The following is a 72,089-nucleotide window of genomic DNA, read 5'->3' as shown; positions in this document are numbered from 1 at the left end:
ATTTAGCAGAGTTTTATTAGAGAATCGTAAATTAGAATAACTGCGAAATCTTTATTGACCAAGCTAGAGAGTTTGCTTGAGGCGTTTGAGTACACTATTCTCTATTTAGCACAGTTTTATTAAAGAATCGTAAATTAGAATAACTGCGAAATCTTTATTGACCAAGCTAGAGAGTTTGCTTGAGGCGTTTGAGTACACTATTCTCTATTTAGCACAGTTTTATTAAAGAATCGTAAATTAGAATAACTGCGAAATCTTTATTGACCAAGCTAGAGAGTTTGCTTGAGGCGTTTGAGTACACTATTCTCTATTTAGCACAGTTTTATTAAAGAATCGTAAATTAGAATAACTGCGAAATCTTTATTGACCAAGCTAGAGAGTTTGCTTGAGACGTTTGAGTACACTATTCTCTATTTAGCACAGTTTTATTAAAGAATCGTAAATTAGAATAACTGTGAAATCTTTATTGACCAAGCTAGAGAGTTTCCTTGAGGCGTTTGAGTACACTATTCTCTATTTAGCACAGTTTTATTAAAGAATCGTAAATTAGAATAACTGTGAAATCTTTATTGACCAAGCTAGAGAGTTTGCTTAAGGCGTTTGAATACACTGTTCTCTATTTAGCAGAGTTTTATTAGAGAATCGTAAATTAGAATAACTGCGAAATCTTTATTGACCAAGCTAGAGAGTTTGCTTGAGGCGTTTGAGTACACTATTCTCTATTTAGCACAGTTTTATTAAAGAATCGTAAATTAGAATAACTGCGAAATCTTTATTGACCAAGCTAGAGAGTTTGCTTGAGGCGTTTGAGTACACTATTCTCTATTTAGCACAGTTTTATTAAAGAGTCGTAAATTAGAATAACTGTGAAATCTTTATTGACCAAGCTAGAGAGTTTGCTTGAGGCGTTTGAGTACACTATTCTCTATTTAGCACAGTTTTATTAAAGAATCGTAAATTAGAATAACTGTGAAATCTTTAAGAAGCTAGAGAGTTTGCTTAAGGCGGTTGAATACACTATTCTCTATTTAGCAGAGTTTTATTAAAGAATCGTAAATTAGAATAACTGTGAAATCTTTAACAAGCTAGAGAGTTTGCTTAAGGCGTTAGATTACACTATTCTCTATTTAGCACAGTTTGATTGAAGAATCAAATTAGAATAACTGTGAAATCTTTATTGGCCAAGCTAGAGAGTTTGCTTGAGGCGTTTGAGTACACTATTCTCTATTTAGCACAGTTTTATTAAAGAATCGTAAATTAGAATAACTGTAAAATCTTTATTGACCAAGCTAGAGAGTTTGCTTGAGGCGTTTGAGTACACAATTCTCTATTTAGCACAGTTTTATTAAAGAATCATAAATTAGAATAACTGTGAAATCTTTAACAAGCTAGAGAGTTTGCTTAAGGCGGTTGAATACACTATTCTCTATTTAGCAGAGTTTTATTAAAGAATCGTAAATTAGAATAACTGTGAAATCTTTAACAAGCTAGAGAGTTTGCTTGAGGCGTTTGAGTACACAATTCTCTATTTAGCACAGTTTTATTAAAGAATCGTAAATTAGAATAACTGCGAAATCTTTATTGACCAAGCTAGAGAGTTTGCTTGAGGCGTTTGAGTACACTATTCTCTATTTAGCACAGTTTTATTAAAGAATCGTAAATTAGAATAACTGTGAAATCTTTATTGACCAAGCTAGAGAGTTTGCTTGAGGCGTTTGAGTACACTATTCTCTATTTAGCACAGTTTTATTAAAGAATCGTAAATTAGAATAACTGCGAAATCTTTATTGACCAAGCTAGAGAGTTTGCTTGAGGCGTTTGAGTACACTATTCTCTATTTAGCACAGTTTTATTAAAGAATCGTAAATTAGAATAACTGTGAAATCTTTAACAAGCTAGAGAGTTTGCTTAAGGCGTTAGATTACACTATTCTCTATTTAGCACAGTTTTATTAAAGAATCGTAAATTAGAATAACTGTGAAATCTTTATTGACCAAGCTAGAGAGTTTGCTTGAGGCGTTTGAGTACACTATTCTCTATTTAGGACAGTTTTATTAAAGAATCGTAAATTAGAATAACTGCGAAATCTTTATTGACCAAGCTAGAGAGTTTGCTTGAGGCGTTTGAGTACACTATTCTCTATTTAGCACAGTTTTATTTAAGAATCGTAAATTAGAATAACTGCGAAATTTTTATTGACCAAGCTAGAGAGTTTGCTTGAGGCGTTTGAGTACACTATTCTCTATTTAGCACAGTTTTATTAAAGAATCGTAAATTAGAATAACTGCGAAATCTTTATTGACCAAGCTAGAGAGTTTGCTTGAGGCGTTTGAGTACACTATTCTCTATTTAGCACAGTTTTATTAAAGAATCGTAAATTATAATAACTGCGAAATCTTTATTGACCAAGCTAGAGAGTTTGCTTGAGGCGTTTGAGTACACTATTCTCTATTTAGCACAGTTTTATTAAAGAATCGTAAATTAGAATAACTGTGAAATCTTTATTGACCAAGCTAGAGAGTTTGCTTAAGGCGTTTGAATACACTGTCCTCTATTTAGCAGAGTTTTATTAGAGAATCGTAAATTAGAATAACTGCGAAATCTTTATTGACCAAGCTAGAGAGTTTGCTTGAGGCGTTTGAGTACACTATTCTCTATTTAGCACAGTTTTATTAAAGAATCGTAAATTAGAACAACTGCGAAATCTTTATTGACCAAGCTAGAGAGTTTGCTTGAGGCGTTTGAGTACACTATTCTCTATTTAGCACAGTTTTATTAAAGAATCGTAAATTAGAATAACTGTGAAATCTTTATTGACCAAGCTAGAGAGTTTGCTTAAGGCGTTTGAATACACTGTCCTCTATTTAGCAGAGTTTTATTAGAGAATCGTAAATTAGAATAACTGCGAAATCTTTATTGACCAAGCTAGAGAGTTTGCTTGAGGCGTTTGAGTACACTATTCTCTATTTAGCACAGTTTTATTAAAGAATCGTAAATTAGAATAACTGCGAAATCTTTATTGACCAAGCTAGAGAGTTTGCTTGAGGCGTTTGAGTACACTATTCTCTATTTAGCACAGTTTTATTAAAGAGTCGTAAATTAGAATAACTGTGAAATCTTTATTGACCAAGCTAGAGAGTTTGCTTGAGGCGTTTGAGTACACTATTCTCTATTTAGCACAGTTTTATTAAAGAATCGTAAATTAGAATAACTGTGAAATCTTTAAGAAGCTAGAGAGTTTGCTTAAGGCGGTTGAATACACTATTCTCTATTTAGCAGAGTTTTATTAAAGAATCGTAAATTAGAATAACTGTGAAATCTTTAACAAGCTAGAGAGTTTGCTTAAGGCGTTAGATTACACTATTCTCTATTTAGCACAGTTTGATTGAAGAATCAAATTAGAATAACTGTGAAATCTTTATTGGCCAAGCTAGAGAGTTTGCTTGAGGCGTTTGAGTACACTATTCTCTATTTAACACAGTTTTATTAAAGAATCGTAAATTAGAATAACTGCGAAATCTTTATTTAACAAGCTAGAGAGATTGCTTGAGGCGTTTGAGAACACTATTCTCTATTTAGCACAGTTTGATTGAAGAATCGTAAATTAGAATAACTGTGAAATCTTTATTGACCAAGCTAGAGAGTTTGCTTGAGGCGTTAAGTACACTATTCTCTATTTAGCACAGTTTGATTAAAGAATCATAAATTAGAATAACTGTGAAATCTTTAACAAGCTAGAGAGTTTGCTTAAGGCGTTAGATTACACTATTCTCTATTTAGCACAGTTTGATTAAAGAATCATAAATTAGAATAACTGTGAAATATATATTGACCAAGCTAGAGAGTTTGCTTGAGGCGTTTGAGTACACTATTCTCTATTTAGCACAGTTTTATTAAAGAATCATAAATTAGAATAACTGTGAAATCTTTATTGACCAAGCTAGAGAGTTTGCTTGAGGCGTTTGAGTACACTATTCTCTATTTAGCACAGTTTTATTAAAGAATCATAAATTAGAATAACTGTGAAATCTTTAACAATCTAGAGAGTTTGCTTAAGGCGGTTGAATACACTATTCTCTATTTAGCAGAGTTTTATTAAAGAATCGTAAATTAGAATAACTGTGAAATCTTTAACAAGCTAGAGAGTTTGCTTGAGGCGTTTGAGTACACTATTCTCTATTTAGCACAGTTTGATTGAAGAATCAAATTAGAATAACTGTGAAATCTTTATTGACCAAGCTAGAGAGTTTGCTTGAGGCGTTTGAGTACACTATTCTCTATTTAGCACAGTTTTATTAAAGAATCCTAAATTAGAATAACTGCGAAATCTTTATTTAACAAGCTAGAGAGATTGCTTAAGGCGTTTGAGAACACTATTCTCTATTTAGCACAGTTTGATTGAAGAATCATAAATTAGAATAACTGTGAAATTTTTATTGACCAAGCTAGAGAGTTTGCTTGAGGCGTTTGAATACACTATTCTATATTTAGAACAGTTTTATTAAAGAATCGTAAATTAGAATAACTGTGAAATCTTTATTGACCAAGCTAGAGAGTTTGCTTAAGGCGTTTGAATACACTATTCTCTATTTAGCAGAGTTTTATTAGAGAATCGTAAATTAGAATAACTGTGAAATCTTTATTGACCAAGCTAGAGAGTTTGCTTGAGGCGTTTGAGTACACTATTCTCTATTTAGCACAGTTTTATTAAAGAATCGTAAATTAGAATAACTGTGAAATCTTTATTGACCAAGCTAGAGAGTTTGCTTAAGGCGTTTGATTACACTATTCTCTATTTAGCAGAGTTTTATTAGAGAATCGTAAATTAGAATAACTGCGAAATCTTTAATGACCAAGCTAGAGAGTTTGCTTGAGGCGTTTGAGTACACTATTCTCTATTTAGCACAGTTTTATTAAAGAATCGTAAATTAGAATAACTTTTAAATCTTTATTGACCAAGCTAGAATGTTTGCTTGAGGCGTTTGAGTACACTATTCTCTATTTAGCACAGTTTTATTAAAGAATCGTAAATTAGAATAACTGTGAAATCTTTATTGACCAAGCTAGAGAGTTTGCTTGAGGCGTTTGAGTACACTATTCTCTATTTAGCACAGTTTTATTAAAGAATCGTAAATTAGAATAACTGCGAAATCTTTATTGACCAAGCTAGAGAGTTTGCTTGAGGCGTTTGAGTACACTATTCTCTATTTAGCACAGTTTTATTAAAGAATCGTAAATTAGAATAACTGCGAAATCTTTATTGACCAAGCTAGAGAGTTTGCTTGAGGCGTTTGAGTACACTATTCTCTATTTAGCACAGTTTTATTAAAGAATCGTAAATTAGAATAACTGCGAAATCTTTATTGACCAAGCTAGAGAGTTTGCTTGAGGCGTTTGAGTACACTATTCTCTATTTAGCACAGTTTTATTAAAGAATCGTAAATTAGAATAACTGTGAAATCTTTATTGACCAAGCTAGAGAGTTTGCTTGAGGCGTTTGAGTACACTATTCTCTATTTAGCACAGTTTTATAAAAGAATCGTAAATTAGAATAACTGTGAAATCTTTAACAAGCTAGAGAGTTTGCTTAAGGCGTTAGATTACACTATTCTCTATTTAGCACAGTTTTATTAAAGAATCGTAAATTAGAATAACTGTAAAATCTTTATTGACCAAGCTAGAGAGTTTGCTTGAGGCGTTTGAGTACACTATTCTCTATTTAGCACAGTTTTATTAAAGAATCGTAAATTAGAATAACTGTGAAATCTTTATTGACCAAGCTAGAGAGTTTGCTTAAGGCGTTTGAGTACACTATTTTCTATTTAGCACAGTTTTATAAAAGAATCGTAAATTAGAATAACTGTGAAATCTTTAACAAGCTAGAGAGTTTGCTTAAGGCGTTAGATTACACTATTCTCTATTTAGCACAGTTTTATTAAAGAATCGTAAATTAGAATAACTGTGAAATCTTTATTGACCAAGCTAGAGAGTTTGCTTGAGGCGTTTGAGTACACTATTCTCTATTTAGCACAGTTTTATTAAAGAATCGTAAATTAGAATAACTGTGAAATCTTTATTGACCAAGCTAGAGAGTTTGCTTAAGGCGTTTGAGTACACTGTTCTCTATTTAGCAGAGTTTTATTAGAGAATCGTAAATTAGAATAACTGCGAAATCTTTATTGACCAAGCTAGAGAGTTTGCTTGAGGCGTTTGAGTACACTATTCTCTATTTAGCACAGTTTTATTAAAGAATCGTAAATTAGAATAACTGCGAAATCTTTATTGACCAAGCTAGAGAGTTTGCTTGAGGCGTTTGAGTACACTATTCTCTATTTAGCACAGTTTTATTAAAGAATCGTAAATTAGAATAACTGTGAAATCTTTATTGACCAAGCTAGAGAGTTTGCTTGAGGCGTTTGAGTACACTATTCTCTATTTAGCACAGTTTTATTAAAGAATCGTAAATTAGAATAACTGTGAAATCTTTAACAAGCTAGAGAGTTTGCTTAAGGCGGTTGAATACACTATTCTCTATTTAGCAGAGTTTTATTAAAGAATCGTAAATTAGAATAACTGTGAAATCTTTAACAAGCTAGAGAGTTTGCTTAAGGCGTTAGATTACACTATTCTCTATTTAGCACAGTTTGATTGAAGAATCAAATTAGAATAACTGTGAAATCTTTATTGGCCAAGCTAGAGAGTTTGCTTGAGGCGTTTGAGTACACTATTCTCTATTTAGCACAGTTTTATTAAAGAATCGTAAATTAGAATAACTGCGAAATCTTTATTTAACAAGCTAGAGAGATTGCTTGAGGCGTTTGAGAACACTATTCTCTATTTAGCACAGTTTGATTGAAGAATCGTAAATTAGAATAACTGTGAAATCTTTATTGACCAAGCTAGAGAGTTTGCTTGAGGCGTTTGAGTACACTATTCTCTATTTAGCACAGTTTTATTAAAGAATCGTAAATTAGAATAACTGCGAAATCTTTATTGACCAAGCTAGAGAGTTTGCTTGAGGCGTTTGAGTACACTATTCTCTATTTAGCACAGTTTTATTAAAGAATCGTAAATTAGAATAACTGTGAAATCTTTATTGACCAAGCTAGAGAGTTTGCTTGAGGCGTTTGAGTACACTATTCTCTATTTAGCACAGTTTTATTAAAGAATCGTAAATTAGAATAACTGTGAAATCTTTAACAAGCTAGAGAGTTTGCTTAAGGCGGTTGAATACACTATTCTCTATTTAGCAGAGTTTTATTAAAGAATCGTAAATTAGAATAACTGTGAAATCTTTAACAAGCTAGAGAGTTTGCTTAAGGCGTTAGATTACACTATTCTCTATTTAGCACAGTTTGATTGAAGAATCAAATTAGAATAACTGTGAAATCTTTATTGGCCAAGCTAGAGAGTTTGCTTGAGGCGTTTGAGTACACTATTCTCTATTTAGCACAGTTTTATTAAAGAATCGTAAATTAGAATAACTGCGAAATCTTTATTTAACAAGCTAGAGAGATTGCTTGAGGCGTTTGAGAACACTATTCTCTATTTAGCACAGTTTGATTGAAGAATCGTAAATTAGAATAACTGTGAAATCTTTATTGACCAAGCTAGAGAGTTTGCTTGAGGCGTTTGAGTACACTATTCTCTATTTAGCACAGTTTGATTAAAGAATCATAAAATAGAATAACTGTGAAATCTTTAACAAGCTAGAGAGTTTGCTTAAGGCGTTAGATTACACTATTCTCTATTTAGCACAGTTTGATTAAAGAATCATAAATTAGAATAACTGTGAAATCTATATTGACCAAGCTAGAGAGTTTGCTTGAGGCGTTTGAGTACACTATTCTCTATTTAGCACAGTTTTATTAAAGAATCATAAATTAGAATAACTGTGAAATCTTTATTGACCAAGCTAGAGAGTTTGCTTGAGGCGTTTGAGTACACTATTCTCTATTTAGCACAGTTTTATTAAAGAATCGTAAATTAGAATAACTGCGAAATCTTTATTGACCAAGCTAGAGAGTTTGCTTGAGGCGTTTGAGTACACTATTCTCTATTTAGCACAGTTTTATTAAAGAATCGTAAATTAGAATAACTGTGAAATCTTTATTGACCAAGCTAGAGAGTTTGCTTGAGGCGTTTGAGTACACTATTCTCTATTTAGCACAGTTTTATTAAAGAATCGTAAATTAGAATAACTGTGAAATCTTTAACAAGCTAGAGAGTTTGCTTAAGGCGGTTGAATACACTATTCTCTATTTAGCAGAGTTTTATTAAAGAATCGTAAATTAGAATAACTGTAAAATCTTTATTGACCAAGCTAGAGAGTTTGCTTGAGGCGTTTGAGTACACTATTCTCTATTTAGCACAGTTTTATTAAAGAATCGTAAATTAGAATAACTGTGAAATCTTTAACAAGCTAGAGAGTTTGCTTAAGGCGTTAGATTACACTATTCTCTATTTAGCACAGTTTGATTGAAGAATCAAATTAGAATAACTGTGAAATCTTTATTGGCCAAGCTAGAGAGTTTGCTTGAGGCGTTTGAGTACACTATTCTCTATTTAGCACAGTTTTATTAAAGAATCGTAAATTAGAATAACTGCGAAATCTTTATTGACCAAGCTAGAGAGTTTGCTTGAGGCGTTTGAGTACACTATTCTCTATTTAGCACAGTTTTATTAAAGAATCGTAAATTAGAATAACTGTGAAATCTTTATTGACCAAGCTAGAGAGTTTGCTTGAGGCGTTTGAGTACACTATTCTCTATTTAGCACAGTTTTATTAAAGAATCGTAAATTAGAATAACTGTGAAATCTTTAACAAGCTAGAGAGTTTGCTTAAGGCGGTTGAATACACTATTCTCTATTTAGCAGAGTTTTATTAAAGAATCGTAAATTAGAATAACTGTGAAATCTTTAACAAGCTAGAGAGTTTGCTTAAGGCGTTAGATTACACTATTCTCTATTTAGCACAGTTTGATTGAAGAATCAAATTAGAATAACTGTGAAATCTTTATTGGCCAAGCTAGAGAGTTTGCTTGAGGCGTTTGAGTACACTATTCTCTATTTAGCACAGTTTTATTAAAGAATCGTAAATTAGAATAACTGTGAAATCTTTATTGACCAAGCTAGAGAGTTTGCTTGAGGCGTTTGAGTACACTATTCTCTATTTAGCACAGTTTTATAAAAGAATCGTAAATTAGAATAACTGTGAAATCTTTAACAAGCTAGAGAGTTTGCTTAAGGCGGTTGAATACACTATTCTCTATTTAGCAGAGTTTTATTAAAGAATCGTAAATTAGAATAACTGTGAAATCTTTATTGACCAAGCTAGAGAGTTTGCTTGAGGCGTTTGAGTACACTATTCTCTATTTAGCACAGTTTTATTAAAGAATCGTAAATTAGAATAACTGCGAAATCTTTATTGACCAAGCTAGAGAGTTTGCTTGAGGCATTTGAGTACACTATTCTCTATTTAGCACAGTTTTATTAAAGAATCGTAAATTAGAATAACTGCGAAATCTTTATTGACCAAGCTAGAGAGTTTGCTTGAGGCGTTTGAGTACACTATTCTCTATTTAGCACAGTTTTATTAAAGAATCGTAAATTAGAATAACTGCGAAATCTTTATTGACCAAGCTAGAGAGTTTGCTTGAGGCGTTTGAGTACACTATTCTCTATTTAGCAGAGTTTTATTAGAGAATCGTAAATTAGAATGACTGCGAAATCTTTATTGACCAAGCTAGAAAGTTTGCTTGAGGCGTTTGAGTACACTATTCTCTATTTAGCACAGTTTTATTAAAGAATCGTAAATTAGAATAACTGTGAAATCTTTATTGACCAAGCTAGAGAGTTTGCTTGAGGCGTTTGAGTACACTATTCTCTATTTAGCACAGTTTTATTAAAGAATCGTAAATTAGAATAACTGTAAAATCTTTATTGACCAAGCTAGAGAGTTTGATTGAGGCGTTTGAGTACACAATTCTCTATTTAGCACAGTTTTATTAAAGAATCATAAATTAGAATAACTGTGAAATCTTTAACAAGCTAGAGAGTTTGCTTAAGGCGGTTGAATACACTATTCTCTATTTAGCAGAGTTTTATTAAAGAATCGTAAATTAGAATAACTGTGAAATCTTTAACAAGCTAGAGAGTTTGCTTGAGGCGTTTGAGTACACTATTCTCTATTTAGCACAGTTTTATTAAAGAATCGTAAATTAGAATAACTGCGAAATCTTTATTGACCAAGCTAGAGAGTTTGCTTGAGGCGTTTGAGTACACTATCCTCTATTTAGCACAGTTTGATTAAAGAATCATAAAATAGAATAACTGTGAAATCTTTAACAAGCTAGAGAGTTTGCTTAAGGCGTTAGATTACACTATTCTCTATTTAGCACAGTTTGATTAAAGAATCATAAATTAGAATAACTGTGAAATCTATATTGACCAAGCTAGAGAGTTTGCTTGAGGCGTTTGAGTACACTATTCTCTATTTAGCACAGTTTTATTAAAGAATCATAAATTAGAATAACTGTGAAATCTTTATTGACCAAGCTAGAGAGTTTGCTTGAGGCGTTTGAGTACACTATTCTCTATTTAGCACAGTTTTATTAAAGAATCGTAAATTAGAATAACTGCGAAATCTTTATTGACCAAGCTAGAGAGTTTGCTTGAGGCGTTTGAGTACACTATTCTCTATTTAGCACAGTTTTATTAAAGAATCGTAAATTAGAATAACTGTGAAATCTTTATTGACCAAGCTAGAGAGTTTGCTTGAGGCGTTTGAGTACACTATTCTCTATTTAGCACAGTTTTATTAAAGAATCGTAAATTAGAATAACTGTGAAATCTTTAACAAGCTAGAGAGTTTGCTTAAGGCGGTTGAATACACTATTCTCTATTTAGCAGAGTTTTATTAAAGAATCGTAAATTAGAATAAGTGTGAAATCTTTAACAAGCTAGAGAGTTTGCTTAAGGCGTTAGATTACACTATTCTCTATTTAGCACAGTTTGATTGAAGAATCAAATTAGAATAACTGTGAAATCTTTATTGGCCAAGCTAGAGAGTTTGCTTGAGGCGTTTGAGTACACTATTCTCTATTTAGCACAGTTTTATTAAAGAATCGTAAATTAGAATAACTGTGAAATCTTTATTGACCAAGCTAGAGAGTTTGCTTGAGGCGTTTGAGTACACTATTCTCTATTTAGCACAGTTTTATAAAAGAATCGTAAATTAGAATAACTGTGAAATCTTTAACAAGCTAGAGAGTTTGCTTAAGGCGGTTGAATACACTATTCTCTATTTAGCAGAGTTTTATTAAAGAATCGTAAATTAGAATAACTGTGAAATCTTTATTGACCAAGCTAGAGAGTTTGCTTGAGGCGTTTGAGTACACTATTCTCTATTTAGCACAGTTTTATTAAAGAATCGTAAATTAGAATAACTGCGAAATCTTTATTGACCAAGCTAGAGAGTTTGCTTGAGGCATTTGAGTACACTATTCTCTATTTAGCACAGTTTTATTAAAGAATCGTAAATTAGAATAACTGCGAAATCTTTATTGACCAAGCTAGAGAGTTTGCTTGAGGCGTTTGAGTACACTATTCTCTATTTAGCACAGTTTTATTAAAGAATCGTAAATTAGAATAACTGCGAAATCTTTATTGACCAAGCTAGAGAGTTTGCTTGAGGCGTTTGAGTACACTATTCTCTATTTAGCAGAGTTTTATTAGAGAATCGTAAATTAGAATGACTTTGAAATCTTTATTGACCAAGCTAGAAAGTTTGCTTGAGGCGTTTGAGTACACTATTCTCTATTTAGCACAGTTTTATTAAAGAATCGTAAATTAGAATAACTGTGAAATCTTTATTGACCAAGCTAGAGAGTTTGCTTGAGGCGTTTGAGTACACTATTCTCTATTTAGCACAGTTTTATTAAAGAATCGTAAATTAGAATAACTGTAAAATCTTTATTGACCAAGCTAGAGAGTTTGATTGAGGCGTTTGAGTACACAATTCTCTATTTAGCACAGTTTTATTAAAGAATCATAAATTAGAATAACTGTGAAATCTTTAACAAGCTAGAGAGTTTGCTTAAGGCGGTTGAATACACTATTCTCTATTTAGCAGAGTTTTATTAAAGAATCGTAAATTAGAATAACTGTGAAATCTTTAACAAGCTAGAGAGTTTGCTTGAGGCGTTTGAGTACACTATTCTCTATTTAGCACAGTTTTATTAAAGAATCGTAAATTAGAATAACTGCGAAATCTTTATTGACCAAGCTAGAGAGTTTGCTTGAGGCGTTTGAGTACACTATTCTCTATTTAGCACAGTTTGATTAAAGAATCATAAAATAGAATAACTGTGAAATCTTTAACAAGCTAGAGAGTTTGCTTAAGGCGTTAGATTACACTATTCTCTATTTAGATCAGTTTGATTAAAGAATCATAAATTAGAATAACTGTGAAATCTATATTGACCAAGCTAGAGAGTTTGCTTTAGGCGTTTGAGTACACTATTCTCTATTTAGCACAGTTTTATTAAAGAATCATAAATTAGAATAACTGTGAAATCTTTATTGACCAAGCTAGAGAGTTTGCTTGAGGCGTTTGAGTACACTATTCTCTATTTAGCACAGTTTTATTAAAGAATCGTAAATTAGAATAACTGCGAAATCTTTATTGACCAAGCTAGAGAGTTTGCTTGAGGCGTTTGAGTACACTATTCTCTATTTAGCACAGTTTTATTAAAGAATCGTAAATTAGAATAACTGTGAAATCTTTATTGACCAAGCTAGAGAGTTTGCTTGAGGCGTTTGAGTACACTATTCTCTATTTAGCACAGTTTTATTAAAGAATCGTAAATTAGAATAACTGTGAAATCTTTAACAAGCTAGAGAGTTTGCTTAAGGCGGTTGAATACACTATTCTCTATTTAGCAGAGTTTTATTAAAGAATCGTAAATTAGAATAAGTGTGAAATCTTTAACAAGCTAGAGAGTTTGCTTAAGGCGTTAGATTACACTATTCTCTATTTAGCACAGTTTGATTGAAGAATCAAATTAGAATAACTGTGAAATCTTTATTGGCCAAGCTAGAGAGTTTGCTTGAGGCGTTTGAGTACACTATTCTCTATTTAGCACAGTTTTATTAAAGAATCGTAAATTAGAATAACTGCGAAATCTTTATTGACCAAGCTAGAGAGTTTGCTTGAGGCGTTTGAGTACACTATTCTCTATTTAGCACAGTTTTATAAAAGAATCGTAAATTAGAATAACTGTGAAATCTTTATTGACCAAGCTAGAGAGTTTGCTTGAGGCGTTTGAGTACACTATTCTCTATTTAGCACAGTTTTATAAAAGAATCGTAAATTAGAATAACTGTGAAATCTTTATTGACCAAGCTAGAGAGTTTGCTTAAGGCGTTAGATTACACTATTCTCTATTTAGCACAGTTTTATTAAAGAATCGTAAATTAGAATAACTGTAAAATCTTTATTGACCAAGCTAGAGAGTTTGCTTGAGGCGTTTGAGTACACTATTCTCTATTTAGCAGAGTTATATTAAAGAATCGTAAATTAGAATAACTGTGAAATCTTTAACAAGCTAGAGAGTTTGCTTGAGGCGTTTGAGTACACTATTCTCTATTTAGCACAGTTTTATTAAAGAATCGTAAATTAGAATAACTGTGAAATCTTTAACAAGCTAGAGAGTTTGCTTAAGGCGGTTGAATACACTATTCTCTATTTAGCAGAGTTTTATTAAAGAATCGTAAATTAGAATAACTGTGAAATCTTTAACAAGCTAGAGAGTTTGCTTAAGGCGTTAGATTACACTATTCTCTATTTAGCACAGTTTGATTGAAGAATCAAATTAGAATAACTGTGAAATCTTTATTGGCCAAGCTAGAGAGTTTGCTTGAGGCGTTTGAGTACACTATTCTCTATTTAGCACAGTTTTATTAAAGAATCGTAAATTAGAATAACTGTGAAATCTTTATTGACCAAGCTAGAGAGTTTGCTTGAGGCGTTTGAGTACACTATTCTCTATTTAGCAGAGTTTTATTAAAGAATCGTAAATTAGAATAACTGTGAAATCTTTATTGACCAAGCTAGAGAGTTTGCTTGAGGCGTTTGAGTACACTATTCTCTATTTAGCACAGTTTTATTAAAGAATCGTAAATTAGAATAACTGCGAAATCTTTATTGACCAAGCTAGAGAGTTTGCTTGAGGCATTTGAGTACACTATTCTCTATTTAGCACAGTTTTATTAAAGAATCGTAAATTAGAATAACTGCGAAATCTTTATTGACCAAGCTAGAGAGTTTGCTTGAGGCGTTTGAGTACACTATTCTCTATTTAGCACAGTTTTATTAAAGAATCGTAAATTAGAATAACTGCGAAATCTTTATTGACCAAGCTAGAGAGTTTGCTTGAGGCGTTTGAGTACACTATTCTCTATTTAGCAGAGTTTTATTAGAGAATCGTAAATTAGAATGACTGCGAAATCTTTATTGACCAAGCTAGAAAGTTTGCTTGAGGCGTTTGAGTACACTATTCTCTATTTAGCACAGTTTTATTAAAGAATCGTAAATTAGAATAACTGTGAAATCTTTATTGACCAAGCTAGAGAGTTTGCTTGAGGCGTTTGAGTACACTATTCTCTATTTAGCACAGTTTTATTAAAGAATCGTAAATTAGAATAACTGTAAAATCTTTATTGACCAAGCTAGAGAGTTTGATTGAGGCGTTTGAGTACACAATTCTCTATTTAGCACAGTTTTATTAAAGAATCATAAATTAGAATAACTGTGAAATCTTTAACAAGCTAGAGAGTTTGCTTAAGGCGGTTGAATACACTATTCTCTATTTAGCAGAGTTATATTAAAGAATCGTAAATTAGAATAACTGTGAAATCTTTAACAAGCTAGAGAGTTTGCTTGAGGCGTTTGAGTACACTATTCTCTATTTAGCACAGTTTTATTAAAGAATCGTAAATTAGAATAACTGCGAAATCTTTATTGACCAAGCTAGAGAGTTTGCTTGAGGCGTTTGAGTACACTATTCTCTATTTAGCACAGTTTTATTAAAGAATCGTAAATTAGAATAACTGTGAAATCTTTATTGACCAAGCTAGAGAGTTTGCTTGAGGCGTTTGAGTACACTATTCTCTATTTAGCACAGTTTTATTAAAGAATCGTAAATTAGAATAACTGCGAAATCTTTATTGACCAAGCTAGAGAGTTTGCTTGAGGCGTTTGAGTACACTATTCTCTATTTAGCACAGTTTTATTAAAGAATCGTAAATTAGAATAACTGTGAAATCTTTAACAAGCTAGAGAGTTTGCTTAAGGCGTTAGATTACACTATTCTCTATTTAGCACAGTTTTATTAAAGAAACGTAAATTAGAATAACTGTGAAATCTTTATTGACCAAGCTAGAGAGTTTGCTTGAGGCGTTTGAGTACACTATTCTCTATTTAGGACAGTTTTATTAAAGAATCGTAAATTAGAATAACTGCGAAATCTTTATTGACCAAGCTAGAGAGTTTGCTTGAGGCGTTTGAGTACACTATTCTCTATTTAGCACAGTTTTATTAAAGAATCGTAAATTAGAATAACTGCGAAATCTTTATTGACCAAGCTAGAGAGTTTGCTTGAGGCGTTTGAGTACACTATTCTCTATTTAGCACAGTTTTATTAAAGAATCGTAAATTATAATAACTGCGAAATCTTTATTGACCAAGCTAGAGAGTTTGCTTGAGGCGTTTGAGTACACTATTCTCTATTTAGCACAGTTTTATTAAAGAATCGTAAATTAGAATAACTGGGAAATCTTTATTGACCAAGCTAGAGAGTTTGCTTGAGGCGTTTGAGTACACTATTCTCTATTTAGCACAGTTTTATTAAAGAATCGTAAATTAGAATAACTGTGAAATCTTTATTGACCAAGCTAGAGAGTTTGCTTAAGGCGTTTGAATACACTGTTCTCTATTTAGCAGAGTTTTATTAGAGAATCGTAAATTAGAATAACTGCGAAATCTTTATTGACCAAGCTAGAGAGTTTGCTTGAGGCGTTTGAGTACACTATTCTCTATTTAGCACAGTTTTATTAAAGAATCGTAAATTAGAATAACTGCGAAATCTTTATTGACCAAGCTAGAGAGTTTGCTTGAGGCGTTTGAGTACATTATTCTCTATTTAGCACAGTTTTATTAGAGAATCGTAAATTAGAATAACTGCGAAATCTTTATTGACCAAGCTAGAGAGTTTGCTTGAGGCGTTTGAGTACACTATTCTCTATTTAGCACAGTTTTATTAAAGAATCGTAAATTAGAATAACTGTGAAATCTTTATTGACCAAGCTAGAGAGTTTGCTTGAGGCGTTTGAGTACACTATTCTCTATTTAGCACAGTTTTATTAAAGAATCGTAAATTAGAATAACTGTGAAATCTTTAACAAGCTAGAGAGTTTGCTTAAGGCGGTTGAATACACTATTCTCTATTTAGCAGAGTTTTATTAAAGAATCGTAAATTAGAATAACTGTGAAATCTTTAACAAGCTAGAGAGTTTGCTTAAGGCGTTAGATTACACTATTCTCTATTTAGCACAGTTTGATTGAAGAATCAAATTAGAATAACTGTGAAATCTTTATTGGCCAAGCTAGAGAGTTTGCTTGAGGCGTTTGAGTACACTATTCTCTATTTAACACAGTTTTATTAAAGAATCGTAAATTAGAATAACTGCGAAATCTTTATTTAACAAGCTAGAGAGATTGCTTGAGGCGTTTGAGAACACTATTCTCTATTTAGCACAGTTTGATTAAAGAATCGTAAATTAGAATAACTGTGAAATCTTTATTGACCAAGCTAGAGAGTTTGCTTGAGGCGTTAAGTACACTATTCTCTATTTAGCACAGTTTGATTAAAGAATCATAAATTAGAATAACTGCGAAATCTTTATTGACCAAGCTAGAGAGTTTGCTTAAGGCGTTAGATTACACTAATCTCTATTTAGCACAGTTTGATTAAAGAATCATAAATTAGAATAACTGTGAAATCTTTATTGACCAAGCTAGAGAGTTTGCTTGAGGCGTTTGAGTACACTATTCTCTATTTAGCACAGTTTTATTAAAGAATCATAAATTAGAATAACTGTGAAATCTTTATTGACCAAGCTAGAGAGTTTGCTTGAGGCGTTTGAGTACACTATTCTCTATTTAGCACAGTTTTATTAAAGAATCGTAAATTAGAATAACTGTGAAATCTTTAACAAGCTAGAGAGTTTGCTTAAGGCGGTTGAATACACTATTCTCTATTTAGCAGAGTTTTATTAAAGAATCGTAAATTAGAATAACTGTGAAATCTTTAACAAGCTAGAGAGTTTGCTTGAGGCGTTTGAGTACACTATTCTCTATTTAGCACAGTTTGATTGAAGAATCAAATTAGAATAACTGTGAAATCTTTATTGACCAAGCTAGAGAGTTTGCTTGAGGCGTTTGAGTACACTATTCTCTATTTAGCACAGTTTTATTAAAGAATCCTAAATTAGAATAACTGCGAAATCTTTATTTAACAAGCTAGAGAGATTGCTTAAGGCGTTTGAGAACACTATTCTCTATTTAGCACAGTTTGATTGAAGAATCATAAATTAGAATAACTGTGAAATTTTTATTGACCAAGCTAGAGAGTTTGCTTGAGGCGTTTGAATACACTATTCTATATTTAGAACAGTTTGATTGAAGAATCAAATTAGAATAACTGTGAAATCTTTATTGACCAAGCTAGAGAGTTTGCTTGAGGCGTTTGAGTACACTATTCTCTATTTAGCACAGTTTTATTAAAGAATCCTAAATTAGAATAACTGCGAAATCTTTATTTAACAAGCTAGAGAGATTGCTTAAGGCGTTTGAGAACACTATTCTCTATTTAGCACAGTTTGATTGAAGAATCGTAAATTAGAATAACTGTGAAATCTTTAACAAGCTAGAGAGTTTGCTTGAGGCGTTTGAGTACACTATTCTCTATTTAGCACAGTTTGATTGAAGAATCAAATTAGAATAACTGTGAAATCTTTATTGACCAAGCTAGAGAGTTTGCTTGAGGCGTTTGAGTACACTATTCTCTATTTAGCACAGTTTTATTAAAGAATCCTAAATTAGAATAACTGCGAAATCTTTATTTAACAAGCTAGAGAGATTGCTTAAGGCGTTTGAGAACACTATTCTCTATTTAGCACAGTTTGATTGAAGAATCGTAAATTAGAATAACTGTGAAATCTTTAACAAGCTAGAGAGTTTGCTTGAGGCGTTTGAGTACACTATTCTCTATTTAGCACAGTTTCATTAAAGAATCAAATTAGAATAACTGTGAAATCTTTATTGACCAAGCTAGAGAGTTTGCTTGAGGCGTTTGAGTACACTATTCTCTATTTAGCACAGTTTTATTAAAGAATCGTAAATTAGAATAACTGTGAAATCTTTAACAAGCTAGAGAGTTTGCTTAAGGCGGTTGAATACACTATTCTCTATTTAGCAGAGTTTTATTAAAGAATCGTAAATTAGAATAAGTGTGAAATCTTTAACAAGCTAGAGAGTTTGCTTAAGGCGTTAGATTACACTATTCTCTATTTAGCACAGTTTGATTGAAGAATCAAATTAGAATAACTGTGAAATCTTTATTGGCCAAGCTAGAGAGTTTGCTTGAGGCGTTTGAGTACACTATTCTCTATTTAGCACAGTTTTATTAAAGAATCGTAAATTAGAATAACTGCGAAATCTTTATTGACCAAGCTAGAGAGTTTGCTTGAGGCGTTTGAGTACACTATTCTCTATTTAGCACAGTTTTATAAAAGAATCGTAAATTAGAATAACTGTGAAATCTTTATTGACCAAGCTAGAGAGTTTGCTTGAGGCGTTTGAGTACACTATTCTCTATTTAGCACAGTTTTATAAAAGAATCGTAAATTAGAATAACTGTGAAATCTTTATTGACCAAGCTAGAGAGTTTGCTTAAGGCGTTAGATTACACTATTCTCTATTTAGCACAGTTTTATTAAAGAATCGTAAATTAGAATAACTGTAAAATCTTTATTGACCAAGCTAGAGAGTTTGCTTGAGGCGTTTGAGTACACTATTCTCTATTTAGCACAGTTTTATTAAAGAATCGTAAATTAGAATAACTGTGAAATCTTTAACAAGCTAGAGAGTTTGCTTAAGGCGGTTGAATACACTATTCTCTATTTAGCAGAGTTTTATTAAAGAATCGTAAATTAGAATAACTGTGAAATCTTTAACAAGCTAGAGAGTTTGCTTAAGGCGTTAGATTACACTATTCTCTATTTAGCACAGTTTGATTGAAGAATCAAATTAGAATAACTGTGAAATCTTTATTGGCCAAGCTAGAGAGTTTGCTTGAGGCGTTTGAGTACACTATTCTCTATTTAGCACAGTTTTATTAAAGAATCGTAAATTAGAATAACTGTGAAATCTTTATTGACCAAGCTAGAGAGTTTGCTTGAGGCGTTTGAGTACACTATTCTCTATTTAGCAGAGTTTTATTAAAGAATCGTAAATTAGAATAACTGTGAAATCTTTATTGACCAAGCTAGAGAGTTTGCTTGAGGCGTTTGAGTACACTATTCTCTATTTAGCACAGTTTTATTAAAGAATCGTAAATTAGAATAACTGCGAAATCTTTATTGACCAAGCTAGAGAGTTTGCTTGAGGCGTTTGAGTACACTATTCTCTATTTAGCACAGTTTTATTAAAGAATCGTAAATTAGAATAACTGCGAAATCTTTATTGACCAAGCTAGAGAGTTTGCTTGAGGCGTTTGAGTACACTATTCTCTATTTAGCAGAGTTTTATTAGAGAATCGTAAATTAGAATGACTGCGAAATCTTTATTGACCAAGCTAGAAAGTTTGCTTGAGGCGTTTGAGTACACTATTCTCTATTTAGCACAGTTTTATTAAAGAATCGTAAATTAGAATAACTGTGAAATCTTTATTGACCAAGCTAGAGAGTTTGCTTGAGGCGTTTGAGTACACTATTCTCTATTTAGCACAGTTTTATTAAAGAATCGTAAATTAGAATAACTGTAAAATCTTTATTGACCAAGCTAGAGAGTTTGATTGAGGCGTTTGAGTACACAATTCTCTATTTAGCACAGTTTTATTAAAGAATCATAAATTAGAATAACTGTGAAATCTTTAACAAGCTAGAGAGTTTGCTTAAGGCGGTTGAATACACTATTCTCTATTTAGCAGAGTTATATTAAAGAATCGTAAATTAGAATAACTGCGAAATCTTTATTGACCAAGCTAGAGAGTTTGCTTGAGGCGTTTGAGTACACTATTCTCTATTTAGCACAGTTTTATTAAAGAATCGTAAATTAGAATAACTGTGAAATCTTTATTGACCAAGCTAGAGAGTTTGCTTGAGGCGTTTGAGTACACTATTCTCTATTTAGCACAGTTTTATTAAAGAATCGTAAATTAGAATAACTGCGAAATCTTTATTGACCAAGCTAGAGAGTTTGCTTGAGGCGTTTGAGTACACTATTCTCTATTTAGCACAGTTTTATTAAAGAATCGTAAATTAGAATAACTGTGAAATCTTTAACAAGCTAGAGAGTTTGCTTAAGGCGTTAGATTACACTATTCTCTATTTAGCACAGTTTTATTAAAGAAACGTAAATTAGAATAACTGTGAAATCTTTATTGACCAAGCTAGAGAGTTTGCTTGAGGCGTTTGAGTACACTATTCTCTATTTAGGACAGTTTTATTAAAGAATCGTAAATTAGAATAACTGCGAAATCTTTATTGACCAAGCTAGAGAGTTTGCTTGAGGCGTTTGAGTACACTATTCTCTATTTAGCACAGTTTTATTAAAGAATCGTAAATTAGAATAACTGCGAAATCTTTATTGACCAAGCTAGAGAGTTTGCTTGAGGCGTTTGAGTACACTATTCTCTATTTAGCACAGTTTTATTAAAGAATCGTAAATTATAATAACTGCGAAATCTTTATTGACCAAGCTAGAGAGTTTGCTTGAGGCGTTTGAGTACACTATTCTCTATTTAGCACAGTTTTATTAAAGAATCGTAAATTAGAATAACTGGGAAATCTTTATTGACCAAGCTAGAGAGTTTGCTTGAGGCGTTTGAGTACACTATTCTCTATTTAGCACAGTTTTATTAAAGAATCGTAAATTAGAATAACTGTGAAATCTTTATTGACCAAGCTAGAGAGTTTGCTTAAGGCGTTTGAATACACTGTTCTCTATTTAGCAGAGTTTTATTAGAGAATCGTAAATTAGAATAACTGCGAAATCTTTATTGACCAAGCTAGAGAGTTTGCTTGAGGCGTTTGAGTACACTATTCTCTATTTAGCACAGTTTTATTAAAGAATCGTAAATTAGAATAACTGCGAAATCTTTATTGACCAAGCTAGAGAGTTTGCTTGAGGCGTTTGAGTACACTATTCTCTATTTAGCACAGTTTTATTAGAGAATCGTAAATTAGAATAACTGCGAAATCTTTATTGACCAAGCTAGAGAGTTTGCTTGAGGCGTTTGAGTACACTATTCTCTATTTAGCACAGTTTTATTAAAGAATCGTAAATTAGAATAACTGTGAAATCTTTATTGACCAAGCTAGAGAGTTTGCTTGAGGCGTTTGAGTACACTATTCTCTATTTAGCACAGTTTTATTAAAGAATCGTAAATTAGAATAACTGTGAAATCTTTAACAAGCTAGAGAGTTTGCTTAAGGCGGTTGAATACACTATTCTCTATTTAGCAGAGTTTTATTAAAGAATCGTAAATTAGAATAACTGTGAAATCTTTAACAAGCTAGAGAGTTTGCTTAAGGCGTTAGATTACACTATTCTCTATTTAGCACAGTTTGATTGAAGAATCAAATTAGAATAACTGTGAAATCTTTATTGGCCAAGCTAGAGAGTTTGCTTGAGGCGTTTGAGTACACTATTCTCTATTTAACACAGTTTTATTAAAGAATCGTAAATTAGAATAACTGCGAAATCTTTATTTAACAAGCTAGAGAGATTGCTTGAGGCGTTTGAGAACACTATTCTCTATTTAGCACAGTTTGATTAAAGAATCATAAATTAGAATAACTGTGAAATCTTTAACAAGCTAGAGAGTTTGCTTAAGGCGGTTGAATACACTATTCTCTATTTAGCAGAGTTATATTAAAGAATCGTAAATTAGAATAACTGCGAAATCTTTATTGACCAAGCTAGAGAGTTTGCTTGAGGCGTTTGAGTACACTATTCTCTATTTAGCACAGTTTTATTAAAGAATCGTAAATTAGAATAACTGTGAAATCTTTATTGACCAAGCTAGAGAGTTTGCTTGAGGCGTTTGAGTACACTATTCTCTATTTAGCACAGTTTTATTAAAGAATCGTAAATTATAATAACTGCGAAATCTTTATTGACCAAGCTAGAGAGTTTGCTTGAGGCGTTTGAGTACACTATTCTCTATTTAGCACAGTTTTATTAAAGAATCGTAAATTAGAATAACTGTGAAATCTTTATTGACCAAGCTAGAGAGTTTGCTTGAGGCGTTTGAGTACACTATTCTCTATTTAGCACAGTTTTATTAAAGAATCGTAAATTAGAATAACTGTAAAATCTTTATTGACCAAGCTAGAGAGTTTGATTGAGGCGTTTGAGTACACAATTCTCTATTTAGCACAGTTTTATTAAAGAATCATAAATTAGAATAACTGTGAAATCTTTAACAAGCTAGAGAGTTTGCTTAAGGCGGTTGAATACACTATTCTCTATTTAGCAGAGTTATATTAAAGAATCGTAAATTAGAATAACTGCGAAATCTTTATTGACCAAGCTAGAGAGTTTGCTTGAGGCGTTTGAGTACACTATTCTCTATTTAGCACAGTTTTATTAAAGAATCGTAAATTAGAATAACTGTGAAATCTTTATTGACCAAGCTAGAGAGTTTGCTTGAGGCGTTTGAGTACACTATTCTCTATTTAGCACAGTTTTATTAAAGAATCGTAAATTAGAATAACTGCGAAATCTTTATTGACCAAGCTAGAGAGTTTGCTTGAGGCGTTTGAGTACACTATTCTCTATTTAGCACAGTTTTATTAAAGAATCGTAAATTAGAATAACTGTGAAATCTTTAACAAGCTAGAGAGTTTGCTTAAGGCGTTAGATTACACTATTCTCTATTTAGCACAGTTTTATTAAAGAAACGTAAATTAGAATAACTGTGAAATCTTTATTGACCAAGCTAGAGAGTTTGCTTGAGGCGTTTGAGTACACTATTCTCTATTTAGGACAGTTTTATTAAAGAATCGTAAATTAGAATAACTGCGAAATCTTTATTGACCAAGCTAGAGAGTTTGCTTGAGGCGTTTGAGTACACTATTCTCTATTTAGCACAGTTTTATTAAAGAATCGTAAATTAGAATAACTGCGAAATCTTTATTGACCAAGCTAGAGAGTTTGCTTGAGGCGTTTGAGTACACTATTCTCTATTTAGCACAGTTTTATTAAAGAATCGTAAATTATAATAACTGCGAAATCTTTATTGACCAAGCTAGAGAGTTTGCTTGAGGCGTTTGAGTACACTATTCTCTATTTAGCACAGTTTTATTAAAGAATCGTAAATTAGAATAACTGGGAAATCTTTATTGACCAAGCTAGAGAGTTTGCTTGAGGCGTTTGAGTACACTATTCTCTATTTAGCACAGTTTTATTAAAGAATCGTAAATTAGAATAACTGTGAAATCTTTATTGACCAAGCTAGAGAGTTTGCTTAAGGCGTTTGAATACACTGTTCTCTATTTAGCAGAGTTTTATTAGAGAATCGTAAATTAGAATAACTGCGAAATCTTTATTGACCAAGCTAGAGAGTTTGCTTGAGGCGTTTGAGTACACTATTCTCTATTTAGCACAGTTTTATTAAAGAATCGTAAATTAGAATAACTGCGAAATGTTTATTGACCAAGCTAGAGAGTTTGCTTGAGGCGTTTGAGTACACTATTCTCTATTTAGCACAGTTTTATTAGAGAATCGTAAATTAGAATAACTGCGAAATCTTTATTGACCAAGCTAGAGAGTTTGCTTGAGGCGTTTGAGTACACTATTCTCTATTTAGCACAGTTTTATTAAAGAATCGTAAATTAGAATAACTGTGAAATCTTTATTGACCAAGCTAGAGAGTTTGCTTGAGGCGTTTGAGTACACTATTCTCTATTTAGCACAGTTTTATTAAAGAATCGTAAATTAGAATAACTGTGAAATCTTTAACAAGCTAGAGAGTTTGCTTAAGGCGGTTGAATACACTATTCTCTATTTAGCAGAGTTTTATTAAAGAATCGTAAATTAGAATAACTGTGAAATCTTTAACAAGCTAGAGAGTTTGCTTAAGGCGTTAGATTACACTATTCTCTATTTAGCACAGTTTGATTGAAGAATCAAATTAGAATAACTGTGAAATCTTTATTGGCCAAGCTAGAGAGTTTGCTTGAGGCGTTTGAGTACACTATTCTCTATTTAACACAGTTTTATTAAAGAATCGTAAATTAGAATAACTGCGAAATCTTTATTTAACAAGCTAGAGAGATTGCTTGAGGCGTTTGAGAACACTATTCTCTATTTAGCACAGTTTGATTAAAGAATCGTAAATTAGAATAACTGTGAAATCTTTATTGACCAAGCTAGAGAGTTTGCTTGAGGCGTTAAGTACACTATTCTCTATTTAGCACAGTTTGATTAAAGAATCATAAATTAGAATAACTGCGAAATCTTTATTGACCAAGCTAGAGAGTTTGCTTAAGGCGTTAGATTACACTAATCTCTATTTAGCACAGTTTGATTAAAGAATCATAAATTAGAATAACTGTGAAATCTTTATTGACCAAGCTAGAGAGTTTGCTTGAGGCGTTTGAGTACACTATTCTCTATTTAGCACAGTTTTATTAAAGAATCATAAATTAGAATAACTGTGAAATCTTTATTGACCAAGCTAGAGAGTTTGCTTGAGGCGTTTGAGTACACTATTCTCTATTTAGCACAGTTTTATTAAAGAATCGTAAATTAGAATAACTGTGAAATCTTTAACAAGCTAGAGAGTTTGCTTAAGGCGGTTGAATACACTATTCTCTATTTAGCAGAGTTTTATTAAAGAATCGTAAATTAGAATAACTGTGAAATCTTTAACAAGCTAGAGAGTTTGCTTGAGGCGTTTGAGTACACTATTCTCTATTTAGCACAGTTTGATTGAAGAATCATAAATTAGAATAACTGTGAAATTTTTATTGACCAAGCTAGAGAGTTTGCTTGAGGCGTTTGAATACACTATTCTATATTTAGAACAGTTTTATTAAAGAATCGTAAATTAGAATAACTGTGAAATCTTTATTGACCAAGCTAGAGAGTTTGCTTGAGGCGTTTGAGTACACTATTCTCTATTTAGCACAGTTTTATTAAAGAATCGTAAATTAGAATAACTGTGAAATCTTTATTGACCAAGCTAGAGAGTTTGCTTGAGGCGTTTGAGCACACTATTCTCTATTTAGCACAGTTTTATTAAAGAATCGTAAATTAGAATAACTGTGAAATCTTTATTGACCAAGCTAGAGAGTTTGCTTAAGGCGGTTGAATACACTATTCTCTATTTAGCAGAGTTTTATTAGAGAATCGTAAATTAGAATAACTGTGAAATCTTTAACAAGCTAGAGAGTTTGCTTAAGGCGTTTGAGTACACTATTCTCTATTTAGCACAGTTTTATTAAAGAATCGTAAATTAGAATAACTGTGAAATCTTTATTGACCAAGCTAGAATGTTTGCTTGAGGCGTTTGAGTACACTATTCTCTATTTAGCACAGTTTTATTAAAGAATCGTAAATTAGAATAACTGCGAAATCTTTATTGACCAAGCTAGAGAGTTTGCTTGAGGCGTTTGAGTACACTATTCTCTATTTAGCACAGTTTTATTAAAGAATCGTAAATTAGAATAACTGCGAAATCTTTATTGACCAAGCTAGAGAGTTTGCTTGAGGCGTTTGAGTACACTATTCTCTATTTAGCACAGTTTGATTAAAGAATCATAAAATAGAATAACTGTGAAATCTTTATTGACCAAGCTAGAGAGTTTGCTTGAGGCGTTTGAGTACACTATTCTCTATTTAGCACAGTTTTATTAAAGAATCGTAAATTAGAATAACTGTGAAATCTTTATTGACCAAGCTAGAGAGTTTGCTTGAGGCGTTTGAGTACACTATTCTCTATTTAGCACAGTTTTATTAAAGAATCGTAAATTAGAATAACTGTGAAATCTTTATTGACCAAGCTAGAGAGTTTGCTTGAGGCGTTTGAGTACACTATTCTCTATTTAGCACAGTTTTATAAAAGAATCGTAAATTAGAATAACTGTGAAATCTTTAACAAGCTAGAGAGTTTGCTTAAGGCGTTAGATTACACTATTCTCTATTTAGCACAGTTTTATTAAAGAATCGTAAATTAGAATAACTGTAAAATCTTTATTGACCAAGCTAGAGAGTTTGCTTGAGGCGTTTGAGTACACTATTCTCTATTTAGCACAGTTTTATTAAAGAATCGTAAATTAGAATAACTGTGAAATCTTTATTGACCAAGCTAGAGAGTTTGCTTAAGGCGTTTGAGTACACTATTTTCTATTTAGCACAGTTTTATAAAAGAATCGTAAATTAGAATAACTGTGAAATCTTTAACAAGCTAGAGAGTTTGCTTAAGGCGTTAGATTACACTATTCTCTATTTAGCACAGTTTTATTAAAGAATCGTAAATTAGAATAACTGTGAAATCTTTATTGACCAAGCTAGAGAGTTTGCTTGAGGCGTTTGAGTACACTATTCTCTATTTAGCACAGTTTTATTAAAGAATCGTAAATTAGAATAACTGTGAAATCTTTATTGACCAAGCTAGAGAGTTTGCTTAAGGCGTTTGAGTACACTGTTCTCTATTTAGCAGAGTTTTATTAGAGAATCGTAAATTAGAATAACTGCGAAATCTTTATTGACCAAGCTAGAGAGTTTGCTTGAGGCGTTTGAGTACACTATTCTCTATTTAGCACAGTTTTATTAAAGAATCGTAAATTAGAATAACTGCGAAATCTTTATTGACCAAGCTAGAGAGTTTGCTTGAGGCGTTTGAGTACACTATTCTCTATTTAGCACAGTTTTATTAAAGAATCGTAAATTAGAATAACTGTGAAATCTTTATTGACCAAGGTAGAGAGTTTGCTTGAGGCGTTTGAGTACACTATTCTCTATTTAGCACAGTTTTATTAAAGAATCGTAAATTAGAATAACTGTGAAATCTTTAACAAGCTAGAGAGTTTGCTTAAGGCGGTTGAATACACTATTCTCTATTTAGCAGAGTTTTATTAAAGAATCGTAAATTAGAATAACTGTGAAATCTTTAACAAGCTAGAGAGTTTGCTTAAGGCGTTAGATTACACTATTCTCTATTTAGCACAGTTTGATTGAAGAATCAAATTAGAATAACTGTGAAATCTTTATTGGCCAAGCTAGAGAGTTTGCTTGAGGCGTTTGAGTACACTATTCTCTATTTAGCACAGTTTTATTAAAGAATCGTAAATTAGAATAACTGCGAAATCTTTATTTAACAAGCTAGAGAGATTGCTTGAGGCGTTTGAGAACACTATTCTCTATTTAGCACAGTTTGATTGAAGAATCGTAAATTAGAATAACTGTGAAATCTTTATTGACCAAGCTAGAGAGTTTGCTTGAGGCGTTTGAGTACACTATTCTCTATTTAGCACAGTTTGATTAAAGAATCATAAAATAGAATAACTGTGAAATCTTTAACAAGCTAGAGAGTTTGCTTAAGGCGTTAGATTACACTATTCTCTATTTAGCACAGTTTGATTAAAGAATCATAAATTAGAATAACTGTGAAATCTATATTGACCAAGCTAGAGAGTTTGCTTGAGGCGTTTGAGTACACTATTCTCTATTTAGCACAGTTTTATTAAAGAATCATAAATTAGAATAACTGTGAAATCTTTATTGACCAAGCTAGAGAGTTTGCTTGAGGCGTTTGAGTACACTATTCTCTATTTAGCACAGTTTTATTAAAGAATCGTAAATTAGAATAACTGCGAAATCTTTATTGACCAAGCTAGAGAGTTTGCTTGAGGCGTTTGAGTACACTATTCTCTATTTAGCACAGTTTTATTAAAGAATCGTAAATTAGAATAACTGTGAAATCTTTATTGACCAAGCTAGAGAGTTTGCTTGAGGCGTTTGAGTACACTATTCTCTATTTAGCACAGTTTTATTAAAGAATCGTAAATTAGAATAACTGTGAAATCTTTAACAAGCTAGAGAGTTTGCTTAAGGCGGTTGAATACACTATTCTCTATTTAGCAGAGTTTTATTAAAGAATCGTAAATTAGAATAAGTGTGAAATCTTTAACAAGCTAGAGAGTTTGCTTAAGGCGTTAGATTACACTATTCTCTATTTAGCACAGTTTGATTGAAGAATCGTAAATTAGAATAACTGTGAAATCTTTATTGACCAAGCTAGAGAGTTTGCTTGAGGCGTTTGAGTACACTATTCTCTATTTAGCACAGTTTTATTAAAGAATCGTAAATTAGAATAACTGCGAAATCTTTATTGACCAAGCTAGAGAGTTTGCTTGAGGCGTTTGAGTACACTATTCTCTATTTAGCACAGTTTTATTAAAGAATCGTAAATTAGAATAACTGCGAAATCTTTATTGACCAAGCTAGAGAGTTTGCTTGAGGCGTTTGAGTACACTATTCTCTATTTAGCACAGTTTGATTAAAGAATCATAAATTAGAATAACTGTGAAATCTATATTGACCAAGCTAGAGAGTTTGCTTGAGGCGTTTGAGTACACTATTCTCTATTTAGCACAGTTTTATTAAAGAATCATAAATTAGAATAACTGTGAAATCTTTATTGACCAAGCTAGAGAGTTTGCTTGAGGCGTTTGAGTACACTATTCTCTATTTAGCACAGTTTTATTAAAGAATCGTAAATTAGAATAACTGCGAAATCTTTATTGACCAAGCTAGAGAGTTTGCTTGAGGCGTTTGAGTACACTATTCTCTATTTAGCACAGTTTTATTAAAGAATCGTAAATTAGAATAACTGTGAAATCTTTATTGACCAAGCTAGAGAGTTTGCTTGAGGCGTTTGAGTACACTATTCTCTATTTAGCACAGTTTTATTAAAGAATCGTAAATTAGAATAACTGTGAAATCTTTAACAAGCTAGAGAGTTTGCTTAAGGCGGTTGAATACACTATTCTCTATTTAGCAGAGTTTTATTAAAGAATCGTAAATTAGAATAAGTGTGAAATCTTTAACAAGCTAGAGAGTTTGCTTAAGGCGTTAGATTACACTATTCTCTATTTAGCACAGTTTGATTGAAGAATCAAATTAGAATAACTGTGAAATCTTTATTGGCCAAGCTAGAGAGTTTGCTTGAGGCGTTTGAGTACACTATTCTCTATTTAGCACAGTTTTATTAAAGAATCGTAAATTAGAATAACTGCGAAATCTTTATTGACCAAGCTAGAGAGTTTGCTTGAGGCGTTTGAGTACACTATTCTCTATTTAGCACAGTTTTATAAAAGAATCGTAAATTAGAATAACTGTGAAATCTTTAACAAGCTAGAGAGTTTGCTTAAGGCGTTAGATTACACTATTCTCTATTTAGCACAGTTTTATTAAAGAATCGTAAATTAGAATAACTGTAAAATCTTTATTGACCAAGCTAGAGAGTTTGCTTGAGGCGTTTGAGTACACTATTCTCTATTTAGCACAGTTTTATTAAAGAATCGTAAATTAGAATAACTGTGAAATCTTTATTGACCAAGCTAGAGAGTTTGCTTGAGGCGTTTGAGTACACTATTCTCTATTTAGCACAGTTTTATTAAAGAATCGTAAATTAGAATAACTGTGAAATCTTTAACAAGCAAGAGAGTTTGCTTAAGGCGGTTGAATACACTATTCTCTATTTAGCAGAGTTTTATTAAAGAATCGTAAGTTAGAATAACTGTGAAATCTTTAACAAGCTAGAGAGTTTGCTTAAGGCGTTAGATTACACTATTCTCTATTTAGCACAGTTTGATTGAAGAATCAAATTAGAATAACTGTGAAATCTTTATTGGCCAAGCTAGAGAGTTTGCTTGAGGCGTTTGAGTACACTATTCTCTATTTAGCACAGTTTTATTAAAGAATCGTAAATTAGAATAACTGTGAAATCTTTATTGACCAAGCTAGAGAGTTTGCTTGAGGCGTTTGAGTACACTATTCTCTATTTAGCACAGTTTTATAAAAGAATCGTAAATTAGAATAACTGTGAAATCTTTAACAAGCTAGAGAGTTTGCTTAAGGCGTTAGATTACACTATTCTCTATTTAGCACAGTTTTATTAAAGAATCGTAAATTAGAATAACTGTAAAATCTTTATTGACCAAGCTAGAGAGTTTGCTTGAGGCGTTTGAGTACACAATTCTCTATTTAGCACAGTTTTATTAAAGAATCATAAATTAGAATAACTGTGAAATCTTTAACAAGCTAGAGAGTTTGCTTAAGGCGGTTGAATACACTATTCTCTATTTAGCAGAGTTTTATTAAAGAATCGTAAATTAGAATAACTGTGAAATCTTTATTGACCAAGCTAGAGAGTTTGCTTGAGGCGTTTGAGTACACTATTCTCTATTTAGCACAGTTTTATTAAAGAATCGTAAATTAGAATAACTGCGAAATCTTTATTGACCAAGCTAGAGAGTTTGCTTGAGGCATTTGAGTACACTATTCTCTATTTAGCACAGTTTTATTAAAGAATCGTAAATTAGAATGACTGCGAAATCTTTATTGACCAAGCTAGAAAGTTTGCTTGAGGCGTTTGAGTACACTATTCTCTATTTAGCACAGTTTTATTAAAGAATCGTAAATTAGAATAACTGTGAAATCTTTATTGACCAAGCTAGAGAGTTTGCTTGAGGCGTTTGAGTACACTATTCTCTATTTAGCACAGTTTTATTAAAGAATCGTAAATTAGAATAACTGTAAAATCTTTATTGACCAAGCTAGAGAGTTTGATTGAGGCGTTTGAGTACACAATTCTCTATTTAGCACAGTTTTATTAAAGAATCATAAATTAGAATAACTGTGAAATCTTTAACAAGCTAGAGAGTTTGCTTAAGGCGGTTGAATACACTATTCTCTATTTAGCAGAGTTTTATTAAAGAATCGTAAATTAGAATAACTGTGAAATCTTTAACAAGCTAGAGAGTTTGCTTGAGGCGTTTGAGTACACTATTCTCTATTTAGCACAGTTTTATTAAAGAATCGTAAATTAGAATAACTGCGAAATCTTTATTGACCAAGCTAGAGAGTTTGCTTGAGGCGTTTGAGTACACTATTCTCTATTTAGCACAGTTTTATTAAAGAATCGTAAATTAGAATAACTGTGAAATCTTTATTGACCAAGCTAGAGAGTTTGCTTGAGGCGTTTGAGTACACTATTCTCTATTTAGCACAGTTTTATTAAAGAATCGTAAATTAGAATAACTGCGAAATCTTTATTGACCAAGCTAGAGAGTTTGCTTGAGGCGTTTGAGTACACTATTCTCTATTTAGCACAGTTTTATTAAAGAATCGTAAATTAGAATAACTGTGAAATCTTTAACAAGCTAGAGAGTTTGCTTAAGGCGTTAGATTACACTATTCTCTATTTAGCACAGTTTTATTAAAGAAAAGTAAATTAGAATAACTGTGAAATCTTTATTGACCAAGCTAGAGAGTTTGCTTGAGGCGTTTGAGTACACTATTCTCTATTTAGGACAGTTTTATTAAAGAATCGTAAATTAGAATAACTGCGAAATCTTTATTGACCAAGCTAGAGAGTTTGCTTGAGGCGTTTGAGTACACTATTCTCTATTTAGCACAGTTTTATTAAAGAATCGTAAATTAGAATAACTGCGAAATCTTTATTGACCAAGCTAGAGAGTTTGCTTGAGGCGTTTGAGTACACTATTCTCTATTTAGCACAGTTTTATTAAAGAATCGTAAATTATAATAACTGCGAAATCTTTATTGACCAAGCTAGAGAGTTTGCTTGAGGCGTTTGAGTACACTATTCTCTATTTAGCACAGTTTTATTAAAGAATCGTAAATTAGAATAACTGGGAAATCTTTATTGACCAAGCTAGAGAGTTTGCTTGAGGCGTTTGAGTACACTATTCTCTATTTAGCACAGTTTTATTAAAGAATCGTAAATTAGAATAACTGTGAAATCTTTATTGACCAAGCTAGAGAGTTTGCTTAAGGCGTTTGAATACACTGTTCTCTATTTAGCAGAGTTTTATTAGAGAATCGTAAATTAGAATAACTGCGAAATCTTTATTGACCAAGCTAGAGAGTTTGCTTGAGGCGTTTGAGTACACTATTCTCTATTTAGCACAGTTTTATTAAAGAATCGTAAATTAGAATAACTGCGAAATCTTTATTGACCAAGCTAGAGAGTTTGCTTGAGGCGTTTGAGTACACTATTCTCTATTTAGCACAGTTTTATTAGAGAATCGTAAATTAGAATAACTGCGAAATCTTTATTGACCAAGCTAGAGAGTTTGCTTGAGGCGTTTGAGTACACTATTCTCTATTTAGCACAGTTTTATTAAAGAATCGTAAATTAGAATAACTGTGAAATCTTTATTGACCAAGCTAGAGAGTTTGCTTAAATCGTTTGAATACACTGTTCTCTATTTAGCAGAGTTTTATTAGAGAATCGTAAATTAGAATAACTGCGAAATCTTTATTGACCAAGCTAGAGAGTTTGCTTGAGGCGTTTGAGTACACTATTCTCTATTTAGCACAGTTTTATTAAAGAATCGTAAATTAGAATAACTGTGAAATCTTTATTGACCAAGCTAGAGAGTTTGCTTAAATCGTTTGAATACACTGTTCTCTATTTAGCAGAGTTTTATTAGAGAATCGTAAATTAGAATAACTGCGAAATCTTTATTGACCAAGCTAGAGAGTTTGCTTGAGGCGTTTGAGTACACTATTCTCTATTTAGCACAGTTTTATTAAAGAATCGTAAATTAGAATAACTGTGAAATCTTTATTGACCAAGCTAGAGAGTTTGCTTGAGGCGTTTGAGTACACTATTCTCTATTTAGCACAGTTTTATTAAAGAATCGTAAATTAGAATAACTGCGAAATCTTTATTGACCAAGCTAGAGAGTTTGCTTGAGGCGTTTGAGTACACTATTCTCTATTTAGCACAGTTTTATTAAAGAATCGTAAATTAGAATAACTGCGAAATCTTTATTGACCAAGCTAGAGAGTTTGCTTGAGGCGTTTGAGTACACTATTCTCTATTTAGCACAGTTTTATTAAAGAATCGTAAATTAGAATAACTGCGAAATCTTTATTGACCAAGCTAGAGAGTTTGCTTGAGGCGTTTGAGTACACTATTCTCTATTTAGCACAGTTTTATTAAAGAATCGTAAATTAGAATAACTGCGAAATCTTTATCGACCAAGCTAGAGAGTTTGCTTGAGGCGTTTGAGTACACTATTCTCTATTTAGCACAGTTTTATTAAAGAATCGTAAATTAGAATAACTGTGAAATCTTTAACAAGCTAGAGAGTTTGCTTAAGGCGGTTGAATACACTATTCTCTATTTAGCAGAGTTTTATTAAAGAATCGTAAATTAGAATAACTGTGAAATCTTTAACAAGCTAGAGAGTTTGCTTAAGGCGTTAGATTACACTATTCTCTATTTAGCACAGTTTGATTGAAGAATCAAATTAGAATAACTGTGAAATCTTTATTGGCCAAGCTAGAGAGTTTGCTTGAGGCGTTTGAGTACACTATTCTCTATTTAACACAGTTTTATTAAAGAATCGTAAATTAGAATAACTGCGAAATCTTTATTTAACAAGCTAGAGAGATTGCTTGAGGCGTTTGAGAACACTATTCTCTATTTAGCACAGTTTGATTGAAGAATCGTAAATTAGAATAACTGTGAAATCTTTATTGACCAAGCTAGAGAGTTTGCTTGAGGCGTTTGAGTACACTATTCTCTATTTAGCACAGTTTTATTAAAGAATCGTAAATTATAATAACTGCGAAATCTTTATTGACCAAGCTAGAGAGTTTGCTTGAGGCGTTTGAGTACACTATTCTCTATTTAGCACAGTTTTATTAAAGAATCGTAAATTAGAATAACTGGGAAATCTTTATTGACCAAGCTAGAGAGTTTGCTTGAGGCGTTTGAGTACACTATTCTCTATTTAGCACAGTTTTATTAAAGAATCGTAAATTAGAATAACTGTGAAATCTTTATTGACCAAGCTAGAGAGTTTGCTTAAGGCGTTTGAATACACTGTTCTCTATTTAGCAGAGTTTTATTAGAGAATCGTAAATTAGAATAACTGCGAAATCTTTATTGACCAAGCTAGAGAGTTTGCTTGAGGCGTTTGAGTACACTATTCTCTATTTAGCACAGTTTTATTAAAGAATCGTAAATTAGAATAACTGCGAAATCTTTATTGACCAAGCTAGAGAGTTTGCTTGAGGCGTTTGAGTACACTATTCTCTATTTAGCACAGTTTTATTAGAGAATCGTAAATTAGAATAACTGCGAAATCTTTATTGACCAAGCTAGAGAGTTTGCTTGAGGCGTTTGAGTACACTATTCTCTATTTAGCACAGTTTTATTAAAGAATCGTAAATTAGAATAACTGTGAAATCTTTATTGACCAAGCTAGAGAGTTTGCTTAAGGCGGTTGAATACACTATTCTCTATTTAGCAGAGTTTTATTAGAGAATCGTAAATTAGAATAACTGCGAAATCTTTATTGACCAAGCTAGAGAGTTTGCTTGAGGCGTTTGAGTACACTATTCTCTATTTAGCACAGTTTTATTAAAGAATCGTAAATTAGAATAACTGTGAAATCTTTATTGACCAAGCTAGAGAGTTTGCTTAAATCGTTTGAATACACTGTTCTCTATTTAGCAGAGTTTTATTAGAGAATCGTAAATTAGAATAACTGCGAAATCTTTATTGACCAAGCTAGAGAGTTTGCTTGAGGCGTTTGAGTACACTATTCTCTATTTAGCACAGTTTTATTAAAGAATCGTAAATTAGAATAACTGTGAAATCTTTATTGACCAAGCTAGAGAGTTTGCTTGAGGCGTTTGAGTACACTATTCTCTATTTAGCACAGTTTTATTAAAGAATCGTAAATTAGAATAACTGCGAAATCTTTATTGACCAAGCTAGAGAGTTTGCTTGAGGCGTTTGAGTACACTATTCTCTATTTAGCACAGTTTTATTAAAGAATCGTAAATTAGAATAACTGCGAAATCTTTATTGACCAAGCTAGAGAGTTTGCTTGAGGCGTTTGAGTACACTATTCTCTATTTAGCACAGTTTTAATAAAGAATCGTAAATTAGAATAACTGCGAAATCTTTATTGACCAAGCTAGAGAGTTTGCTTGAGGCGTTTGAGTACACTATTCTCTATTTAGCACAGTTTTATTAAAGAATCGTAAATTAGAATAACTGCGAAATCTTTATCGACCAAGCTAGAGAGTTTGCTTGAGGCGTTTGAGTACACTATTCTCTATTTAGCACAGTTTTATTAAAGAATCGTAAATTAGAATAACTGTGAAATCTTTAACAAGCTAGAGAGTTTGCTTAAGGCGGTTGAATACACTATTCTCTATTTAGCAGAGTTTTATTAAAGAATCGTAAATTAGAATAACTGTGAAATCTTTAACAAGCTAGAGAGTTTGCTTAAGGCGTTAGATTACACTATTCTCTATTTAGCACAGTTTGATTGAAGAATCAAATTAGAATAACTGTGAAATCTTTATTGGCCAAGCTAGAGAGTTTGCTTGAGGCGTTTGAGTACACTATTCTCTATTTAACACAGTTTTATTAAAGAATCGTAAATTAGAATAACTGCGAAATCTTTATTTAACAAGCTAGAGAGATTGCTTGAGGCGTTTGAGAACACTATTCTCTATTTAGCACAGTTTGATTGAAGAATCGTAAATTAGAATAACTGTGAAATCTTTATTGACCAAGCTAGAGAGTTTGCTTGAGGCGTTTGAGTACACTATTCTCTATTTAGCACAGTTTTATTAAAGAATCGTAAATTATAATAACTGCGAAATCTTTATTGACCAAGCTAGAGAGTTTGCTTGAGGCGTTTGAGTACACTATTCTCTATTTAGCACAGTTTTATTAAAGAATCGTAAATTAGAATAACTGGGAAATCTTTATTGACCAAGCTAGAGAGTTTGCTTGAGGCGTTTGAGTACACTATTCTCTATTTAGCACAGTTTTATTAAAGAATCGTAAATTAGAATAACTGTGAAATCTTTATTGACCAAGCTAGAGAGTTTGCTTAAGGCGTTTGAATACACTGTTCTCTATTTAGCAGAGTTTTATTAGAGAATCGTAAATTAGAATAACTGCGAAATCTTTATTGACCAAGCTAGAGAGTTTGCTTGAGGCGTTTGAGTACACTATTCTCTATTTAGCACAGTTTTATTAAAGAATCGTAAATTAGAATAACTGCGAAATCTTTATTGACCAAGCTAGAGAGTTTGCTTGAGGCGTTTGAGTACACTATTCTCTATTTAGCACAGTTTTATTAGAGAATCGTAAATTAGAATAACTGCGAAATCTTTATTGACCAAGCTAGAGAGTTTGCTTGAGGCGTTTGAGTACACTATTCTCTATTTAGCACAGTTTTATTAAAGAATCGTAAATTAGAATAACTGCGAAATCTTTATTGACCAAGCTAGAGAGTTTGCTTGAGGCGTTTGAGTACACTATTCTGTATTTAGCACAGTTTTATTAAAGAATCGTAAATTAGAATAACTGTGAAATCTTTATTGACCAAGCTAGAGAGTTTGCTTGAGGCGTTTGAGTACACTATTCTCTATTTAGCACAGTTTTATTAAAGAATCGTAAATTAGAATAACTGTGAAATCTTTATTGACCAAGCTAGAGAGTTTGCTTAAATCGTTTGAATACACTGTTCTCTATTTAGCAGAGTTTTATTAGAGAATCGTAAATTAGAATAACTGCGAAATCTTTATTGACCAAGCTAGAGAGTTTGCTTGAGGCGTTTGAGTACACTATTCTCTATTTAGCACAGTTTTATTAAAGAATCGTAAATTAGAATAACTGTGAAATCTTTATTGACCAAGCTAGAGAGTTTGCTTGAGGCGTTTGAGTACACTATTCTCTATTTAGCACAGTTTTATTAAAGAATCGTAAATTAGAATAACTGCGAAATCTTTATTGACCAAGCTAGAGAGTTTGCTTGAGGCGTTTGAGTACACTATTCTCTATTTAGCACAGTTTTATTAAAGAATCGTAAATTAGAATAACTGCGAAATCTTTATTGACCAAGCTAGAGAGTTTGCTTGAGGCGTTTGAGTACACTATTCTCTATTTAGCACAGTTTTATTAAAGAATCGTAAATTAGAATAACTGCGAAATCTTTATTGACCAAGCTAGAGAGTTTGCTTGAGGCGTTTGAGTACACTATTCTCTATTTAGCACAGTTTTATTAAAGAATCGTAAATTAGAATAACTGCGAAATCTTTATCGACCAAGCTAGAGAGTTTGCTTGAGGCGTTTGAGTACACTATTCTCTATTTAGCACAGTTTTATTAAAGAATCGTAAATTAGAATAACTGTGAAATCTTTAACAAGCTAGAGAGTTTGCTTAAGGCGGTTGAATACACTATTCTCTATTTAGCAGAGTTTTATTAAAGAATCGTAAATTAGAATAACTGTGAAATCTTTAACAAGCTAGAGAGTTTGCTTAAGGCGTTAGATTACACTATTCTCTATTTAGCACAGTTTGATTGAAGAATCAAATTAGAATAACTGTGAAATCTTTATTGGCCAACTAGAGAGTTTGCTTGAGGCGTTTGAGTACACTATTCTCTATTTAACACAGTTTTATTAAAGAATCGTAAATTAGAATAACTGCGAAATCTTTATTTAACAAGCTAGAGAGATTGCTTGAGGCGTTTGAGAACACTATTCTCTATTTAGCACAGTTTGATTGAAGAATCGTAAATTAGAATAACTGTGAAATCTTTATTGACCAAGCTAGAGAGTTTGCTTGAGGCGTTTGAGTACACTATTCTCTATTTAGCACAGTTTGATTAAAGAATCATAAATTAGAATAACTGTGAAATCTTTAACAAGCTAGAGAGTTTGCTTAAGGCGTTAGATTACACTATTCTCTATTTAGCACAGTTTGATTAAAGAATCATAAATTAGAATAACTGTGAAATCTATATTGACCAAGCTAGAGAGTTTGCTTGAGGCGTTTGAGTACACTATTCTCTATTTAGCACAGTTTTATTAAAGAATCATAAATTAGAATAACTGTGAAATCTTTATTGACCAAGCTAGAGAGTTTGCTTTAGGCGTTTGAGTACACTATTCTCTATTTAGCACAGTTTTATTAAAGAATCATAAATTAGAATAACTGTGAAATCTTTAACAAGCTAGAGAGTTTGCTTAAGGCGGTTGAATACACTATTCTCTATTTAGCAGAGTTTTATTAAAGAATCGTAATATAGAATAACTGTGAAATCTTTAACAAGCTAGAGAGTTTGCTTGAGGCGTTTGAGTACACTATTCTCTATTTAGCACAGTTTGATTGAAGAATCAAATTAGAATAACTGTGAAATCTTTATTGACCAAGCTAGAGAGTTTGCTTGAGGCGTTTGAGTACACTATTCTGTATTTAGCACAGTTTTATTAAACAATCGTAAATTAGAATATCTGCGAAATCTTTATTTAACAAGCTAGAGAGATTGCTTAAGGCGTTTGAGAACACTATTCTCTATTTAGCACAGTTTGATTGAAGAATCATAAATTAGAATAACTGTGAAATTTTTATTGACCAAGCTAGAGAGTTTGCTTGAGGCGTTTGAACACACTATTCTATATTTAGAACAGTTTTATTAAAGAATCGTAAATTAGAATAACTGTGAAATCTTTATTGACCAAGCTAGAGAGTTTGCTTAAGGCGTTTGAATACACTATTCTCTATTTAGCAGAGTTTTATTAGAGAATCGTAAATTAGAATAACTGTGAAATCTTTATTGACCAAGCTAGAGAGTTTGCTTGAGGCGTTTGAGTACACTATTCTCTATTTAGCACAGTTTTATTAAAGAATCGTAAATTAGAATAACTGTGAAATCTTTATTGACCAAGCTAGAGAGTTTGCTTAAGGCGTTTGATTACACTATTCTCTATTTAGCAGAGTTTTATTAGAGAATCGTAAATTAGAATAACTGCGAAATCTTTAACAAGCTAGAGAGTTTGCTTAAGGCGGTTGAATACACTATTCTCTATTTAGCAGAGTTTTATTAAAGAATCGTAAATTAGAATAACTGTGAAATCTTTAACAAGCTAGAGAGTTTGCTTGAGGCGTTTGAGTACACTATTCTCAATTTAGCACAGTTTGATTGAAGAATCAAATTAGAATAACTGTGAAATCTTTATTGACCAAGCTAGAGAGTTTGCTTGAGGCGTTTGAGTACACTATTCTCTATTTAGCACAGTTTTATTAAAGAATCGTAAATTAGAATAACTGCGAAATCTTTATTTAACAAGCTAGAGAGATTGCTTAAGGCGTTTGAGAACACTATTCTCTATTTAGCACAGTTTGATTGAAGAATCATAAATTAGAATAACTGTGAAATTTTTATTGACCAAGCTAGAGAGTTTGCTTGAGGCGTTTGAATACACTATTCTATATTTAGAACAGTTTTATTAAAGAATCGTAAATTAGAATAACTGTGAAATCTTTATTGACCAAGCTAGAGAGTTTGCTTAAGGCGTTTGAATACACTATTCTCTATTTAGCAGAGTTTTATTAGAGAATCGTAAATTAGAATAACTGTGAAATCTTTATTGACCAAGCTAGAGAGTTTGCTTGAGGCGTTTGAGTACACTATTCTCTATTTAGCACAGTTTTATTAAAGAATCGTAAATTAGAATAACTGTGAAATCTTTATTGACCAAGCTAGAGAGTTTGCTTAAGGCGTTTGATTACACTATTCTCTATTTAGCAGAGTTTTATTAGAGAATGGTAAATTAGAATAACTGCGAAATCTTTAATGACCAAGCTAGAGAGTTTGCTTGAGGCGTTTGAGTACGCTATTCTCTATTTAGCACAGTTTTATTAAAGAATCGTAAATTAGAATAACTTTTAAATCTTTATTGACCAAGCTAGAAAGTTTGCTTGAGGCGTTTGAGTACACTATTCTCTATTTAGCACAGTTTTATTAAAGAATCGTAAATTAGAATAACTGTGAAATCTTTATTGACCAAGCTAGAGAGTTTGCTTGAGGCGTTTGAGTACACTATTCTCTATTTAGCACAGTTTTATTAAAGAATCGTAAATTAGAATAACTGCGAAATCTTTATTGACCAAGCTAGAGAGTTTGCTTGAGGCGTTTGAGTACACTATTCTCTATTTAGCACAGTTTTATTAAAGAATCGTAAATTAGAATAACTGTGAAATCTTTATTGACCAAGCTAGAGAGTTTGCTTGAGGCGTTTGAGTACACTATTCTCAATTTAGCACAGTTTTATTAAAGAATCGTAAATTAGAATAACTGTGAAATCTTTATTGACCAAGCTAGAGAGTTTGCTTAAATCGTTTGAATACACTGTTCTCTATTTAGCAGAGTTTTATTAGAGAATCGTAAATTAGAATAACTGCGAAATCTTTATTGACCAAGCTAGAGAGTTTGCTTGAGGCGTTTGAGTACACTATTCTCTATTTAGCACAGTTTTATTAAAGAATCGTAAATTAGAATAACTGTGAAATCTTTATTGACCAAGCTAGAGAGTTTGCTTGAGGCGTTAGATTACACTATTCTCTATTTAGCACAGTTTGATTGAAGAATCAAATTAGAATAACTGTGAAATCTTTATTGGCCAAGCTAGAGAGTTTGCTTGAGGCGTTTGAGTACACTATTCTCTATTTAACACAGTTTTATTAAAGAATCGTAAATTAGAATAACTGTGAAATCTTTAACAAGCTAGAGAGTTTGCTTAAGGCGTTAGATTACACTATTCTCTATTTAGCACAGTTTGATTGAAGAATCAAATTAGAATAACTGTGAAATCTTTATTGGCCAAGCTAGAGAGTTTGCTTGAGGCGTTTGAGTACACTATTCTCTATTTAACACAGTTTTATTAAAGAATCGTAAATTAGAATAACTGCGAAATCTTTATTTAACAAGCTAGAGAGTTTGCTTGAGGCGTTTGAGTACACTATTCTCTATTTAGCACAGTTTGATTAAAGAATCATAAATTAGAATAACTGTGAAATCTTTAACAAGCTAGAGAGTTTGCTTAAGGCGTTAGATTACACTATTCTCTATTTAGCACAGTTTGATTAAAGAATCATAAATTAGAATAACTGTGAAATCTATATTGACCAAGCTAGAGAGTTTGCTTGAGGCGTTTGAGTACACTATTCTCTATTTAGCACAGTTTTATTAAAGAATCATAAATTAGAATAACTGTGAAATCTTTATTGACCAAGCTAGAGAGTTTGCTTGAGGCGTTTGAGTACACTATTCTCTATTTAGCACAGTTTTATTAAAGAATCATAAATTAGAATAACTGTGAAATCTTTAACAAGCTAGAGAGTTTGCTTAAGGCGGTTGAATACACTATTCTCTATTTAGCAGAGTTTTATTAAAGAATCGTAATATAGAATAACTGTGAAATCTTTAACAAGCTAGAGAGTTTGCTTGAGGCGTTTGAGTACACTATTCTCTATTTAGCACAGTTTGATTGAAGAATCAAATTAGAATAACTGTGAAATCTTTATTGACCAAGCTAGAGAGTTTGCTTGAGGCGTTTGAGTACACTATTCTCTATTTAGCACAGTTTTATTAAACAATCGTAAATTAGAATAACTGCGAAATCTTTATTTAACAAGCTAGAGAGATTGCTTAAGGCGTTTGAGAACACTATTCTCTATTTAGCACAGTTTGATTGAAGAATCATAAATTAGAATAACTGTGAAATTTTTATTGACCAAGCTAGAGAGTTTGCTTGAGGCGTTTGAATACACTATTCTATATTTAGAACAGTTTTATTAAAGAATCGTAAATTAGAATAACTGTGAAATCTTTATTGACCAAGCTAGAGAGTTTGCTTAAGGCGTTTGAATACACTATTCTCTATTTAGCAGAGTTTTATTAGAGAATCGTAAATTAGAATAACTGTGAAATCTTTATTGACCAAGCTAGAGAGTTTGCTTGAGGCGTTTGAGTACACTATTCTCTATTTAGCACAGTTTTATTAAAGAATCGTAAATTAGAATAACTGTGAAATCTTTATTGACCAAGCTAGAGAGTTTGCTTAAGGCGTTTGATTACACTATTCTCTATTTAGCAGAGTTTTATTAGAGAATCGTAAATTAGAATAACTGCGAAATCTTTAACAAGCTAGAGAGTTTGCTTAAGGCGGTTGAATACACTATTCTCTATTTAGCAGAGTTTTATTAAAGAATCGTAAATTAGAATAACTGTGAAATCTTTAACAAGCTAGAGAGTTTGCTTGAGGCGTTTGAGTACACTATTCTCTATTTAGCACAGTTTGATTGAAGAATCAAATTAGAATAACTGTGAAATCTTTATTGACCAAGCTAGAGAGTTTGCTTGAGGCGTTTGAGTACACTATTCTCTATTTAGCACAGTTTTATTAAAGAATCGTAAATTAGAATAACTGCGAAATCTTTATTTAACAAGCTAGAGAGATTGCTTAAGGCGTTTGAGAACACTATTCTCTATTTAGCACAGTTTGATTGAAGAATCATAAATTAGAATAACTGTGAAAATTTTATTGACCAAGCTAGAGAGTTTGCTTGAGGCGTTTGAATACACTATTCTATATTTAGAACAGTTTTATTAAAGAATCGTAAATTAGAATAACTGTGAAATCTTTATTGACCAAGCTAGAGAGTTTGCTTAAGGCGTTTGAATACACTATTCTCTATTTAGCAGAGTTTTATTAGAGAATCGTAAATTAGAATAACTGTGAAATCTTTATTGACCAAGCTAGAGAGTTTGCTTGAGGCGTTTGAGTACACTATTCTCTATTTAGCACAGTTTTATTAAAGAATCGTAAATTAGAATAACTGTGAAATCTTTATTGACCAAGCTAGAGAGTTTGCTTAAGGCGTTTGATTACACTATTCTCTATTTAGCAGAGTTTTATTAGAGAATCGTAAATTAGAATAACTGCGAAATCTTTAATGACCAAGCTAGAGAGTTTGCTTGAGGCGTTTGAGTACACTATTCTCTATTTAGCACAGTTTTATTAAAGAATCGTAAATTAGAATAACTTTTAAATCTTTATTGACCAAGCTAGAAAGTTTGCTTGAGGCGTTTGAGTACACTATTCTCTATTTAGCACAGTTTTATTAAAGAATCGTAAATTAGAATAACTGCGAAATCTTTATTGACCAAGCTAGAGAGTTTGCTTGAGGCGTTTGAGTACACTATTCTCTATTTAGCACAGTTTTATTAAAGAATCGTAAATTAGAATAACTGCGAAATCTTTATTGACCAAGCTAGAGAGTTTGCTTGAGGCGTTTGAGTACACTATTCTCTATTTAGCACAGTTTTATTAAAGAATCGTAAATTAGAATAACTGCGAAATCTTTATTGACCAAGCTAGAGAGTTTGCTTGAGGCGTTTGAGTACACTATTCTCTATTTAGCACAGTTTTATTAAAGAATCGTAAATTAGAATAACTGCGAAATCTTTATTGACCAAGCTAGAGAGTTTGCTTGAGGCGTTTGAGTACACTATTCTCTATTTAGCACAGTTTTATTAAAGAATCGTAAATTAGAATAACTGTGAAATCTTTATTGACCAAGCTAGAGAGTTTGCTTGAGGCGTTTGAGTACACTATTCTCTATTTAGCACAGTTTTATAAAAGAATCGTAAATTAGAATAACTGTGAAATCTTTAACAAGCTAGAGAGTTTGCTTAAGGCGTTAGATTACACTATTCTCTATTTAGCACAGTTTTATTAAAGAATCGTAAATTAGAATAACTGTAAAATCTTTATTGACCAAGCTAGAGAGTTTGCTTGAGGCGTTTGAGTACACAATTCTCTATTTAGCACAGTTTTATTAAAGAATCATAAATTAGAATAACTGTGAAATCTTTAACAAGCTAGAGAGTTTGCTTAAGGCGGTTGAATACACTATTCTCTATTTAGCAGAGTTTTATTAAAGAATCGTAAATTAGAATAACTGTGAAATCTTTAACAAGCTAGAGAGTTTGCTTGAGGCGTTTGAGTACACTATTCTCTATTTAGCACAGTTTTATTAAAGAATCGTAAATTAGAATAACTGCGAAATCTTTATTGACCAAGCTAGAGAGTTTGCTTGAGGCGTTTGAGTACACTATTCTCTATTTAGCACAGTTTTATTAAAGAATCGTAAATTAGAATAACTGCGAAATCTTTATTGACCAAGCTAGAGAGTTTGCTTGAGGCGTTTGAGTACACTATTCTCTATTTAGCACAGTTTTATTAAAGAATCGTAAATTAGAATAACTGCGAAATCTTTATTGACCAAGCTAGAGAGTTTGCTTGAGGCGTTTGAGTACACTATTCTCTATTTAGCACAGTTTTATTAAAGAATCGTAAATTAGAATAACTGTGAACTCTTTATTGACCAAGCTAGAGAGTTTGCTTGAGGCGTTTGAGTACACTATTCTCTATTTAGCACAGTTTTATTAAAGAATCGTAAATATAGAATAACTGCGAAATCTTTATTGACCAAGCTAGAGAGTGTGCTTGAGGCGTTTGAGTACACTATTCTCTATTTAGCACAGTTTTATTAAAGAATCGTAAATTAGAATAACTGTGAAATCTTTATTGGCCAAGCTAGAGAGTTTGCTTGAGGCGTTTGAGTACACTATTCTCTATTTAGCACAGTTTTATTAAAGAATCGTAAATTAGAACAACTGCGAAATCTTTATTGACCAAGCTAGAGAGTTTGCTTGAGGCGTTTGAGTACACTATTCTCTATTTAGCACAGTTTTATTAAAGAATCGTAAATTAGAATAACTGTGAAATCTTTATTGACCAAGCTAGAGAGTTTGCTTGAGGCGTTTGAGTACACTATTCTCTACTTAGCACAGTTTTATTAAAGAATCGTAAATTAGAATAACTGTGAAATCTTTAACAAGCTAGAGAGTTTGCTTCAGGCGTTAGATTACACTATTCTCTATTTAGCACAGTTTTATTAAAGAATCGTAAATTAGAATAACTGCGAAATCTTTATTGACCAAGCTAGAGAGTTTGCTTGAGGCGTTTGAGTACACTATTCTCTATTTAGCACAGTTTTATTAAAGAATCGTAAATTAGAATAACTGTGAAATCTTTATTGACCAAGCTAGAGAGTTTGCTTGAGGCGTTTGAGTACACTATTCTCTATTTAGCACAGTTTTATTAAAGAATCGTAAATTAGAATAACTGTGAAATCTCTAACAAGCTAGAGAGTTTGCTTAAGGCGGTTGAATACACTATTCTCTATTTAGCAGAGTTTTATTAAAGAATCGTAAATTAGAATAACTGTGAAATCTTTAAGAAGCTAGAGAGTTTGCTTAAGGCGTTAGATTACACTATTCTCTATTTAGCACAGTTTGATTGAAGAATCAAATTAGAATAACTGTGAAATCTTTATTGGCCAAGCTAGAGAGTTTGCTTGAGGCGTTTGAGTACACTATTCTCTATTTAGCACAGTTTTATTAAAGAATCGTAAATTAGAATAACTGCGAAATCTTTATTTAACAAACTAGAGAGATTGCTTGAGGCGTTTGAGAACACTATTCTCTATTTAGCACAGTTTGATTGAAGAATCGTAAATTAGAATAACTGTGAAATCTTTATTGACCAAGCTAGAGAGTTTGCTTGAGGCGTTTGAGTACACTATTCTCTATTTAGCACAGTTTGATTAAAGAATCACAAATTAGAATAACTGTGAAATCTTTAACAAGCTAGAGAGTTTGCTTAAGGCGTTAGATTACACTATTCTCTATTTGGCACAGTTTGATTAAAGAATCATAAATTAGAATAACTGTGAAATCTATATTTACCAAGCTAGAGGGTTTGCTTGAGGCGTTTGAGTACACTATTCTCTATTTAGCACAGTTTTATAAAAGAATCGTAAATTAGAATAACTGTGAAATCTTTAACAAGCTAGAGAGTTTGCTTAAGGCGTTAGATTACACTATTCTCTATTTAGCACAGTTTTATTAAAGAATCGTAAATTAGAATAACTGCGAAATCTTTATTTAACAAACTAGAGAGATTGCTTGAGGCGTTTGAGAACACTATTCTCTATTTAGCACAGTTTGATTGAAGAATCGTAAATTAGAATAACTGTGAAATCTTTATTGACCAAGCTAGAGAGTTTGCTTGAGGCGTTTGAGTACACTATTCTCTATTTAGCACAGTTTGATTAAAGAATCACAAATTAGAATAACTGTGAAATCTTTAACAAGCTAGAGAGTTTGCTTCAGGCGTTAGATTACACTATTCTCTATTTAGCACAGTTTTATTAAAGAATCGTAAATTAGAATAACTGCGAAATCTTTATTGACCAAGCTAGAGAGTTTGCTTGAGGCGTTTGAGTACTCTATTCTCTATTTAGCACAGTTTTATTAAAGAATCGTAAATTAGAATAACTGTGAAATCTTTATTGACCAAGCTAGAGAGTTTGCTTGAGGCGTTTGAGTACACTATTCTCTATTTAGCACAGTTTTATTAAAGAATCGTAAATTAGAATAACTGTGAAATCTTTAACAAGCTAGAGAGTTTGCTTAAGGCGGTTGAATACACTATTCTCTATTTAGCAGATTTTATTAAAGAATCGTAAATTAGAATAACTGTGAAATCTTTAACAAGCTAGAGAGTTTGCTTGAGGCGTTTGAGTACACTATTCTCTATTTAGCACAGTTTTATTAAAGAATCGTAAATTAGAATAACTGCGAAATCTTTATTGACCAAGCTAGAGAGTTTGCTTGAGGCGTTTGAGTACACTATTCTCTATTTAGCACAGTTTTATTAAAGAATCGTAAATTAGAATAACTGCGAAATCTTTATTGACCAAGCTAGAGAGTTTGCTTAAGGCGTTTGAGTACACTATTCTCTATTTAGCACAGTTTTATTAAAGAATCGTAAATTAGAATAACTGCGAAATCTTTATTGACCAAGCTAGAGAGTTTGCTTGAGGCGTTTGAGTACACTATTCTCTATTTAGCACAGTTTTATTAAAGAATCGTAAATTAGAATAACTGTGAACTCTTTATTGACCAAGCTAGAGAGTTTGCTTGAGGCGTTTGAGTACACTATTCTCTATTTAGCACAGTTTTATTAAAGAATCGTAAATTAGAATAACTGTGAAATCTTTATTGGCCAAGCTAGAGAGTTTGCTTGAGGCGTTTGAGTACACTATTCTCTATTTAGCACAGTTTTATTAAAGAATCGTAAATTAGAATAACTGCGAAATCTTTATTGACCAAGCTAGAGAGTTTGCTTGAGGCGTTTGAGTACACTATTCTCTATTTAGCACAGTTTTATTAAAGAATCGTAAATTAGAATAACTGTGAAATCTTTATTGACCAAGCTAGAGAGTTTGCTTGAGGCGTTTGAGTACACTATTCTCTACTTAGCACAGTTTTATTAAAGAATCGTAAATTAGAATAACTGTGAAATCTTTAACAAGCTAGAGAGTTTGCTTCAGGCGTTAGATTACACTATTCTCTATTTAGCACAGTTTTATTAAAGAATCGTAAATTAGAATAACTGCGAAATCTTTATTGACCAAGCTAGAGAGTTTGCTTGAGGCGTTTGAGTACACTATTCTCTATTTAGCACAGTTTTATTAAAGAATCGTAAATTAGAATAACTGTGAAATCTTTATTGACCAAGCTAGAGAGTTTGCTTGAGGCGTTTGAGTACACTATTCTCTATTTAGCACAGTTTTATTAAAGAATCGTAAATTAGAATAACTGTGAAATCTCTAACAAGCTAGAGAGTTTGCTTAAGGCGGTTGAATACACTATTCTCTATTTAGCAGAGTTTTATTAAAGAATCGTAAATTAGAATAACTGTGAAATCTTTAAGAAGCTAGAGAGTTTGCTTAAGGCGTTAGATTACACTATTCTCTATTTAGCACAGTTTGATTGAAGAATCAAATTAGAATAACTGTGAAATCTTTATTGGCCAAGCTAGAGAGTTTGCTTGAGGCGTTTGAGTACACTATTCTCTATTTAGCACAGTTTTATTAAAGAATCGTAAATTAGAATAACTGCGAAATCTTTATTTAACAAACTAGAGAGATTGCTTGAGGCGTTTGAGAACACTATTCTCTATTTAGCACAGTTTGATTGAAGAATCGTAAATTAGAATAACTGTGAAATCTTTATTGACCAAGCTAGAGAGTTTGCTTGAGGCGTTTGAGTACACTATTCTCTATTTAGCACAGTTTGATTAAAGAATCACAAATTAGAATAACTGTGAAATCTTTAACAAGCTAGAGAGTTTGCTTAAGGCGTTAGATTACACTATTCTCTATTTGGCACAGTTTGATTAAAGAATCATAAATTAGAATAACTGTGAAATCTATATTGACCAAGCTAGAGAGTTTGCTTGAGGCGTTTGAGTACACTATTCTCTATTTAGCACAGTTTTATTAAAGAATCATAAATTAGAATAACTGTGAAATCTTTATTGACCAAGCTAGAGAGTTTGCTTGAGGCGTTTGAGTACACTATTCTCTATTTAGCACAGTTTTATTAAAGAATCATAAATTAGAATAACTGTGAAATCTTTAACAAGCTAGAGAGTTTGCTTTAGGCGGTTGAATACACTATTCTCTATTTAGCAGAGTTTTATTAAAGAATCGTAAATTAAAATAACTGTGAAATCTTTAACAAGCTAGAGAGTTTGCTTCAGGCGTTAGATTACACTAATCTCTATTTAGCACAGTTTGATTGAAGAATCAAATTAGAATAACTGTGAAATCTTTATTGACCAAGCTAGAGAGTTTGCTTGAGGCGTTTGAGTACACTATTCTCTATTTAGCACAGTTTTATTAAAGAATCGTAAATTAGAATAACTGCGAAATCTTTATTTAACAAGCTAGAGAGATTGCTTAAGGCGTTTGAGTACACTATTCTCTATTTAGCACAGTTTGATTGAAGAATCATAAATTAGAATAACTGTGAAATCTTTATTGACCAAGCTAGAGAGTTTGCTTGAGGCGTTTGAGTACACTATTCTCTATTTAGAACAGTTTTATTAAAGAATCGTAAATTAGAATAACTGTGAAATCTTTATTGACCAAGCTAGAGAGTTTGCTTAAGGTGTTTGAATACACTATTCTCTATTAAGCAGAGTTTTATTAGAGAATCGTAAATTAGAATAACTGCGAAATCTTTATTGACCAAGCTAGAGAGTTTGCTTGAGGCGTTTGAGTACACTATTCTCTATTTAGCACAGTTTTATTAAAGAATCGTAAATTAGAATAACTGCGAAATCTTTATTGACCAAGCTAGAGAGTTTGCTTGAGGCGTTTGAGTACACTATTCTCTATTTAGCACAGTTTTATTAAAGAATCGTAAATTAGAATAACTGCGAAATCTTTATTGACCAAGCTAGAGAGTTTGCTTGAGGCGTTTGAGTACACTATTCTCTATTTAGCACAGTTTTATTAAAGAATCGTAAATTAGAATAACTGTGAAATCTTTATTGACCAAGCTAGAGAGTTTGCTTGAGGCGTTTGAGTACACTATTCTCTATTTAGCACAGTTTTATTAAAGAATCGTAAATTAGAATAACTGCGAAATCTTTATTGACCAAGCTAGAGAGTTTGCTTGAGGCGTTTGAGTACACTATTCTCTATTTAGCACAGTTTTATTAAAGAATCGTAAATTAGAATAACTGCGAAATCTTTATTGACCAAGCTAGAGAGTTTGCTTGAGGCGTTTGAGTACACTATTCTCTATTTAGCACAGTTTTATTAAAGAATCGTAAATTAGAATAACTGCGAAATCTTTATTGACCAAGCTAGAGAGTTTGCTTGAGGCGTTTGAGTACACTATTCTCTATTTAGCACAGTTTTATTAAAGAATCGTAAATTAGAATAACTGTGAAATCTTTATTGACCAAGCTAGAGAGTTTGCTTGAGGCGTTTGAGTACACTATTCTCTATTTAGCACAGTTTTATAAAAGAATCGTAAATTAGAATAACTCTGAAATCTTTAACAAGCTAGAGAGTTTGCTTAAGGCGTTAGATTACACTATTCTCTATTTAGCACAGTTTTATTAAAGAATCGTAAATTAGAATAACTGTGAAATCTTTATTGACCAAGCTAGAGAGTTTGCTTGAGGCGTTTGAGTACACTATTCTCTATTTAGCACAGTTTTATTAAAGAATCATAAATTAGAATAACTGTGAAATCTTTAACAAGCTAGAGAGATTGCTTAAGGCGTTTGAGAACACTATTCTCTATTTAGCACAGTTTGATTGAAGAATCATAAATTAGAATAACTGTGAAATCTTTATTGACCAAGCTAGAGAGTTTGCTTGAGGCGTTTGAGTACACTATTCTCTATTTAGAACAGTTTTATTAAAGAATCGTAAATTAGAATAACTGTGAAATCTTTATTGACCAAGCTAGAGAGTTTGCTTAAGGTGTTTGAATACACTATTCTCTATTAAGCAGAGTTTTATTAGAGAATCGTAAATTAGAATAACTGCGAAATCTTTATTGACCAAGCTAGAGAGTTTGCTTGAGGCGTTTGAGTACACTATTCTCTATTTAGCACAGTTTTATTAAAGAATCGTAAATTAGAATAACTGCGAAATCTTTATTGACCAAGCTAGAGAGTTTGCTTGAGGCGTTTGAGTACACTATTCTCTATTTAGCACAGTTTTATTAAAGAATCGTAAATTAGAATAACTGCGAAATCTTTATTGACCAAGCTAGAGAGTTTGCTTGAGACGTTTGAGTACACTATTCTCTATTTAGCACAGTTTTATTAAAGAATCGTAAATTAGAATAACTGTGAAATCTTTATTGACCAAGCTAGAGAGTTTGCTTGAGGCGTTTGAGTACACTATTCTCTATTTAGCACAGTTTGATTGAAGAATCAAATTAGAATAACTGTGAAATCTTTATTGACCAAGCTAGAGAGTTTGCTTGAGGCGTTTGAGTACACTATTCTCTATTTAGCACAGTTTTATTAAAGAATCGTAAATTAGAATAACTGCGAAATCTTTATTTAACAAGCTAGAGAGATTGCTTAAGGCGTTTGAGAACACTATTCTCTATTTAGCACAGTTTGATTGAAGAATCATAAATTAGAATAACTGTGAAATTTTTATTGACCAAGCTAGAGAGTTTGCTTGAGGCGTTTGAATACACTATTCTATATTTAGAACAGTTTTATTAAATAATCGTAAATTAGAATAACTGTGAAATCTTTATTGACCAAGCTAGAGAGTTTGCTTAAGGCGTTTGAATACACTATTCTCTATTTAGCAGAGTTTTATTAGAGAATCGTAAATTAGAATAACTGTGAAATCTTTATTGACCAAGCTAGAGAGTTTGCTTGAGGCGTTTGAGTACACTATTCTCTATTTAGCACAGTTTTATTAAAGAATCGTAAATTAGAATAACTGTGAAATCTTTATTGACCAAGCTAGAGAGTTTGCTTAAGGCGTTTGATTACACTATTCTCTATTTAGCAGAGTTTTATTAGAGAATCGTAAATTAGAATAACTGCGAAATCTTTAATGACCAAGCTAGAGAGTTTGCTTGAGACGTTTGAGTACACTATTCTCTATTTAGCACAGTTTTATTAAAGAATCGTAAATTAGAATAACTTTTAAATCTTTATTGACCAAGCTAGAAAGTTTGCTTGAGGCGTTTGAGTACACTATTCTCTATTTAGCACAGTTTTATTAAAGAATCGTAAATTAGAATAACTGTGAAATCTTTATTGACCAAGCTAGAGAGTTTGCTTGAGGCGTTTGAGTACACTATTCTCTATTTAGCACAGTTTTATTAAAGAATCGTAAATTAGAATAACTGCGAAATCTTTATTGACCAAGCTAGAGAGTTTGCTTGAGGCGTTTGAGTACACTATTCTCTATTTAGCACACTTTTATTAAAGAATCGTAAATTAGAATAACTGCGAAATCTTTATTGACCAAGCTAGAGAGTTTGCTTGAGGCGTTTGAGTACACTATTCTCTATTTAGCACAGTTTTATTAAAGAATCGTAAATTAGAATAACTGCGAAATCTTTATTGACCAAGCTAGAGAGTTTGCTTGAGGCGTTTGAGTACACTATTCTCTATTTAGCACAGTTTTATTAAAGAATCGTAAATTAGAATAACTGTGAAATCTTTATTGACCAAGCTAGAGAGTTTGCTTGAGGCGTTTGAGTACACTATTCTCTATTTAGCACAGTTTTATAAAAGAATCGTAAATTAGAATAACTGTGAAATCTTTAACAAGCTAGAGAGTTTGCTTAAGGCGTTAGATTACACTATTCTCTATTTAGCACAGTTTTATTAAAGAATCGTAAATTAGAATAACTGTAAAATCTTTATTGACCAAGCTAGAGAGTTTGCTTGAGGCGTTTGAGTACACAATTCTCTATTTTGCACAGTTTTATTAAAGAATCATAAATTAGAATAACTGGGAAATCTTTAACAAGCTAGAGAGTTTGCTTAAGGCGGTTGAATACACTATTCTCTATTTAGCAGAGTTTTATTAAAGAATCGTAAATTAGAATAACTGTGAAATCTTTAACAAGCTAGAGAGTTTGCTTGAGGCGTTTGAGTACACTATTCTCTATTTAGCACAGTTTTATTAAAGAATCGTAAATTAGAATAACTGCGAAATCTTTATTGACCAAGCTAGAGAGTTTGCTTGAGGCGTTTGAGTACACTATTCTCTATTTAGCACAGTTTTATTAAAGAATCGTAAATTAGAATAACTGCGAAATCTTTATTGACCAAGCTAGAGAGTTTGCTTGAGGCGTTTGAGTACACTATTCTCTATTTAGCACAGTTTTATTAAAGAATCGTAAATTACAATAACTGCGAAATCTTTATTGACCAAGCTAGAGAGTTTGCTTGAGGCGTTTGAGTACACTATTCTCTATTTAGCACAGTTTTATTAAAGAATCGTAAATTAGAATAACTGTGAACTCTTTATTGACCAAGCTAGAGAGTTTGCTTGAGGCGTTTGAGTACACTATTCTCTATTTAGCACAGTTTTATTAAAGAATCGTAAATATAGAATAACTGCGAAATCTTTATTGACCAAGCTAGAGAGTGTGCTTGAGGCGTTTGAGTACACTATTCTCTATTTAGCACAGTTTTATTAAAGAATCGTAAATTAGAATAACTGTGAAATCTTTATTGGCCAAGCTAGAGAGTTTGCTTGAGGCGTTTGAGTACACTATTCTCTATTTAGCACAGTTTTATTAAAGAATCGTAAATTAGAACAACTGCGAAATCTTTATTGACCAAGCTAGAGAGTTTGCTTGAGGCGTTTGAGTACACTATTCTCTATTTAGCACAGTTTTATTAAAGAATCGTAAATTAGAATAACTGTGAAATCTTTATTGACCAAGCTAGAGAGTTTGCTTGAGGCGTTTGAGTACACTATTCTCTACTTAGCACAGTTTTATTAAAGAATCGTAAATTAGAATAACTGTGAAATCTTTAACAAGCTAGAGAGTTTGCTTCAGGCGTTAGATTACACTATTCTCTATTTAGCACAGTTTTATTAAAGAATCGTAAATTAGAATAACTGCGAAATCTTTATTGACCAAGCTAGAGAGTTTGCTTGAGGCGTTTGAGTACACTATTCTCTATTTAGCACAGTTTTATTAAAGAATCGTAAATTAGAATAACTGTGAAATCTTTATTGACCAAGCTAGAGAGTTTGCTTGAGGCGTTTGAGTACACTATTCTCTATTTAGCACAGTTTTATTAAAGAATCGTAAATTAGAATAACTGTGAAATCTCTAACAAGCTAGAGAGTTTGCTTAAGGCGGTTGAATACACTATTCTCTATTTAGCAGAGTTTTATTAAAGAATCGTAAATTAGAATAACTGTGAAATCTTTAAGAAGCTAGAGAGTTTGCTTAAGGCGTTAGATTACACTATTCTCTATTTAGCACAGTTTGATTGAAGAATCAAATTAGAATAACTGTGAAATCTTTATTGGCCAAGCTAGAGAGTTTGCTTGAGGCGTTTGAGTACACTATTCTCTATTTAGCACAGTTTTATTAAAGAATCGTAAATTAGAATAACTGCGAAATCTTTATTTAACAAACTAGAGAGATTGCTTGAGGCGTTTGAGAACACTATTCTCTATTTAGCACAGTTTGATTGAAGAATCGTAAATTAGAATAACTGTGAAATCTTTATTGACCAAGCTAGAGAGTTTGCTTGAGGCGTTTGAGTACACTATTCTCTATTTAGCACAGTTTGATTAAAGAATCACAAATTAGAATAACTGTGAAATCTTTAACAAGCTAGAGAGTTTGCTTAAGACGTTAGATTACACTATTCTCTATTTGGCACAGTTTGATTAAAGAATCATAAATTAGAATAACTGTGAAATCTATATTGACCAAGCTAGAGGGTTTGCTTGAGGCGTTTGAGTACACTATTCTCTATTTAGCACAGTTTTATAAAAGAATCGTAAATTAGAATAACTGTGAAATCTTTAACAAGCTAGAGAGTTAACTTAAGGCGTTAGATTACACTATTCTCTATTTAGCACAGTTTTATTAAAGAATCGTAAATTAGAATAACTGTAAAATCTTTATTGACCAAGCTAGAGAGTTTGCTTGAGGCGTTTGAGTACACAATTCTCTATTTAGCACAGTTTTATTAAAGAATCATAAATTAGAATAACTGTGAAATCTTTAACAAGCTAGAGAGTTTGCTTAAGGCGGTTGAATACACTATTCTCTATTTAGCAGATTTTATTAAAGAATCGTAAATTAGAATAACTGTGAAATCTTTAACAAGCTAGAGAGTTTGCTTGAGGCGTTTGAGTACACTATTCTCTATTTAGCACAGTTTTATTAAAGAATCGTAAATTAGAATAACTGCGAAATCTTTATTGACCAAGCTAGAGAGTTTGCTTGAGGCGTTTGAGTACACTATTCTCTATTTAGCACAGTTTTATTAAAGAATCGTAAATTAGAATAACTGCGAAATCTTTATTGACCAAGCTAGAGAGTTTGCTTGAGGCGTTTGAGTACACTATTCTCTATTTAGCACAGTTTTATTAAAGAATCGTAAATTAGAATAACTGTGAACTCTTTATTGACCAAGCTAGAGAGTTTTCTTGAGGCGTTTGAGTACACTATTCTCTATTTAGCAAAGTTTTATTAAAGAATCGTAAATATAGAATAACTGCGAAATCTTTATTGACCAAGCTAGAGAGTGTGCTTGAGGCGTTTGAGTACACTATTCTCTATTTAGCACAGTTTTATTAAAGAATCGTAAATTAGAATAACTGTGAAATCTTTATTGGCCAAGCTAGAAAGTTTGCTTGAGGCGTTTGAGTACACTATTCTCTATTTAGCACAGTTTTATTAAAGAATCGTAAATTAGAATAACTGCGAAATCTTTATTGACCAAGCTAGAGAGTTTGCTTGAGGCGTTTGAGTACACTATTCTCTATTTAGCACAGTTTTATTAAAGAATCGTAAATTAGAATAACTGTGAAATCTTTATTGACCAAGCTAGAGAGTTTGCTTGAGGCGTTTGAGTACACTATTCTCTACTTAGCACAGTTTTATTAAAGAATCGTAAATTAGAATAACTGTGAAATCTTTAACAAGCTAGAGAGTTTGCTTCAGGCGTTAGATTACACTATTCTCTATTTAGCACAGTTTTATTAAAGAATCGTAAATTAGAATAACTGCGAAATCTTTATTGACCAAGCTAGAGAGTTTGCTTGAGGCGTTTGAGTACACTATTCTCTATTTAGCACAGTTTTATTAAAGAATCGTAAATTAGAATAACTGTGAAATCTCTAACAAGCTAGAGAGTTTGCTTAAGGCGGTTGAATACACTATTCTCTATTTAGCAGAGTTTTATTAAAGAATCGTAAATTAGAATAACTGTGAAATCTTTAAGAAGCTAGAGAGTTTGCTTAAGGCGTTAGATTACACTATTCTCTATTTAGCACAGTTTGATTGAAGAATCAAATTAGAATAACTGTGAAATCTTTATTGGCCAAGCTAGAGAGTTTGCTTGAGGCGTTTGAGTACACTATTCTCTATTTAGCACAGTTTTATTAAAGAATCGTAAATTAGAATAACTGTGAACTCTTTATTGACCAAGCTAGAGAGTTTTCTTGAGGCGTTTGAGTACACTATTCTCTATTTAGCAAAGTTTTATTAAAGAATCGTAAATATAGAATAACTGCGAAATCTTTATTGACCAAGCTAGAGAGTGTGCTTGAGGCGTTTGAGTACACTATTCTCTATTTAGCACAGTTTGATTGAAGAATCATAAATTAGAATAACTGTGAAATCTTTATTGACCAAGCTAGAGAGTTTGCTTGAGGCGTTTGAGTACACTATTCTCTATTTAGAACAGTTTTATTAAAGAATCGTAAATTAGAATAACTGTGAAATCTTTATTGACCAAGCTAGAGAGTTTGCTTAAGGTGTTTGAATACACTATTCTCTATTAAGCAGAGTTTTATTAGAGAATCGTAAATTAGAATAACTGCGAAATCTTTATTGACCAAGCTAGAGAGTTTGCTTGAGGCGTTTGAGTACACTATTCTCTATTTAGCACAGTTTTATTAAAGAATCGTAAATTAGAATAACTGCGAAATCTTTATTGACCAAGCTAGAGAGTTTGCTTGAGGCGTTTGAGTACACTATTCTCTATTTAGCACAGTTTTATTAAAGAATCGTAAATTAGAATAACTGCGAAATCTTTATTGACCAAGCTAGAGAGTTTGCTTGAGGCGTTTGAGTACACTATTCTCTATTTAGCACAGTTTTATTAAAGAATCGTAAATTAGAATAACTGTGAAATCTTTATTGACCAAGCTAGAGAGTTTGCTTGAGGCGTTTGAGTACACTATTCTCTATTTAGCACAGTTTTATTAAAGAATCGTAAATTAGAATAACTGCGAAATCTTTATTGACCAAGCTAGAGAGTTTGCTTGAGGCGTTTGAGTACACTATTCTCTATGTAGCACAGTTTTATTAAAGAATCGTAAATTAGAATAACTGCGAAATCTTTATTGACCAAGCTAGAGAGTTTGCTTGAGGCGTTTGAGTACACTATTCTCTATTTAGCACAGTTTTATTAAAGAATCGTAAATTAGAATAACTGCGAAATCTTTATTGACCAAGCTAGAGAGTTTGTTTGAGGCGTTTGAGTACACTATTCTCTATTTAGCACAGTTTTATTAAAGAATCGTAAATTAGAATAACTGTGAAATCTTTATTGACCAAGCTAGAGAGTTTGCTTGAGGCGTTTGAGTACACTATTCTCTATTTAGCACAGTTTTATTAAAGAATCGTAAATTAGAATAACTGTGAAATCTCTAACAAGCTAGAGAGTTTGCTTAAGGCGGTTGAATACACTATTCTCTATTTAGCAGAGTTTTATTAAAGAATCGTAAATTAGAATAACTGTGAAATCTTTAAGAAGCTAGAGAGTTTGCTTAAGGCGTTAGATTACACTATTCTCTATTTAGCACAGTTTGATTGAAGAATCAAATTAGAATAACTGTGAAATCTTTATTGGCCAAGCTAGAGAGTTTGCTTGAGGCGTTTGAGTACACTATTCTCTATTTAGCACAGTTTTATTAAAGAATCGTAAATTAGAATAACTGCGAAATCTTTATTTAACAAACTAGAGAGATTGCTTGAGGCGTTTGAGAACACTATTCTCTATTTAGCACAGTTTGATTGAAGAATCGTAAATTAGAATAACTGTGAAATCTTTATTGACCAAGCTAGAGAGTTTGCTTGAGGCGTTTGAGTACACTATTCTCTATTTAGCACAGTTTGATTAAAGAATCACAAATTAGAATAACTGTGAAATCTTTAACAAGCTAGAGAGTTTGCTTAAGGCGTTAGATTACACTATTCTCTATTTGGCACAGTTTGATTAAAGAATCATAAATTAGAATAACTGTGAAATCTATATTGACCAAGCTAGAGAGTTTGCTTGAGGCGTTTGAGTACACTATTCTCTATTTAGCACAGTTTTATTAAAGAATCATAAATTAGAATAACTGTGAAATCTTTATTGACCAAGCTAGAGAGTTTGCTTGAGGCGTTTGAGTACACTATTCTCTATTTAGCACAGATTTATTAAAGAATCATAAATTAGAATAACTGTGAAATCTTTAACAAGCTAGAGAGTTTGCTTTAGGCGGTTGAATACACTATTCTCTATTTAGCAGAGTTTTATTAAAGAATCGTAAATTAGAATAACTGTGAAATCTTTAACAAGCTAGAGAGTTTGCTTCAGGCGTTAGATTACACTATTCTCTATTTAGCACAGTTTGATTGAAGAATCAAATTAGAATAACTGTGAAATCTTTATTGACCAAGCTAGAGAGTTTGCTTGAAGCGTTTGAGTACACTATTCTCTATTTAGCACAGTTTTATTAAAGAATCGTAAATTAGAATAACTGCGAAATCTTTATTTAAAAAGCTAGAGAGATTGCTTAAGGCGTTTGAGAACACTATTCTCTATTTAGCACAGTTTGATTGAAGAATCATAAATTAGAATAACTGTGAAATCTTTATTGACCAAGCTAGAGAGTTTGCTTGAGGCGTTTGAGTACACTATTCTCTATTTAGAACAGTTTTATTAAAGAATCGTAAATTAGAATAACTGTGAAATCTTTATTGACCAAGCTAGAGAGTTTGCTTAAGGTGTTTGAATACACTATTCTCTATTAAGCAGAGTTTTATTAGAGAATCGTAAATTAGAATAACTGCGAAATCTTTATTGACCAAGCTAGAGAGTTTGCTTGAGGCGTTTGAGTACACTATTCTCTATTTAGCACAGTTTTATTAAAGAATCGTAAATTAGAATAACTGCGAAATCTTTATTGACCAAGCTAGAGAGTTTGCTTGAGGCGTTTGAGTACACTATTCTCTATTTAGCACAGTTTTATTAAAGAATCGTAAATTAGAATAACTGCGAAATCTTTATTGACCAAGCTAGAGAGTTTGCTTGAGGCGTTTGAGTACACTATTCTCTATTTAGCACAGTTTTATTAAAGAATCGTAAATTAGAATAACTGCGAAATCTTTATTTAACAAGCTAGAGAGATTGCTTAAGGCGTTTGAGAACACTATTCTCTATTTAGCACAGTTTGATTGAAGAATCATAAATTAGAATAACTGTGAAATCTTTATTGACCAAGCTAGAGAGTTTGCTTGAGGCGTTTGAGTACACTATTCTCTATTTAGAACAGTTTTATTAAAGAATCGTAAATTAGAATAACTGTGAAATCTTTATTGACCAAGCTAGAGAGTTTGCTTAAGGTGTTTGAATACACTATTCTCTATTAAGCAGAGTTTTATTAGAGAATCGTAAATTAGAATAACTGCGAAATCTTTATTGACCAAGCTAGAGAGTTTGCTTGAGGCGTTTGAGTACACTATTCTCTATTTAGCACAGTTTTATTAAAGAATCGTAAATTAGAATAACTGCGAAATCTTTATTGACCAAGCTAGAGAGTTTGCTTGAGGCGTTTGAGTACACTATTCTCTATTTAGCACAGTTTTATTAAAGAATCGTAAATTAGAATAACTGCGAAATCTTTATTGACCAAGCTAGAGAGTTTGCTTGAGGCGTTTGAGTACACTATTCTCTATTTAGCACAGTTTTATTAAAGAATCGTAAATTAGAATAACTGTGAAATCTTTATTGACCAAGCTAGAGAGTTTGCTTGAGGCGTTTGAGTACACTATTCTCTATTTAGCACAGTTTTATTAAAGAATCGTAAATTAGAATAACTGCGAAATCTTTATTGACCAAGCTAGAGAGTTTGCTTGAGGCGTTTGAGTACACTATTCTCTATTTAGCACAGTTTTATTAAAGAATCGTAAATTAGAATAACTGCGAAATCTTTATTGACCAAGCTAGAGAGTTTGCTTGAGGCGTTTGAGTACACTATTCTCTATTTAGCACAGTTTTATTAAAGAATCGTAAATTAGAATAACTGCGAAATCTTTATTGACCAAGCTAGAGAGTTTGCTTGAGGCGTTTGAGTACACTATTCTCTATTTAGCACAGTTTTATTAAAGAATCGTAAATTAGAATAACTGTGAAATCTTTATTGACCAAGCTAGAGAGTTTGCTTGAGGCGTTTGAGTACACTATTCTCTATTTAGCACAGTTTTATAAAAGAATCGTAAATTAGAATAACTCTGAAATCTTTAACAAGCTAGAGAGTTTGCTTAAGGCGTTAGATTACACTATTCTCTATTTAGCACAGTTTTATTAAAGAATCGTAAATTAGAATAACTGTGAAATCTTTATTGACCAAGCTAGAGAGTTTGCTTGAGGCGTTTGAGTACACTATTCTCTATTTAGCACAGTTTTATTAAAGAATCATAAATTAGAATAACTGTGAAATCTTTAACAAGCTAGAGAGTTTGGTTAAGGCGGTTGAATACACTATATTCTATTTAGCAGAGTTTTATTAAAGAATCGTAAATTAGAATAACTGTGAAATCTTTAACAAGCTAGAGAGTTTGCTTAAGGCGTTAGATTACACTATTCTCTATTTGGCACAGTTTGATTAAAGAATCATAAATTAGAATAACTGTGAAATCTATATTGACCAAGCTAGAGAGTTTGCTTGAGGCGTTTGAGTACACTATTCTCTATTTAGCACAGTTTTATTAAAGAATCATAAATTAGAATAACTGTGAAATCTTTATTGACCAAGCTAGAGAGTTTGCTTGAGGCGTTTGAGTACACTATTCTCTATTTAGCACAGTTTTATTAAAGAATCATAAATTAGAATAACTGTGAAATCTTTAACAAGCTAGAGAGTTTGCTTTAGGCGGTTGAATACACTATTCTCTATTTAGCAGAGTTTTATTAAAGAATCGTAAATTAGAATAACTGTGAAATCTTTAACAAGCTAGAGAGTTTGCTTCAGGCGTTAGATTACACTATTCTCTATTTAGCACAGTTTGATTGAAGAATCAAATTAGAATAACTGTGAAATCTTTATTGACCAAGCTAGAGAGTTTGCTTGAGGCGTTTGAGTACACTATTCTCTATTTAGCACAGTTTTATTAAAGAATCGTAAATTAGAATAACTGCGAAATCTTTATTTAACAAGCTAGAGAGATTGCTTAAGGCGTTTGAGAACACTATTCTCTATTTAGCACAGTTTGATTGAAGAATCATAAATTAGAATAACTGTGAAATCTTTATTGACCAAGCTAGAGAGTTTGCTTGAGGCGTTTGAGTACACTATTCTCTATTTAGAACAGTTTTATTAAAGAATCGTAAATTAGAATAACTGTGAAATCTTTATTGACCAAGCTAGAGAGTTTGCTTAAGGCGTTTGAATACACTATTCTCTATTAAGCAGAGTTTTATTAGAGAATCGTAAATTAGAATAACTGCGAAATCTTTATTGACCAAGATAGAGAGTTTGCTTGAGGCTTTTGAGTACACTATTCTCTATTTAGCACAGTTTTATTAAAGAATCGTAAATTAGAATAACTGCGAAATCTTTATTGACCAAGCTAGAGAGTTTGCTTGAGGCGTTTGAGTACACTATTCTCTATTTAGCACAGTTTTATTAAAGAATCGTAAATTAGAATAACTGCGAAATCTTTATTGACCAAGCTAGAGAGTTTGCTTGAGGCGTTTCAGTACACTATTCTCTATTTAGCACAGTTTTATTAAAGAATCGTAAATTAGAATAACTGTGAAATCTTTATTGACCAAGCTAGAGAGTTTGCTTGAGGCGTTTGAGTACACTATTCTCTATTTAGCACAGTTTTATTAAAGAATCGTAAATTAGAATAACTGCGAAATCTTTATTGACCAAGCTAGAGAGTTTGCTTGAGGCGTTTGAGTACACTATTCTCTATTTAGCACAGTTTTATTAAAGAATCGTAAATTAGAATAACTGCGAAATCTTTATTGACCAAGCTAGAGAGTTTGCTTCAGGCGTTTGAGTACACTATTCTCTATTTAGCACAGTTTTATTAAAGAATCGTAAATTAGAATAACTGCGAAATCTTTATTGACCAAGCTAGAGAGTTTGCTTGAGGCGTTTGAGTACACTATTCTCTATTTAGCACAGTTTTATTAAAGAATCGTAAATTAGAATAACTGTGAAATCTTTATTGACCAAGCTAGAGAGTTTGCTTGAGGCGTTTGAGTACACTATTCTCTATTTAGCACAGTTTTATAAAAGAATCGTAAATTAGAATAACTCTGAAATCTTTAACAAGCTAGAGAGTTTGCTTAAGGCGTTAGATTACACTATTCTCTATTTAGCACAGTTTTATTAAAGAATCGTAAATTAGAATAACTGTGAAATCTTTATTGACCAAGCTAGAGAGTTTGCTTGAGGCGTTTGAGTACACTATTCTCTATTTAGCACAGTTTTATTAAAGAATCATAAATTAGAATAACTGTGAAATCTTTAACAAGCTAGAGAGTTTGCTTAAGGCGGTTGAATACACTATATTCTATTTAGCAGAGTTTTATTAAAGAATCGTAAATTAGAATAACTGTGAAATCTTTAACAAACTAGAGAGTTTGCTTGAGGCGTTTGAGTACACTATTCTCTATTTAGCACAGTTTTATTAAAGAATCGTAAATTAGAATAACTGGGAAATCTTTATTGACCAAGCTAGAGAGTTTGCTTGAGGCGTTTGAGTACACTATTCTCTATTTAGCACAGTTTTATTAAAGAATCGTAAATTAGAATAACTGCGAAATCTTTATTGACCAAGCTAGAGAGTTTGCTTGAGGCGTTTGAGTACACTATTCTCTATTTAGCACAGTTTTATTAAAGAATCGTAAATTAGAATAACTTTTAAATCTTTATTGACCAAGCTAGAAAGTTTGCTTGAGGCGTTTGAGTACACTATTCTCTATTTAGCACAGTTTTATTAAAGAATCGTAAATTAGAATAACTGCGAAATCTTTATTGACCAAGCTAGAGAGTTTGCTTGAGGCGTTTGAGTACACTATTCTCTATTTAGCACAGTTTTATTAAAGAATCGTAAATTAGAATAACTGTGAAATCTTTATTGACCAAGCTAGAGAGTTTGCTTGAGGCGTTTGAGTACACTATTCTCTATTTAGCACAGTTTTATTAAAGAATCGTAAATTAGAATAACTGTGAAATCTTTAACAAGCTAGAGAGTTTGCTTAAGGCGTTAGATTACACTATTCTCTATTTAGCACAGTTTTATTAAAGAATCGTAAATTAGAATAACTGCGAAATCTTTATTGACCAAGCTGGAGAGTTTGCTTGAGGCGTTTGAGTACACTATTCTCTATTTAGCACAGTTTTATTAAAGAATCGTAAATTAGAATAAGTGTGAAATCTTTAACAAGCTAGAGAGTTTGCTTAAGGCGTTAGATTACACTATTCTCTATTTAGCACAGTTTTATTAAAGAATCGTAAATTAGAATAACTGTGAAATCTTTATTGACCAAGCTAGAGAGTTTGCTTGAGGCGTTTGAGTACACTATTCTCTATTTAGCACAGTTTTATTAAAGAATCATAAATTAGAATAACTGTGAAATCTTTAACAAGCTAGAGAGTTTGCTTAAGGCGGTTGAATACACTATTCTCTATTTAGCAGAGTTTTATTAAAGAATCGTAAATTAGAATAACTGTGAAATCTTTAACAATCTAGAGAGTTTGCTTCAGGCGTTAGATTACACTATTCTCTATTTAGCACAGTTTGATTGAAGAATCAAATTAGAATAACTGTGAAATCTTTATTGACGAAGCTAGAGAGTTTGCTTGAGGCGTTTGAGTACACTATTCTCTATTTAGCACAGTTTTATTAAAGAATCGTAAATTAGAATAACTGTGAGATCTTTCTTTTACAAGCTAGAGAGTTTGCTTAAGGCGTTTGAGTTAACTATTCTCTATTTAGCAGAGTTTTATTAAAGAATCGCAAATTAGAATAACTGTGAAATCTTTATTGAACAAGCTAGAGAGTTTGCTTAAGGCGTTTGAATACACTGTTCTCTATTTAGCAGAGTTTTATTAGAGAATCGTAAATTAGAATAACTGCGAAATCTTTATTGACCAAGCTAGAGAGTTTGCTTGAGGCGTTTGAGTACACTATTCTCTATTTAGCACAGTTTTATTAAAGAATCGTAAATTAGAATAACTGTGAAATCTTTATTGACCAAGCTAGAGAGTTTGCTTAAGGCGTTTGAGTACACTATTCTCTATTTAGCACAGTTTTATTAAAGAATCGTAAATTAGAATAAATGTGAAATCTCTATTGACCAAGCTAGAGAGTTTGCTTGAGGCGTTTGAGTACACTATTCTCTATTTAGCACAGTTTTATTAAAGAATCGTAAATTAGAATAACTGTGAAATCTTTATTGACCAAGCTAGAGAGTTTGCTTAAGGCTATTACACTATTCTCTATTTAGCAGAGTTTTATTAGAGAATCGTAAATTAGAATAACTGCGAAATCTTTAATGACCAAGCTAGAGAGTTTGCTTGAGGCGTTTGAGTACACTATTCTCTATTTAGCACAGTTTTATTAAAGAATCGTAAATTAGAATAACTTTTAAATCTTTATTGACCAAGCTAGAAAGTTTGCTTGAGGCGTTTGAGTACACTATTCTCTATTTAGCACAGTTTCATTAAAGAATCGTAAATTAGAATAACTGTGAAATCTTTATTGACCAAGCTAGAGAGTTTGCTTGAGGCGTTTGAGTACACTATTTTCTATTTAGCACAGTTTTATTAAAGAATCGTAAATTAGAATAACTGCGAAACCTTTTTTGACCAAGCTAGAGAGTTTGCTTGAGGCGTTTGAGTACACTATTCTCTATTTAGCACAGTTTTATTAAAGAATCGTAAATTAGAATAACTGCGAAATCTTTATTGACCAAGCTAGAGAGTTTGCTTGAGGCGTTTGAGTACACTATTCTCTATTTAGCACAGTTTTATTAAAGAATCGTAAATTAGAATAACTGTGAAATCTTTATTGACCAAGCTAGAGAGTTTGCTTGAGGCGTTTGAGTACACTATTCTCTATTTAGCACAGTTTTATTAAAGAATCGTAAATTAGAATAACTGTGAAATCTTTAACAAGCTAGAGAGTTTGCTTAAGGCGTTAGATTACACTATTCTCTATTTAGCACAGTTTTATTAAAGAATCGTAAATTAAAATAACTGCGAAATCTTTATTGACCAAGCTGGAGAGTTTGCTTGAGGCGTTTGAGTACACTATTCTCTATTTAGCACAGTTTTATTAAAGAATCGTAAATTAGAATAAGTGTGAAATCTTTAACAAGCTAGAGAGTTTGCTTAAGGCGATAGATTACACTATTCTCTATTTAGCACAGTTTTATTAAAGAATCGTAAATTAGAATAACTGTGAAATCTTTATTGACCAAGCTAGAGAGTTTGCTTGAGGCGTTTGAGTACACTATTCTCTATTTAGCACAGTTTTATTAAAGAATCATAAATTAGAATAACTGTGAAATCTTTAACAAGCTAGAGAGTTTGCTTAAGGCGGTTGAATACACTATTCTCTATTTAGCAGAGTTTTATTAAAGAATCGTAAATTAGAATAACTGTGAAATCTTTAACAATCTAGAGAGTTTGCTTCAGGCGTTAGATTACACTATTCTCTATTTAGCACAGTTTGATTGAAGAATCAAATTAGAATAACTGTGAAATCTTTATTGACCAAGCTAGAGAGTTTGCTTGAGGCGTTTGAGTACACTATTCTCTATTTAGCACAGTTTTATTAAAGAATCGTAAATTAGAATAACTGTGAGATCTTTCTTTTACAAGCTAGAGAGTTTGCTTAAGGCGTTTGAGTTAACTATTCTCTATTTAGCACAGTTTTATTAAAGAATCGTAAATTAGAATAAATGTGAAATCTCTATTGACCAAGCTAGAGAGTTTGCTTGAGGCGTTTGAGTACACTATTCTCTATTTAGCAGAGTTTTATTAAAGAATCGTAAATTAGAATAACTGTGAAATCTTTATTGACCAAGCTAGAGAGTTTGCTTAAGGCTATTACACTATTCTCTATTTAGCAGAGTTTTATTAGAGAATCGTAAATTAGAATAACTGCGAAATCTTTAATGACCAAGCTAGAGAGTTTGCTTGAGGCGTTTGAGTACACTATTCTCTATTTAGCACAGTTTTATTAAAGAATCGTAAATTAGAATAACTTTTAAATCTTTATTGACCAAGCTAGAAAGTTTGCTTGAGGCGTTTGAGTACACTATTCTCTATTTAGCACAGTTTTATTAAAGAATCGTAAATTAGAATAACTGTGAAATCTTTATTGACCAAGCTAGAGAGTTTGCTTGAGGTGTTTGAGTACACTATTCTCTAATTAGCACAGTTTTATTAAAGAATCGTAAATTAGAATAACTGCGAAATCTTTATTGACCAAGCTAGAGAGTTTGCTTGAGGCGTTTGAGTACACTATTCTCTATTTAGCACAGTTTTATTAAAGAATCGTAAATTAGAATAACTGCGAAATCTTTATTGACCAAGCTAGAGAGTTTGCTTGAGGCGTTTGAGTACACTATTCTCTATTTAGCACAGTTTTATTAAAGAATCGTAAATTAGAATAACTGCGAAATCTTTATTGACCAAGCTAGAGAGTTTGCTTGAGGCGTTTGAGTACACTATTCTCTATTTAGCACAGTTTTATTAAAGAATCATAAATTAGAATAACTGTGAAATCTTTAACAAGCTAGAGAGTTTGCTTAAGGCGGTTGAATACACTATTCTCTATTTAGCAGAGTTTTATTAAAGAATCGTAAATTAGAATAACTGTGAAATCTTTAACAATCTAGAGAGTTTGCTTCAGGCGTTAGATTACACTATTCTCTATTTAGCACAGTTTGATTGAAGAATCAAATTAGAATAACTGTGAAATCTTTATTGACCAAGCTAGAGAGTTTGCTTGAGGCGTTTGAGTACACTATTCTCTATTTAGCACAGTTTTATTAAAGAATCGTAAATTAGAATAACTGTGAGATCTTTCTTTTACAAGCTAGAGAAATTGCTTAAGGCGTTTGAGTTAACTATTCTCTATTTAGCAGAGTTTTATTAAAGAATCGCAAATTAGAATAACTGTGAAATCTTTATTGACCAAGCTAGAGAGTTTGCTTAAGGCGTTTGAATACACTGTTCTCTATTTAGCAGAGTTTTATTAGAGAATCGTAAATTAGAATAACTGCGAAATCTTTATTGACCAAGCTAGAGAGTTTGCTTGAGGCGTTTGAGTACACTATTCTCTATTTAGCACAGTTTTATTAAAGAATCGTAAATTAGAATAACTGTGAAATCTTTATTGACCAAGCTAGAGAGTTTGCTTAAGGCGTTTGAGTACACTATTCTCTATTTAGCACAGTTTTATTAAAGAATCGTAAATTAGAATAAATGTGAAATCTCTATTGACCAAGCTAGAGAGTTTGCTTGAGGCGTTTGAGTACACTATTCTCTATTTAGCACAGTTTTATTAAAGAATCGTAAATTAGAATAACTGTGAAATCTTTATTGACCAAGCTAGAGAGTTTGCTTAAGGCTATTGCACTATTCTCTATTTAGCAGAGTTTTATTAGAGAATCGTAAATTAGAATAACTGCGAAATCTTTAATGACCAAGCTAGAGAGTTTGCTTGAGGCGTTTGAGTACACTATTCTCTATTTAGCACAGTTTTATTAAAGAATCGTAAATTAGAATAACTTTTAAATCTTTATTGACCAAGCTAGAAAGTTTGCTTGAGGCGTTTGAGTACACTATTCTCTATTTAGCACAGTTTTATTAAAGAATCGTAAATTAGAATAACTGTGAAATCTTTATTGACCAAGCTAGAGAGTTTGCTTGAGGCGTTTGAGTACACTATTCTCTATTTAGCACAGTTTTATTAAAGAATCGTAAATTAGAATAACTGCGAAATCTTTATTGACCAAGCTAGAGAGTTTGCTTGAGGCGTTTGAGTACACTATTTTCTATTTAGCACAGTTTTATTAAAGAATCGTAAATTAGAATAACTGCGAAATCTTTATTGACCAAGCTAGAGAGTTTGCTTGAGGCGTTTGAGTACACTATTCTCTATTTAGCACAGTTTTATTAAAGAATCGTAAATTAGAATAAGTGTGAAATCTTTAACAAGCTAGAGAGTTTGCTTAAGGCGTTAGATTACACTATTCTCTATTTAGCACAGTTTTATTAAAGAATCGTAAATTAGAATAACTGTGAAATCTTTATTGACCAAGCTAGAGAGTTTGCTTGAGGCGTTTGAGTACACTATTCTCTATTTAGCACAGTTTTATTAAAGAATCATAAATTAGAATAACTGTGAAATCTTTAACAAGCTAGAGAGTTTGCTTAAGGCGGTTGAATACACTATTCTCTATTTAGCAGAGTTTTATTAAAGAATCGTAAATTAGAATAACTGTGAAATCTTTATTGACCAAGCTAGAGAGTTTGCTTGAGGCGTTTGAGTACACTATTCTCTATTTAGCACAGTTTTATTAAAGAATCGTAAATTAGAATAACTGTGAAATCTTTATTGACCAAGCTAGAGAGTTTGCTTGAGGCGTTTGAGTACACTATTCTCTATTTAGCACAGTTTTATTAAAGAATCATAAATTAGAATAACTGTGAAATCTTTAACAAGCTAGAGAGTTTGCTTAAGGCGGTTGAATACACTATTCTCTATTTAGCAGAGTTTTATTAAAGAATCGTAAATTAGAATAACTGTGAAATCTTTAACAATCTAGAGAGTTTGCTTCAGGCGTTAGATTACACTATTCTCTATTTAGCACAGTTTGATTGAAGAATCAAATTAGAATAACTGTGAAATCTTTATTGACCAAGCTAGAGAGTTTGCTTGAGGCGTTTGAGTACACTATTCTCTATTTAGCACAGTTTTATTAAAGAATCGTAAATTAGAATAACTGTGAAATCTTTATTGACCAAGCTAGAGAGTTTGCTTGAGGCGTTTGAGTACACTATTCTCTATTTAGCACAGTTTTATTAAAGAATCGTAAATTAGAATAAGTGTGAAATCTTTAACAAGCTAGAGAGTTTGCTTAAGGCGTTAGATTACACTATTCTCTATTTAGCACAGTTTTATTAAAGAATCGTAAATTAGAATAACTGTGAAATCTTTATTGACCAAGCTAGAGAGTTTGCTTGAGGCGTTTGAGTACACTATTCTCTATTTAGCACAGTTTTATTAAAGAATCGTAAATTAGAATAAGTGTGAATTCTTTAACAAGCTAGAGAGTTTGCTTAAGGCGTTAGATTACACTATTCTCTATTTAGCACAGTTTTATTAAAGAATCGTAAATTAGAATAACTGTGAAATCTTTATTGACCAAGCTAGAGAGTTTGCTTGAGGCGTTTGAGTACACTATTCTCTATTTAGCACAGTTTTATTAAAGAATCATAAATTAGAATAACTGTGAAATCTTTAACAAGCTAGAGAGTTTGCTTAAGGCGGTTGAATACACTATTCTCTATTTAGCAGAGTTTTATTAAAGAATCGTAAATTAGAATAACTGTGAAATCTTTATTGACCAAGCTAGAGAGTTTGCTTGAGGCGTTTGAGTACACTATTCTCTATTTAGCACAGTTTTATTAAAGAATCGTAAATTAGAATAACTGTGAAATCTTTATTGACCAAGCTAGAGAGTTTGCTTGAGGCGTTTGAGTACACTATTCTCTATTTAGCACAGTTTTATTAAAGAATCATAAATTAGAATAACTGTGAAATCTTTAACAAGCTAGAGAGTTTGCTTAAGGCGGTTGAATACACTATTCTCTATTTAGCAGAGTTTTATTAAAGAATCGTAAATTAGAATAACTGTGAAATCTTTAACAATCTAGAGAGTTTGCTTCAGGCGTTAGATTACACTATTCTCTATTTAGCACAGTTTGATTGAAGAATCAAATTAGAATAACTGTGAAATCTTTATTGACCAAGCTAGAGAGTTTGCTTGAGGCGTTTGAGTACACTATTCTCTATTTAGCACAGTTTTATTAAAGAATCGTAAATTAGAATAACTGTGAAATCTTTATTGACCAAGCTAGAGAGTTTGCTTGAGGCGTTTGAGTACACTATTCTCTATTTAGCACAGTTTTATTAAAGAATCGTAAATTAGAATAAGTGTGAAATCTTTAACAAGCTAGAGAGTTTGCTTAAGGCGTTAGATTACACTATTCTCTATTTAGCACAGTTTTATTAAAGAATCGTAAATTAGAATAACTGTGAAATCTTTATTGACCAAGCTAGAGAGTTTGCTTGAGGCGTTTGAGTACACTATTCTCTATTTAGCACAGTTTTATTAAAGAATCGTAAATTAGAATAAATGTGAAATCTCTATTGACCAAGCTAGAGAGTTTGCTTGAGGCGTTTGAGTACACTATTCTCTATTTAGCACAGTTTTATTAAAGAATCGTAAATTAGAATAACTGTGAAATCTTTATTGACCAAGCTAGAGAGTTTGCTTAAGGCTATTACACTATTCTCTATTTAGCAGAGTTTTATTAGAGAATCGTAAATTAGAATAACTGCGAAATCTTTAATGACCAAGCTAGAGAGTTTGCTTGAGGCGTTTGAGTACACTATTCTCTATTTAGCACAGTTTTATTAAAGAATCGTAAATTAGAATAACTTTTAAATCTTTATTGACCAAGCTAGAAAGTTTGCTTGAGGCGTTTGAGTACACTATTCTCTATTTAGCACAGTTTTATTAAAGAATCGTAAATTAGAATAACTGTGAAATCTTTATTGACCAAGCTAGAGAGTTTGCTTGAGGCGTTTGAGTACACTATTCTCTATTTAGCACAGTTTTATTAAAGAATCATAAATTAGAATAACTGTGAAATCTTTAACAAGCTAGAGAGTTTGCTTAAGGCGTTAGATTACACTATTCTCTATTTAGCACAGTTTTATTAAAGAATCGTAAATTAGAATAACTGTGAAATCTTTATTGACCAAGCTAGAGAGTTTGCTTGAGGCGTTTGAGTACACTATTCTCTATTTAGCACAGTTTTATTAAAGAATCATAAATTAGAATAACTGTGAAAGCTTTATTGACCAAGCTAGAGAGTTTGTTTAAGGCGTTTGAATACACTATTCTCTATTTAGCAGAGTTTTATTAGAGAATCGTAAATTAGAATAACTGCGAAATCTTTATTGACCAAGCTAGAGAGTTTGCTTGAGGCGTTTGAGTACACTATTCTCTATTTAGCACAGTTTTATTAAAGAATCGTAAATTAGAATAACTGCGAAATCTTTATTGACCAAGCTAGAGAGTTTGCTTGAGGCGTTTGAGTACACTATTCTCTATTTAGCACAGTTTTATTAAAGAATCGTAAATTAGAATAACTGCGAAATCTTTATTGACCAAGCTAGAGAGTTTGCTTGAGGCGTTTGAGCACACTATTCTCTATTTAGCACAGTTTTATTAAAGAATCGTAAATTAGAATAAATGTGAAATCTTTATTGACCAAGCTAGAGAGTTTGCTTGAGGCGTTTGAGTACACTATTCTCTATTTAGCACAGTTTTATTAAAGAATCGTAAATTAGAATATCTGTGAAATCTTTATTGACCAAGCTAGAGAGTTTGCTTAAGGCGTTTGAATACACTGTTCTCTATTTAGCAGAGTTTTATTAG

The sequence above is a fragment of the Stegodyphus dumicola genome, chromosome 11 (genome assembly GCF_044657685.1).
Source record: "Stegodyphus dumicola isolate Sdum_Otavi_A_Nest chromosome 11, ASM4465768v1".
NCBI lineage: Eukaryota > Metazoa > Arthropoda > Arachnida > Araneae > Eresidae > Stegodyphus > Stegodyphus dumicola.
This window is presented reverse-complemented; position numbering follows the sequence as displayed.